General features: G+C 36.8%; 1 protein-coding gene across 6 annotated transcripts; it reads left to right on the top strand.

The window, feature by feature from the left end:
* Nucleotides 1-12,955: 12,955 nt before the first annotated feature.
* On the top strand, nt 12,956-65,054 carry TMEM196 (transmembrane protein 196). Of its 6 annotated transcripts, none has more exons than XM_027573033.2 (5): nt 12,956-13,974; nt 53,234-53,290; nt 57,667-57,921; nt 59,091-59,164; nt 62,216-65,054. In XM_027573033.2, the coding sequence occupies exons 1-5, from the start codon at nt 13,810-13,812 to the stop codon at nt 62,220-62,222; spliced, it is 558 nt and encodes a 185-aa protein (XP_027428834.1). In that variant the 5' UTR covers nt 12,956-13,809; the 3' UTR covers nt 62,223-65,054. The 6 variants fall into 6 exon arrangements, with proteins under 6 accessions (XP_027428834.1, XP_027428835.1, XP_027428837.1 ...); XM_027573034.2 differs by having other exon boundaries at nt 12,956-13,956; nt 62,216-62,276; XM_027573037.1 differs by lacking the exon at nt 12,956-13,974 and adding an exon at nt 51,599-51,733 and having other exon boundaries at nt 62,216-62,276.
* Nucleotides 65,055-72,089: the final 7,035 nt, after the last annotated feature.

The following is a 72,089-nucleotide window of genomic DNA, read 5'->3' as shown; positions in this document are numbered from 1 at the left end:
AGTGTTAAACGTGTACTACAAAATATGATGATAAGAATCTTAGACTAAGTCATACCTTATGGGATGGTTAAATTCTCATGAAAGCAGCATTTGTTCACTCTTTTGCTGTCTTCTGGTTTATAATTGTTTATTACATAAAACTGGTATAAACATTCTCCTCAAAACTTTTTTTAATATGAAAGATCACATTGTTTTTTTAATTCAAATTATTTTACTTAAATTATTTCCAGGGTTTCTTATAAAAGTCAATATGATGGAGGACCAGAGAGATATTTTTTCCACCCACAAATTGTTGTATAAGAGTTCAAGACACATACACAATCAAAAAAGTTGGAGAATAATTTTATCCTGGATCCATCATGGTCCATCCTGAGAGGGTTATTGTCCAAATCAGCCCTTCTCAACCAGGGGTTCCATAAGAATTAAGCCCTACAGCCCTAAGATATTCATTATATATAATGAGTTATCTTTTTTCCTATGTTTTTAAAATGGTACTACCTATAAACCATCCTTGGTAAAATTTACAAAATACTCGTTTCCTGTTAATCTTAATTTTTTTTGCAGAACCTTGGTTGGGAAAGGGCGGCCTAATCCACATGTGATCCATGTTAAGCCTATTCCTTGATGACTTGGAGTATCCATTCATCTCCTCTCAGCTACTAGGACTTTTTGACATTTCCAAGGATCCTTCCTGTACCAGCAATTGCATATAACAGCTCCATCAGATGTCCTTCCACCTCCCAAAGTCCTGCATGAGCATAGGGACCAGATTTTATCACTCAGAGAAATTACTTCCTCCAATTGTCCCTGAATCCTGGGAAATCCAGTCTTCCCTAACTTTTCTTTCAACCCTACCAAGAGCCCTCCAAGTCTTTCCTTCTACTAAAACAAAGCTTTTGGCTTTCTCCTGGAGCAAAGCAAGTCTCAAGATGAATTTGCTCTTTTGAAAGAAAAGATATTACCCCTGTTCTTTCTGAAAGAGCCTTAGAAGCAGTAGGGCAACAAGGTAAGTTCTCAGTTTATTTAGACATGAGCATCTGAACTATCTCAATGTTCTTAATTGTTCCTTCCCGAGGTACAGTATTGAGTTTCCTGACCTTCCTCAAATCAAGGCACATAGAGAAGATGATGGAAGATGTATGGCCTACTAGGGAAAAATGGTGGGAATTTGGGGACAGATATTTTTATCTCAAGTGTTTCCTAATAACCATCTGTAATTGCAAAACTGCTTGCAACTGGCTTACATGGTACTAAAAGGGCAAAAGAGCCACGAAAAATTTTTTCCAATAGGGGCACCTGGGTGTCTCAGTTGGTTAAGCATCCAACTCTTGATTTCAGCTCAGGTCATGATCTTAGAGTCTGGGATCAAGCCCCACGTGGAGTCTCTTGTGGAGACCCATATGGAGCCCCATTTTGGGCTCCGTGCTCAGTGGGGAGTCAGTTGGGGGTTCTTTCTCTCCTTCTGGCCCTCCCCTGTGCTCCCTCTCTCTCTCTCAAATAAATAAATAAATCTTTAAAAAAATTTTTTTCAGAACACCTTGGTGGCTCAGTTAGGCGTCTACCTTTGGCTCAGATCATGATCCTAGGGTCCTGGGATGGAGCCACCTTCGGGGTGTCTGTTACTCTGTCTCCCTCAGCCCCTCTCCAAGCTCATGCTCTCTCTCTCTCAAATAAATAAATTTGAAAATCTTTAAAAAATATTTTTTTCTCAATAAAAGTAAAGACACTACTACATAAGGCTATGCCCTCTAGAAGTTTCCATCTGGCCACTTATCCCCCTTCTCCTGACACTGTTACCTTGGGCTGCTTCAGTGATCCTTAGGCACCAATAATCCTTAGGGTCATCTCTTTAGCCACTTAATCCACGGAGCATGTTTGCACCTGGCTCCTGAAGTAGGTGCCCCAAAGAGAGAGTACCTCCTCGGCAATGCTAAGTATCACATACCATACCAGCAAGTACTGGAGGATATTGAGTACTCTTCTGCCTACAGTGATTGCAGATTCATCCTGCAGTGAGACATATCCATTGGTGGGTATGTCACCAATGAAGGTAAGGAGAAGGGGCACTGTAAAATAAGATTACAGTTGAATGCTCTATTTTTTTTAAGATTTTTTTTAAAGTAATCGCTACACCCAATATGGGGCCTGAACTCACAACCCCAAGATCAAGAGTTATATGCTCCACCAACTGAACTGGCCAAGTGGCCCCTTGAATGCTCTGTTTATTTTTTAATTCAGATTTCCTCTCTTGTACAATATTGTCAAAATGTCCTTCTCACTACCTCTCTAGTTCCAGCCTTCATTTATAATTGTAATTGACTCACACTTCTTCCATTCCCACCCCAGCCCTCAGTGGATTGTATCTGGAGTTAGCAGATGCAGAAATAGATTTTATTAAAATATAAATCATCTTATGTCACTTCCCTTCTCAAAACCTTCTAATCTATCAACTTAGAATTAAAGACAAAATATTACCATGGTCCAGCAGCCTTAAGTAATCTCATCCCTGGCTACCTTTTTAACCTCATTTCCAACTGCTTTCTGCCTAACTCACTAGGCTTCAGCCATTATAGAAACGTTCATTGCCCATTTCTGCCCACATAGCAGGCAAAGCTATGTGTTTCTCCAGCTCTTCCTCTGGTTCACACACTCACTTCATCCAGGTCTCTCTGATCATATGTCACCCACTGAACACTATCTAAAATACCCATCACTTCATTCCCATACCTTAACAATTTACTTCACTATCTGAAATTATATCATATAATCACTTATTGACTTGTTTGTTGTATGAATCTTCCTCAGAGTGTAAACTCTTTAGGGCAGATATTGTATCTTATTTATGGTCTATCCATAGTAGCTAGAATAGTGTCTGGTACACAGTAAGCATTCTATGATATTAGCTATTATTCATCTTCAGTATTATTTCATGAATCAGTATTGCCCTGTGCTGCTCAGAAAATGTTTCCAGGGCCTGAGTCCATACACAGTCAAGATCTGGTGTGTGGGCGAGGATAAACTAATTACAATAATTGAGAAGAAAAATTAATTTAATCTAACTTATTTTTGATATTATATAATAGTGTTCTTCCTAACTTCCTAAGCCCTTCAAACGAAAGGTTGACCTACTTCTTTAAATCTTCTACTGTAATGGGCAATGCAACTGTCCAGTCAATTGGTAAACCTAAAATTTTTAACTGCTTTTGGCTGTGTACAAAGTTCCTAACAAAGAACACTCCTAAGTTATCAATGAAATGTAAAACCTGCTTTTATTCTTTAAGATCTTACTAATTGAAGAAGCAGGAAGTGAAATAAAATACTAATTTTATTTGTGTCTCAGTGGCCTCAGAAAGTGAACAGAACTTCTGATGTTTATTATTTATTCCCAGCAATTGGCATACAAGCTGAGAGAATTGAGTGTCAGCTGAACAAAAGTGTTTGCTTTGAAATCTCAGAAACCTTATGCTTACTCAGTCCCTGTAGCATATGATCTACTACAGTTATGGCCTATCACTGGAAGAATAAACTCTTTCTTCTCATTGTAATTTCCCTATTCCCTTATCATTCCTTAAAGGCAGAAGAATATATAATTTTTTTAATTTTAAGATTTCTAATTTAAAAAATTATTTTTAAACTTCTGCTTTATTACTCCAGGTCTAAAGCTGGGAATATTTAACATAATATAACTTTAATTTTCAAACATTATTGTTAACTTAGAATTTTAAATTAAATTTAAATATAATGATGTTCTGTGGAGGTACTGAGATTCATAGATATTTTCCCACCCACATTAAGCAACCCCAGACTGCTGTGCTTCTTAGTTCCTGTTTCTCATTGTATAACTTTTTCTGATTAAAAATTAATACAAGTTTTTTGTTCACAAATTGAAAAGTACAGAAAGTATAAAGGAGAGAATAAAAAACATCTATAATCACCACCTAGAGCACTAATAAAATGTGTAATTCCTTACAGTGTTCTTTATATTCATAATTTTTAAAGAAAATTAGGATTGTTTTGTTTACTTACATGATTTTTAAAGTATAGTTTCAACTCACTTTATTGCTATAATATATAATTTTAAAATGTAATTTTAATGACTATAAATTATTCTATTTTATAACTTTACAGTTCTTTACTTTTAGCCTTTAATTGGAAAATTAGGCTGGTTTTAACCTTTTTCTTCAAATGATACTGTTATGAACAATTGTATATGTAATCCTTTTGATCATTAATAGATATTTTATTAGAATAAAATGCATAAGTTAAATTACTGAGTCAAAATACATTAGTATTTTTAATAGTCCTGATATATATTATTAAATATCTTTTAAAAATATTGTACCCATTTAGATTTCCATAGCATTTATGAAACTCTTTAACTTCACCCCAACAACACTAATTATCATTTTAAAATAAATAACTAGCAAAAAATAAATAATTAATTAAATAGCCATTTGTTATATTTGTTTAGGTATGAACACTGCTTGTTCATACATTGTGATCTTTTCAATCAACTTGTTTTCTTTTTGGCTTGAAAGAGATATTTGTATGTGAAGAATAAAACTGTCATAATTTTTTCTCATTTTTTCCAGGTTATTATTCACCTTTTTTATTTTTAAATGAGTCATTGAAGGAAGCAAGGAGAGGAATTACCATGCTGGTTTGATTTTTTGTAATTAAATATAAGTAGTTGAAGAAGTTGTGGATAAAGTCCTAGAAAAATAACATCTCTCTGTTTTCATCAGTTTTATATTTTTATTTTTCATATGTTTGTTCAACAGATATTTGTTAAGTATTTATTCAATGAGTTTATAAGTTAGTGTCAACTCAAGATAGGGGAAACAAATATTGACATAGTGAGATATACACCCAGATGTCTACATTTTATAAGAAGAGCCCCTAGCCAGATACTTTAGCTATAAGATAGCTGAACTGGACAGGAATCTCTTAAAACCAAAATTCTGATTATAACTACAAATTCCCCATTTAAGGGAAAATAAAAGAATAAAAATCATTAAATCTTATACCTGTCCAAGAACTATTCAGATAAGCATATATTTGAGGGGAAATATGAAAAGCTGAAAGTTGGGATGTATACATGATGATAAACCCTAGAGTAGCAGGAATCTAGAAATACAGAGAAAAGCAAAAGCATAAATAAGCAGAAGCTTGTTAAAAATGCCAAAGACAATAAAAATGACATTTTTAGAAATGTTCAGAACAAGAAGAATGAGGCCAGAATAGGCCCACTGCTTGGGGGCATATGACATATAATTCTGGAAGGACTAGCTAGGGCATGGCATGACAGAAAGAGCAAAAAGATCTCAGCATGAAAGAATTAAGGGCCAAAGCCAACAAGAGGAAATTAGATAGTGATAAATGAATAAACCTGCCCTTAGGTTAAAAAAAAAAAATCAACTGTCTGAGTACAAGATTGGGGAAACAGGATAGTCCACAGGAAAAATACTCTGGGGTTTTCATTGGTTGAAAACTTGGCCTGAATCAGTGGTTCACAGTGTGACCAATTGACCACAGTATTATAGGGCACATTAACCGAAATATAGAACTACAGAGATGATTATCCTCCAGTACTTGGTTCTTATTGGAACACAAGTGTTGTATTTTTTTTTTCTGTGAACCATTTATTCTTAGCAAACCGGAGCCCAGTAACAAAATTCAATTTAAAAAAGCAATATAAAATTTAATATGTTGACGGAGGACATTAAAAAGTAGCAGGCAAGTAATTTAGAACAGAGAAATTGAGTCCAAATAGATTATTGCAATACATTATGCAAAATATAAATACATAAAAAGAAAAGTTTATGTTTTTCTACCTAAACAGAAATCAGTCTCCACAAGTGTTATATTTTAAAATTTATACATATTTTTATTTTAGAGAAACAGGGACAAGTTAAGACTCCCTATTATCAGTGACCTGGACCATTTTTTATGATCTTGAAGGGACTTGGAAATTTTTCCTGTAAACATTGGATGTGACACAGTCATGAAAATTGCAAGATATTTGCATGATTATGAAAATAAAAATAGTGTTTACTTGTTTTCTGTTATTCCAGAAGATAGAATTGAGTGCAGTGAACGGGATTCACAAAGAGGTAAATGTTGGTTTAATATGCAGACTTTTTAAAATGTGATCCGTTCCTGGTGACTAGAAGAGTTGAAGAAGAGGTCAGGAATGTGGTAGAAAGGATCTAAATATAGGATGAAATTAATCAAGAGGGTTTCTCATGGCTCTATCAATTGTACTATTCTGTGCTAATCTACTTTTGGTGTTTATTAATGCAACCTAAGAGTTTGTTCTTCTCAATTTCTTTGCCCCTGAAATAATTATGTAAATGGTCACTCAGTTGAGAAATACATAACAAAAGTGTTATAACTTAGCACTCATTTTTAAAGTGTAAGAGTATCAGAAATTAGAAATGCGTGTAGGTTGAGAAGAATAGGTATTAACTCTTCCTTAAATGTTTGGTAGAATTCCCCTGTGAAGCCATCTAGCCCTGAACTTTTGTTTTCTGTGAGGTTTTTTGTGTACTGATTCAATTTCTTTACTGGTTATCAGTCTGTTGAAGTTTTCTATTCTTCCTCTTTCAGTTTTGGTAGTTTATATGTTTCTAGGAATTTATCCATTTCTTCCAGGTTTTCCAACTTGCTGACATATAGTTTTTCATGATATTCTCTTACAATTGTTTGTATTTCTATGGTGCGAGTTATGATTTCTCCTCTTTCATTTGTGATTTTATTTATTTGAGTCCTTTCTCCTTTCTTTTTGATAAGTCTGGCTAGAGGTTTATCAATTTTATTAATTTTTTCAAAAAACCAGCTCCTGGTTTCATTGATCTGTTCTATTATTTCTAGCTTCTGTATCATTTAATTCTGCTCTAATCTTTATTATTTCCTTCCTTCTGCTGGCTTTAGATTCCGTTTGTTCTTTTTCTAGCTCCTTTAGTTGAAAGGTTAGGTTGTTTATTTTTAAAGAACTAATAAAACTCAATACCCCAAAACCAAATAGCCCAATTAAAAATGGGCAGAGGACATGAACACACATTTCTCCAAAGAAGACATCCAGATGACCAATAGACACATGAAAAGATGCTCAACATCACTCATCATTAGGGAAATACAAATCAAAACTACATGAGATGTCACCTCATACCTGTCAGATTGGCTAAAATTAACACAGAAAATAACAGGTATTGGCGAGGATGTGGAGAAAGGCGAAACCTCTTGCATTGTTGGTAGGAATGGCAACTGGTGCAGCCACTCTGGAAAACAGTATGGCATTCCCTCAAAAAGTCAAAAATAGAACTACTCTGTAATCAGCAATTGTACTAGTAGGTGTTTACCCAAAGAATACAAAAATACTAATTCAAAGGGATACATGCACCCCAATGTCTATAGCAGCATTATCAACAATAGCCAAAGTATTCAAACAGCCCAAGTCCATCAATAGATGGATAAAGAAGAAGTGATACACACACACACACACACACACACACACACACACACACACACACACACCATGGAATATTACTCAGCCAATTTAAAAAGAATGAAATTTTGCCATTTACAATGACATGAATGGAGCTATAGAGTATTACGCCAAGTGAAATAAGTCAGAGAAAGACAAATATATCATTTCATTCTATGTGGTATTTAAGAAACAAAGCAAATGAGCAAAGGGGAAAAAAAAGGAGAGAAACAAACCAAGAAACAGATTCTTAACTGTAGAAAACAAGCTGCTGTTTACCAGGGGGGAAGTGGGTGGGGGCATGGGTGACATAGGGGATGAGGATTAAATAGGGCACTTGCTGTGATGAGCACCATATGTTGTATGGACATGCTGAATCACTATATTGTACACCTGAAACTAATATTATACTATATGGTAACTAACTGGAATTTAAATAAAAACTTAACAAAATAAAAATAAAAAAGAAATGACAGTGTGAAACCTGCATCTTTCTGGCTGCAAGAATTTGGGCCTTCTCCTTTGTTTTAGCTATTAATTTTCTTGGCTGTACTGGAATTGGAAACTGTATCTTGCATGGCATCTCTGGTCTCAATTGCAAAAACAATGCAAAAACATTGTTTCTGGTTACCAATATATCTACCACAATGATGCTCAGTATTCCTTTGTATATACCCAAGTTTCCTTCTGGCATATTTTAATTCTGCTTGAAGAATATTTCTTTTTATATTTCTTATGGTGAAGATCTTATGTCTTTACTAAATAAATTTAGTAAGTAAATTCTCTCAGCCTTTGGTCTGAATGAATCTGTTTCCCTTTCATTTTTTAAGGCATTTTTCTGTGTATACAATTCTAGGTTAATAGAGGTTTGGGGGGTTGTTTTTGAATTTCAGTACTTTAAAATGTCATTCACTTGTCCTCTGGATTGAATAATTTTAAATGAGAAGTCTGGAATTCCTGCCTCTTTTCCTCTGTACATATGTGTCCTTTTTCGTCTGGCTGCTTTTAATTTTTAATCTTTATCACTGGTTTCCAGCAATTTGATTGTAATATGCCTTGTTGTGTTTATCCTACTTGTGGTTTACTGAGCTTCTTGGATATGTGGGTTTGTAGTTTTCACCACATTTGGAAAATAATAAGCCATTATTACTTCAAGTATTTTTACTTCCTCTTCTAGAATTTATATTATATATATGCCTCACTTCTTGAATTGTCCTACAGGTCAATGAGTCTCTCTCTCTCTCTCTCTCAGTCTTTCAGTTTTTCAGTGATGTAATTTGTATTGTGGGTTTTGGGTTTTTTTGATGTTTGGGGTTTTTTTGCTGTAATTCTAATTTCTATTGTTGTATCTTAATATTCACTGATCATTCCTTCTTTAGTGTCTACTCTGCTATTACTTTCAAATGTACTGTTTTTGATTTCAGATATACAATTTTTCATCTGTAGATATTGTACTTTGTTGTTTGTTGTATCTTCAATTTATATAGTATCACATTACTATTTTCCTCTTCATCTTTGAACATATTTCTAATATTTATAATAGAGATTTTAAAGTGTTATCTAATTTCATCATCTCTGATATCTCAGTTATGGATCACATTTTCCAGCTTTTTTCATATTTCAGATAACTGAATAGGGTATACTGTGACTGTTGAGTGATGGTTTGTCATTTTCTTTAAGATGTGTTAACTTTGTTGAGTTACTTACAGAGGAGACTGATACTTTAGAGGCCTGTTTTGAAGTATTTTCAGGTCAGATATAGAGTCACCTTTACTCCAGGCATAGGTTAGCCCTATTATCTGTGTGTGCCCCACCTGAGTTCTACTGAAGGCTGAGTGTTCATCAAAGACTCTTCTTGGCTGCTATGAACCTTAACATTCATGACATCTTGTAAGCTTCAGATTTTAGTTCTCTAATCATTCTGCTTCTAGTCTTATAGAGTTGTATCCCATGATTGTGTGGCTAAGAATTTAACAACAAACTCAAGGGATCCCTATGGAGATCTATTTCTCCCTGAAACACCCTTCCCTCTAGTACTTTGTCCTGAAAAAACCTCCAGAAACTCTGCTATTTGCCCCAGAAATTCAATAAAACCACCATGTTCTGCTTGGTACTCCTTTTCTTGTAGAAAGACCAGAACAGAAAACTTACTTCTCTTCTCCTGGAGATTACAGTGCTGCACTGTTTGTCATACAGTATCTGAACAGCTTATTTGAATACACTGTATGTAGTAGGAAAGTAAGTCCAGTCCCATTTACTCTATAATGGCCAGGAGTAGAAATACCCACACTTTATTAATAGAAATCACTACAAAATACATCATTTATGGGTTTTTTTCACGATAAAAGTTGTTAGTAATCAAAGGATATTTCAGACATAAACAGAAAATTGTGATACAGTACTAAATACTACTATATGTCTTCTAATTTTCATAAGCACTGACAATACTATTAGATAATGACTTCTAAGATCTACTATCACTAGAAAACAAAAAAGACAAATTCAATTTTAATTATCTCTGCTTCTTTATATTTGAATAAGGAAAAATATCTTCAGAATATTGTTTTCTTTTTCCCCTTTTTAGCAGTCACTTTATCAAATCCTAAGTCTTTAGGTACAATCGTTTCTGTATTTGTACAATACAAAGTATTCAGATATAAAATAGACTTGTAACACTTAAAAACTGCTAAATGGCTTGTAATGATTTTGTGATTTTTCTTTTCCTTAATCTTTAGACTTCATTAGTCATTCAGTCCAGTGCTGGGGTCACCATACAAATTTAGTTTATAAAAGCTTGAACACTTAAAATCAGATCCCAAAGTTAATCAGTTTAAAATTTCGAACTTTTCAGTTACTAAATCTGTATGAGTGATTGAGTTGCTTATTTCATCAACTCACTTCATTATAATATTAAGATAGGTGGTATTTGTTTACCAACTCTTGGGTTCTCCTTTATCCATATATTAAAATTTCTATAAGTCTTATTTGGGAAGATGAAGGCACTAGTTTCTCAGAACTCTTAAATACTTATTGGCAGAACTTAGGTCCTTAAAGAAGGCAATTATGAAGGATTATTTTTCTGATTAGCTAATAAGTTTAATAAGAATTATTTTAAGTTACCTACACATTCATATTCACCGTATCATAAACAAGCCAGCAGGTGGCAAACTTGAGATTTTTTTATACTCTGGCTCTTATTGAAGATGTACAAGTATTGAGCCATGTATCTCTGGATCTCATGAATAGCTCTTTTGGTGTAACATGACATAAGAAAAATTAAACCCTCTAATTGTAGAGCCTCTGGTATTTGGATAGCAATGCACTCTATTTATGCATGTATTTATTTAGTTTTAATTTGATTTGCTGTTTTATCCTATAATTCTTTCTCTAACAAATAGTTTTAAGAGATGTAAAATGCCAGTTTGAATCCATTTTTGTTATGGTTTCCATGATTATGGAAGTAAATTTTAGTGGTCCTTTTGTTTACTTTGGGAGGAACTTTATATCATTTAAAAGGGCACACAAAATCTATTTTTTTCCCAGAACAGGTAATATTCTTTTGATAGTTCTAACAGCATTGATCCCCATGTTTTTAAACACAAAACATAATTTCCTGTGGGTAATTATTGTTTTTATTTTATTCCTATAAATGTTTCTGTTTATGTGTGACTCCCTTGTAGTCACTGGTAAGTAAAGATGGATATAGTTTCTTCTATATAGAGGTTTGGGCTTTGCACCAATGACTCAGGATCACTCAAGGTTGGTTATATTCAGGCATATGATTAGGCTTTGGGGTATTTAAGTAAACATATTTTTAGCCATCACATTCAGGGATAATTCAAACGTAATATATGACTTACTCATTTCTTTCTCTCTTTGAAATCTATCTATTGTTAACACTACCTGTATGTCTTCTATAAAATTAATTTCCCTTCTTGTAAGTTACACTCCTTCCAAATGTCTGCATTAACCAATCTATTTTAATAATTACTGTAACTTGTTATTCTCTTTCAAATGGAGAAGAATTAAAAAAAAAAAAGGAAAAGCAGTGACTGAAGACAAACCAAAGTTGGGCAACCTAGATACTTCATTATTTCTACATATAAATTGGATCATTTAGATGACTTCTACAAGATTTAAATAAAATAAACTGTGCTTCATTAAAATCAAAAAATATTTGAAGGATTCTAACAATTGGCTGTTTGGCACACTGAGCTTTCAAGATGTGGAAAATGAATTCACTAATTAGTCAATATAAATGTTTGAATTGTTCCCCAAATTTCACAATAACTGAGGACTCTTTAAGGCCTAAGAAGTTATACTTCATCCTGCTTTTATATTTTTAAGGGAAGTAAGACTCAAGTTTTTTAAAATGTAGAGTATAAATATATCATAAAGAAAGTAAATTATAGTGTAGAATTGAATGTAAACTATTAAACAAGCCCTGAACCAAATTTAAGAAAACTGAAATTGGTGCATATGCTTTAGATTGCATATCCCTCAGCTTTAGTGATCTCAGCATTGAGGCTTTAAAAAAAGAAACTTCTAATCAGAGAGATGCCTACATTGCACTAGTCTGCATGTATTCAGAGGTCAAGGTGTCCTGGTTTTGTGTAATGTTTCCTAACTCAATCGTCCTTTCTTCTATTTTCCTTCAATCTATCTCCAACTGTGAAACCCAGGTTTGAGAAAGATGGCTCATACCCCAAAACACCTTCTCATCTCCCTGCTTCCTGAATCTCCCTGCTAAACTACCCTGTGATTTTTCATGAAGTAAAATCAGGGACATGAAAATGGGGTCCAGATACAGCAATTCCTAGACTTCCAGAGCCCCATGTGCATCAGACTACAACACAAAAACACCCATGCTAGGGTTGGCTCCTGCCCTAATGATTCTGAATGACTGTCAGCTGTTCAATGAGCCAGATTTTTGTTCTTAATAATGCCCTTTCCAATGAAATACTTAAATGTATACATTTCTTGAATTTGAATGAGAACACACGGTCCCAGTCGTGCTCAGTCTGGTGATGTATCCCCAAAATGTAGCATTGCTGCTGGGTAAGAGCAAGGGTCTGCCGGCTGGAGAGGAACAGCCACCAGTATCCCCACAGAAGACTGTGGGGCCAATTGTGTCTCCACACCATCCCGCCACCGACACACAAGGGACAGGTCGTGACAGTGGAGAGTTGGCGCTCCTTATGAACAGGCTTGAGTCTACCTCTTTAGAAAGAGGTATTCCTGGGTGAGAGTCCTTAGGAGTCCTAGCGAATTTAGGAGTCTGGCCTTTCTCCACCGCTCAGCTCTTTCTGTCTTTTTTCCCCAGTGCGCCCCCACCCTACCCCGTGTACACGCAGAAGAAAGTTTTACACAAAATGAGCCCCACGTTGACGTAGGCATCCCTCCCCTTCCATCTGGATAAAAGCCCAGAAGGGAGCTAGTAGGGGAGGTGCGGAGATAGGGATCCTTTGGATCACTGTGGTCAGGGTCCCGAGGCGTGGCCGATCAGGAGCCAGCCAAGAGTAGACCCACAAACATATCAGGCTTTTCCTTCCTCCATCAACCTCTCAAATCCCAATGAGGTCACTGAAATGAAAGAGAATCAGACCAAGAGAGAGGGGGAGGAAGAGGACGACGACGAGGGAGAAGAAACCCAGACGGAAAAAGGCCATCAGACAAGGTCGCTTTTTCTGGCGACACAGCAACTGCGAGGAGCGTGGTACTGAATATATCCGCCCGCTCAGCCTGCGGACCGAAGGACTCGCAGAAGCACTTTGTGTTACCACGAAAACAAAGGAGAGGAGACGGGAGGGAGAGAGAGAGAGATTGAAGCTCTGAGCAGTTCCGCTTTGGATCTCCGGGAAACAAGGTTCATCTCCTCCGCAAGGAAAAGAAAGAGGAGCCTGAAGGGTCTGGGAGGTTAGAAGGGAGCAGGTTTCCTGCGGAGACTTGGGACGCGGCAGAACTCTGGACAGCGCCTCGCGAGCGGGGCTCATTGCTCCCAGCTCCTCCAGGTTTCTGGCTCCTTCTTGAAAGCCCTTCTACCAGTGCACTCTCCTCTCCTGGACTCCGACCACCAAACCCAGGAAAATCCTACGATTCCTGTCTGAACGTGCCAGGGGGTGGAGCGACTCGGCCTCTGGCCCGGTCCGGGAAGAGGGTCTCCGGTTCTGGAAATCTAGTCCTTGTGGATAATGCTTCGCTGGTGAAGAAAGAAAAGTTTTGGGGTCTGGTTGGGGGCGGAAGGGGTAAGGAAGATAGTGGAAGGAAGAAGGTGGATGGTTGGTTTCCCTCTCTGATCTGGAAGGAATGATGACCGAGGAAGGATGTGCACCAGCGGCCAGATTATTGGGAGCCTCTTGGTGCTCTCTGTGCTGGAGATAGGGCTGGGGGTGTCCAGCGTGGCCGTGGGGGCGGTCAGCTTCAGCCTGGCCCTCCGAGAGCACAAGCCGCAGCTCGGAGACTCGTCCCCGGTATGGAGCGGGGTGTGTGTACGTTGAGCCATTTCACTCTCTCTTTACCTCTTTACGGTGATGGTCAGTGTGCGTGCGTTAGTCACTCCCTCCCTGGGGAGGAAAATCATAAATCTCCTCTGGCTTGCATGTAGGTTCTTGTTGGCAGACTCTGCCTTTTTATGTTGTCCTTTTATTTACTAATTGTTTTTTTTTCCCCCTCTTACCTTGGCCTAAGACCAAATTAAATGGCTTTGTTTCAAGTTGGGGGTGGGGGAGGGGAGTTTCCACTAGCTGAAGCTGCATAAGGCTGCTTAGTGGTGCTGATTAGGGAGTCACACCTGTCAAGGGCAGACTCACTTAGCCTGTTTCTTTTACAAGGAAAATCAAAATGAAAGTGTTACATCATTTTCTTGTATCAGGAACAAGCAAGGGTAGATTTGTGCATTTATTTCTGGGCAACAGGGTCCAAGGTACAGTAAAGGCAGCACTGATACAACAAAAAGAAATGTGTGAGTGTAAAAGGAGTATTTTATCCCAGAAAACATTGCTCTTAATCTTTCTTTGCTAGCTTTCTGATACTTCACATCTAAAAACTCTTTTGTAAGTTCTAGGCAATAAGTTAAACAATGAATGGTATGATATGTAACAACATTCTAATTGGAGAATAACTCAGCTTAAATAGTACCTAATGCTCAGAGAAAATGTCATAATTTCCTCTAGGTCAGATGTCAGACCCAATGACCTTCTTGTTTGCTTTGGGTGAATCTCCAGGAAAGCCTCAGAGACCCACTCCTTCCACCAACGATCAATAAAATAACTGCACTATTCCTAGCGTGGACCTAATTGTGAAAATAATTTTTTCTTCTCCTTTAAGTTATATAACTTCTATATCCTTCTTGGTTTCTAGTTGGATTCCAGTTTCCAAGATAATTTAATAAGATGCTATTCTGTCACTGATGATCAATAGGTGTAATTAACAATCATGGTTTGGTTATTTGTGCTTTGAGTCACTGAGGGGAAAAAAATGACTATGGGTTTAAGAAAAATCCTTTTGAAGTAATTCATTCTTGAGGGAAGTTCTAGTATTTGAAAAAGTGGTACAATTGTGCTTTGGAAAAATAGTTTTTATATTTTAATTTTTCAAAATGAGGCAAATGCTTTTAAATTGCAGAAGTTAAAAGGAAAAGTAAAAATGGTACTCAATTTCAACACTGACTTTTTCCTAAGAATCCTTGTTCTGAATTCAATAAGTTACTATCAGCCTGCAAATAATTACCTTTTTCTTTATTACATAATTTTTCATCAACATACACTTTAAACTTAAATATGAAAGGCTAAAAGGCAAACCTTAAATTTGGTCATTTTATATCTTATATATTATTATTATTATTTAAACAGAAACAGAAATAGGCTTTAAAACTTCTATCAGACAATTGTCAAAATGAAATAGAATACCAACATTTAAAACAAAAGGGAGAAACCTTTTGATGGCTCACAAGGGAGAAGACTCAAATACTCTTCAAATCACTTCCCCTTTTAAATGCAAGAAATTGGGTGAATAAACATAGGTTTTCTCTAAATAGTATTAGTATCCATTTTATTTTCAAGAATTAAAAAAGTGGTTACATTTGCTTGGTATCGCATAAGAAAAATAATTATTTTTTTTCTTCCCAGACTATTTACCATTATCTAAATGAGTCAACATATGTATTTGTACAAAAAAATTAAATTTTTGAATCAGCTCAATAAAAAGCAAGTAAAAGAATAATATGTACAGTCATTATCATAAAGAATTAGTTCCATTTTCAACTGGTTCTTTAGAGTAACCAAAATTCAGCTAGGATCCTCAAACAATAATTTTGAATTCTGTCATCTGGTTCAATAAAAATTTTTAAAGAATGCATGTAATTGAATGAATGGATTTGAAACTAGGAGGCCCAAACTGGTCACTTTTTGATCATTTTTATAAACTCAAGTTAAAAAAATCAAATTTGTGAAGAAATACTCAGTTTTGATCACTACTTATTACATTATAGACTTCCTAAATTGATTTTTTAGATTGTTTTTCAGAGGTCATTTGTGATATAGTCTGAATTATCTCTTATATCTGTCAATGATGAATTCACTTAACCAGTATCAATAGAGGGCTTACCATGTGCATTTTACTATTTAACACAAAGACCATTAAGATGAATCAGAATACCTAGCAGAGGAAACAAGAGGAGTACATCACTAACTTTATCAGGGGTGAGAAATTAAAGTTTGACCTTAGAGAGCTACAGGGGCAGATAAAGAGGAGAGAATTTGGGGAGGTCAATGAAATATCCATGGGAGAACAATTGTTTTCTCTTGATCTTGACAGTTTACTGGGACTTGTAATTTATGTATCACAGTGTTAAATAATGCATCACAGAGTGAAATCTGAAGTCTACCTGGGTGCAGATCCCAGATCTGTCATTTACTATCTGGATGACTACCAAAGTTTCTCATATTCTGTAAAATAGTGTTGTTAAACGGCACAAATGAAATAATGCTCTTACTAAATGCATGGTGTGTAGTAAACATTTAATAAATGCAAGCCACTAATACTGGGTGCACAGACTGGCAGTGAAGGGCATGAGAAATGAGAGCCTTTCAGGCAGCGTGGATGAAGGCACAAACTGAGATGGTATGGGTTATGTTCCAGGTGGAAGAGGCTCTTCTATTTTTCTGGAGCTTATGTGTGAGGGGAAGATAAGGAAGGAAAGAGTGGCTGGGGCCAGACCACAGGAGGCTGTGTGCCAGTTGAAAGCAATAGATTTATTTCCTCATATTTTTAATAATAATAATAATACCACCAATTCTTACTTCCCAAGGAGATTCAAGGAGATGCAGAGGAAAGCTAGATCAAAAATTATCACTCTCTTTGGTATTTTATGAATTTAAAAATCTATATTATTTATGAACATTAGATGGGATTTTATAATTAACCTGTCATGATAACCACAGTCTATAATCAGAGTGTGTTTTGATTGGTGCCATGAAGTTTTTTTCAATATATTATTGTCATTATTACAAGATCTTTTAATTAAATTTTAGAAGTCAGATAAAACTGTACTATGAAGGTATTACTTTTTATGTATGGATTCTGACATCATAAGCTTTTTATCTAGGTCAAGTACACTAAGAATTCAGGCAACTATTTTGATCTTTGAACCCAAAAACACACATTTTTTAAAATGTGGTTTAAAAATAAAATAGTAAAATAAAATAAAGAGCTTAAAAATCCGTGGGATGGATACTTATATTTCCAGTCACTATTTCATAATCAGGCAAGGGTGCTTCCTGTGATCAGTATGGGCAATTAGCAGGAAAAAAAATTATTTCACTATCATTTCATAGAGAAAGAAAGCTGTAAATGCCTTATAGGATTTTAGCTTCTTCTTATTCACTTGTTATAGCTGATAGAGTCACCTGTTGAAAGCCTAAAAGAAGACATTACTGCTAGATAACAATGAGAGAACCATTGGGTAAACTGTTTTGGAAAGACAGTCATGTAAAATATAATTGATGTGTAAGATTTATTGACAGAGTTAAATAGACAGGGCTGTTTCCAAGTTGCTATGTGATAGTCACTTTTCTCCATCTCCAGTGCATCATCTCTAATGGAAATAGACTGTATTTAGTAGTACACAGATTCATGGTTCCAAGAGGATTTATTTTTTGTTGTTCTAGATTGGCACTTAGAAATATAGAGATTCAGGGCGCCTGGGTGGCTCAGATGGTTAAGCGTCTGCCTTCGGCCCAGGTCATGATCCCAGAGTCCTGGGATCGAGTCCCGCATCAGGGGGAGCAGGGAGCCTGCTTCTCCCTCTCCCTCTGCCTCTGCCTCTCTCTCTCTCTCTCTGACTCTCATGAATAAATAAATAAAACATTAAAAAAAAAAAGAAATATAGAGATTCAGATGGTTGTGTCCAGAACAACATCTGGTGCTCAGTTGTATTTGATATATACCATACCAAATTCCAGCCACCTATATCTGATAATTATTCTATAAATCAAATGTATTAAAAAGAAATTTTCTTTTTTTTTAAGATTCTATTGATTTATTTGTCAGAGAGTGAGAAAGAGAGAGCGCACAAGCAGGGGGAGCGGCAGGCAGAGAGAGAAACAGGCTCCCTGCTCCCCCTGATGCGGGACTCGATCCCAGGACTCTGGGATCATGACCCGAGCTGAACACAGACTTAACTGACTGAGCCACCCAGGTACCCCTAAAAGGAACTTTTCTAAGCCTTATTAACCTCACATGTAAACACAGTCTTCAGAAAAATTTTATCTAAATCATACAAAGTTTGGATGATTTTTATTGCTAATTTTTCTAGACAATACTTGATTTGTATAACTTTCTCCACTTAGTAAATCTGATACTTTAGGTGAGTGAAATTTATAGCATAATCAAGGCTACCTGTTATGTGGACTCCTGATTCACCATGGCAACAACCCAGCCAATTGTAGGTTTGTGTTGAAATCCATCTACTGTACCTTCCGATCCATACTACAGCAATATAAGAGAGGTGCTATAAATAATTGAGAGCTGCCTCAAAATATTATTTTTAATAATTAAATCTAGTCCAATTCATTTAAGGGATAACAAATGAAACAAGGTCAAAGAAACCTCTCAAACATTTGAAGTTACTTCAAATGTATAAAATTTGAAGCTAGTATGTCTCTAATCAGATGATATATCACTTTTCTCCAGATTCAAAACATATAACTTAAAGGATTCATATTGCCTAGCATGAGATGAAATCATTGCCCCATCCTCATAAAAAACTACAAATATACAAATATTATAACCAATTTTAGGATTAGTTTTAGTCATATAAGTAATTTAAGCATAAATTCTCATTTCAAAGGGTTAACAAGAGAATCAAAGCTGACTTCATCAAAATTAGCCACAATTATAAATTTAGTGTGTAATCTCATAGATATTTCCCCGCATAGGAATAGTATCATTTGAACATATAGATCAATTTTAAGTTTTTGGATAGAATAAAGCCCATTTGTGGACTCTGTAGAGCCCAGATAAAGAATCTCTTATCTGATTCATACTGTTATTCTCAAGTGCCACTTTTATCTACTGGGGTTAGGGCTATTAGATACTTGGCAATTAAATCAGTTAGACAAGCCAAACTACTAGGAAGTGTAATTATTATTCAAGGAACCATATTGTGTGCCAAAGAAAGACAAATAAAATGTCTATTTCTGGTATTGATTGGTAATGCTATGATAGAAGAAAAATGGTCACTTTTGCCATTATCTGATAAGATATTTTGTTTTAGTCTATATTTCATCCACATATAAGTGACATGTGTTTGAATTTCTACCTAGAGCCTATGACAAATTCTGTCTCAGGATTTTGGCCCTTATTCAAGGGTATAACTGATCTTGAAGACTTTAGCATAGAAATAGGGAATAATTGATAATAATTACCTTGGTCACCCAGTTGTTGATAATTTTCTTGATAGAAACATGATCTGAATAAAGTCAAATCCTTTCATTTGGATGATTTTGCTTAAAACACTCAAGTTGGCTTTAAGTATTGGCATGATTATTAACCAGATCATCCAATATATGCTTCAAATATGGCCAAGAAATTTAACTTTTTGTATATTCACTTAACCCTCAGATAATATTTAATTCTGTTGGTAGATGGGAAGCATAGCCCAGCCATCCAAACTGAAATGCCTGTCTTCAAAATTCTATAAAAACTAGAATAGATTTTGGTGAATGTGTGTGTACACCCACTGAAGGTGGGAAAACCCCAGCAGTTTTATGTCCAAATGATGTTGGATCATTTACTTGTGAAGTAAACAAAATTTCATTTTACTACCCCACTATATATATCTATCTATATATAATCTTATTCATTTAAATGGCATTCATATATATATAACTAAGCTCAGAGTCTTAAAAAATACTTGACTTTACTGTCTTAGTAATTTAGTAAAATCACCAGGTGGTCCCTCTGCAGATAGATGTTTATTTCAACATGCCAAGTGGACAATTCCAGAATAAAGGGATGGTAGTATATAAAGACTCTCATTCAGCATATTTCTAAGAGAGAAAGAGAGGAGAAATTGTATGACTACTTTCCTCTGTGATATAGGAAACTGTGCAGTTCTCATGAATGCAGATCTAATCTATAAATACTTTATTCAAATTGAATGATAGATTGGATTCATATATCACACTCCATATAACTGTGGTACTGGATCACATATGTTTCTTCATGAAGTCAAAGCGAGGAATATCAGTACCAGTTTCATGGGTTACCGTCAGTACCAAGCCTGGCACAAAGTAAGTGTTCAGTGAGCATTCATTGCCTCTTTCCTTTACTGCCCTCATGCCTTCCCATGACTGCCTGGGACCTAGACCACACTAGTTCTAAACTTGTTCTCAGCATTTCTCCAACACCCTCAACCAACTCTAATTTAACTCATCTTTTTCTTTTTATAGTATGTGTCATTAGCTTTGAATTTAGTTCATGTATATCTATTAGCAACTACAAAAATGTACCAAAATATCTACATTGGAGAGGTCATGTAAAATATCCAGCTTAAAACTGAATGGGGAAACAGCTGCTGCTATAAGACACATAAAAATATTCAATAATCAGACAAATTAGACAATTACCTAAGTTAGGCAAGTCAAACAGTGGGGATATAGGAACCACTATTTATGCCACAAAACAAAGTCCTTGTAAACATTTAAACTATATGAGTTCTTGTCATTAGTCAAAATGAAAGTACAAATTAATATTTCTAATAAAGATATTTAATATCTTGGAGACTTGTATAGTTTTGCTTGAACTACCCAAGTACTTTTGAAGAAATGTTTATTACATGTTGTATTATTAATAGGTGCATCAATGAAATATCTAGATTTCAACAATGATTCTTGTAACACTAATTAATGCTTATGGTTTTTAGCGTCAGTATCAAGACTCCTGAGAAAAAAATCTAAGTTCTGTTAGTTCAAGATCTGTTATTAAATACTGGACAAATTTATGTGGTCAAGACAAAAAAGAAAATATTAATGGTTAAGAAGACCACCTTGGAAGATAGGGTGTCTTGAGCTGTTTGTCCTGTAGAAATAATACATGATATGATTTATTATTAGTTAACGGTGCTCCAGATGCTTTTATATTCGTTATTATTTCCAGTTTTAACAACTCCATAAAGAATGTAGTATTTTATAAAATTTATGTAGGGAAAAGAGCTTACCTAGAACCTACTGTTATTTAATCAGCTGAGTTAGTATTTAAAGCTGACAGTCTTATTTTAAAATCTGTACTTTTTCTATTGCATTGTGTGGAACATGGGAAATTGTCATGAAAAAGTCATTCACTAATGTCTGACCTCATTATTTGCTTCCACCCCTGAATATATGAGTCAGGCAAAATGGCATAAAGATCAATCTCCATCACTGTTTGTATCTATTTCCCAGAAGAGACTGGCATAGTCAACTGATCAACAAGCACAACCTCCATATCCCCAGAAGAGTGTGAAATAGTAGACTAAATTGTTCCTACCTTTAGAGCTTAGGCTTTAGCCTTAAAAAGTAAAACAAAATTATGCATCTCAAATGATCATTAAATATTATGAGAGCAGGTCAGGAAGACATAAAACAACATATTTAAACATAGTTCAAAATGAGAGTTAACAGTGAGGGATAAGGGTTGACTCCTGTGTGGAGGGAGATCTTCATCCAGGCCTTGGAGATTGGGCAGCTTTCCAGTAGGCAGAGAGAGAAGAAGATGTGCTAAGCAGAGCTATAAAGTCATGGAAGGAACAATAAAATGGAGAATTTGTGGAGTATTGAGGAGACCGGACTTGTTGTAGCAAAGATATATTCACAGTAATAACTGGCAAGTGAAGATCTAATTCATCTAAATACAAGGAGACCAGCTTTAAAAGGTCCTAAAAGAGTAAGACTAGTCTGCCCTTGATTTTGGTGACCTCTGCTGGGTAGAACTTGATCATGAGGCCAAGGCAGTCGGGCTAGGCATTGCTGCTCAATTTCAAGGCAAAACACCGGCCCTTGGTTCCAAGATGTGTGTCCTGTTTCAAAAGAAAGGCTTGAGGGAAATCTTGGGACTTGAGGGAAGTATAAATCTACCATCACAAATCTAACCCCATTTCAAGTGACTTTCTTGTTGATGGTGCATTTATAAGATCATAGTTTCCTTGTGTTGAATTATTCTTAAAGCTGCCTGACATATAAAAATAAGAGTTCATTTATTTAACTGGAGATATCAGCATGACATTAAGAAATTAAAATAGATTTTGAAGGTATTAAGACGTGGGTTCAAATTCTATCTCTAGCATTTGATAGTTAAGTTTGACTGAGTTACATTACTTCCCTGAGCAAACAGCTAACTTATCTGTAAAATAGCAATACTACTATCTATCTCATGGAGTTCAAAAAATTAAAAGTAATACTTATATAAAGGGCTTGATACATATTAAGTGTTTAATAACTAAGACTAGCCCACAACAATGACTACATGCTAGTGCTATATTTCTGGAAAATCAATTTTCTGTATGTGGTTTCTATTTGTGTATTAATAGACATTTTATTTTTATATTTCTGAGGGGGAGCTTCTTGTAAAGCCATTGATGAAATTGATCTTGGACTCAATGCTTGGTAACAGTTAAATCATATACCCTCTCTTAGAAAATATGTACTTTTCATAACCAATTTTGAACATTAATAGTTGTGATTTAGTGTGCATGTCCCAGGGCCCTAGGAATATTTTCTAGGTCAATATTGGGATAAAGAGGTACAATTTTTGTTTGTTCTACCAAATGGAGATGTGTATTTGATTTTACCATTATTTTTGGCTGGGCTGTTGGAATTCCTAGTTCCTTCTACTTGTTTCCCACCAACTATTTTTGTATATCATTTACTCTGAGGAATTAAAATAATGATAATAATGACATTAATAATAGTAACAATGGCAGCTTATATTTACAATATACTACATTGCCTAAGAATTTCAACTGCTTTGTTGTATCATTTATCTCAGCAGATGAATTTCTTCACTTAAGGGATGAGAACCTAAAGGATTTAGGATTTAGTGATCTAAATCACCTGAAGAAAGAATGTGTGCATGTGTGTATGCGTGTACATACACACATGCATTTGCTGATATGCATGTGCAGGGGAGATGAAAAGATAAGAAATTCATACAAGGAAGTTGATAACTGTCACTGATATGCAATGTATGCTGCATTTAGGCTGCTAGTACCCTGATTTGGGTACAAGTTCACAATGTTGTGATCCTCTGTGAGCTGCAACTTATTTCCATTACTGGCTGGCTTTCAGAAACTGCCAGGCGTGTTGGATGGACATTCTTCTATGGTGTTGACAATTCTTGGGAAGAGCATAACTTCTACCCTCTAGTCCCCTGGAGTTCCTGCCTGTTCTCAATTCTGTGAGAACAGGTCACAAATCATAGACTCAAAGCTGGCACATACCCAAGGGAATTTTTTTTTCTATCATCCTCACCAAATCCATCTTCTATACTATAAACTTTGTTGTATTTTCTACATGTATCAAGTTGTGGGTGTTATATTTGAGTGTTGTCCAAATATATTACAGCATCTACATTAATTTTGTTCAAAAGAGAAAAGAATTCTTAAACATACAAATGTAAACAAAAATAATGCAAATTGGGATAACCCACATTAATGTAACATTACCTTAAGCTATATATAAATACTTACTAAATTATTATCATGAAATAGATCATACAGAGGCCCTGTTTTTTATATATATATATATATATATATACATATATATATATAAAGTTTAAGTTGCCTTAATAAACAGAATGTTATCGACAATATTTCCATAGCTGGGTGTTCAATATTGATTGCATCCTCTTTTGCTTCCCTCCAGAAATAATCATTATCTTAAATTTTTATATTAGTTTGAATTTTAAAATTAATTTATTTATTGTAACTGGCTAAAAATTGGCTAAAATAACAAAAATTTGGGCTCAGGAGACAGACTTCTGATTTTGTTGCTATATTCTATGAGATAGTTTTATTTTGTCTCATTTTAAAGATCAACATGAGTAATGACTATACATAAAAATTATTTGGACAATTGACATTTAAATATACCGCAAATTCAAAGTCCCTCTTACCAAAAATTCACAAGTTTAGTTATAATTTCCCTTGCTACTTTTGGAGCAGAAAAAACTCTAACATTAAAAAGCCTATTTACTCAGCATACTCAAAATAATCAACAGATTATTTTTTTAAAAAGAAAAACTATCACAAAGCAGAATTGGAATAGGACAAAATGCATAATGTACTAAATACAAGAGAGATTGCATTCCAGGAACACTGAAAGGGAGATGTGAAGGAATGGCATTCTGAGAATCAAGGCTGATTTTTTTCTATACACTGAAGGATTTGGGTACTGGGGTAGTGGGAAGTTTCTGAGGTTTTTGGACTTGGATTCATTTAGAAGAGTTTAACATGCCGATCAGCTACATGCTATGTTTGATGATTTCTTCTGAAATTCATTCTTAGGATTGTTAGTTTCATTCATTTGCTTTACAGTCTCTGAAAAAGGTTTCTTTCACTACCTGCTGTGCATCCCTATTTACCACTGTGGTGGTTTTCTTTCCATCTCTCCCTTGAGTGATTTTGGTTTGATTTCTTTATTCACTGTGGTTGCTTCTTATCCCATGCTATCTGCTAAGCCACCAAGATGGCCCGATGCTTAGCACAACAGCCTATCTGTTATACATCTTACCTCTTGGTAGTTTTTTTATTGTGAAGGTAATCATATTTGTGAGAGGTCATGGCTCTATTGATAAAAATGTACATTTACCCTTTCTCAGTTGAATTTTTGAAATATTGAAAATTTCAACATTTTCTGGAGTGGAAGAAATAATGGATCTATGTGCCTTGCTTTTTTCAGTTCTCTGTTTTGGAGTGGAAAATAAGAAATTAGTTCTAGCTTAAGGGAAAAAAATAACACTGCATAATTAGCAGGGTTTTCCATGGACTAAGAAAAGAAAGAAATATAATTAGGAAAGTGGAAAAGTGACTTCTTTTAAAGATGAACACTATGCTAAAAATGCAAAAGAATTGGGAGAGGAGAAAGTAGGGGCCATTGAGATCTATAAATCTAATAAAGGCAGAGAAATCCCAGGGATCTGGGTTGTGGGATAGCACAGCTCAGGGCCTGGGACCCCTAAGGGTTAGGCTTATGGAGATGGGGCCAAATCAATGTTGAGATCAATGGTAAAGACACTTGTTGGGCCTGAGCCACGTGGTCTGTGCTGGGTTGGGATGAGTCGAGAAGAGGAATGACAATGTAGTGTGAAGAAAGCGCTAAAGTGAAACAGAATAGTCAGGTTCCTATTCCAATTCTCATGAGCCAGATGCTCATTCTCCTTAGTTCTCTTTCCTATAAGATTTAGTCAACATATATTGATTCTACTGTGACAGCATCTTACAGTCTGAGTTAGGTTTTGAGGATCTAGCTATGAATAAAATAATCATGATTCCTGATCTTCTGAAGCTTAATTTTAAAAAATAGAGAGACAATGAACAAATAATGCACAGATTAACAATTACGGGTTGTGACATCTTAAACAGGAGAAATGTAGGCTTATGAAGAATACAAATTACTGATAATGGCAAAATCAGCAAAAACATCACCAAGGAAGCAATATTTTCTGAAGGATGTTGAGGCATTACCCAGATGAAGCAGGAGAAAAATACTGTTTAAACTGGACAGAATAGCATGGATAAAGACCCTCAGATAAGAAAGGTTCGATGTGTTTGAGAATCTGAGAGAAGGCCAGCGTGACTGGGTTATGGCAAATGATGGGAGGAGATAGAAGGCCCTCAGTGAGGTGGAGAGGCAAATGGGGGGAAAAATCACTTAAGGCTTTACACACAAGCTAGTGTTTTGATTTCCCCTTAATTACAACAGGAGCCTATTAAAACTAATAGGTTTCAAGTAGAAAAGTGACGAGATTATATTGGCATTTAAAGAAGCTCACTTGGGGCGGCAGTTTCTAAAATATATTGGAATCAGACTAGAAGCCACAAGTCTAGTTAGGAGGCCACTGGCATGTATGGTATTATGGTTACATGGATGACAGTGAGAGAATAAAATAAACACAGAAGAAGCACAGATATTTGAGATACAGTATTGACAAGACTTTGTGTCTGATTAGATGCCATTGTTGAATAAAGTATTAAGAACGAGTCTCAGATCTAGAGACTGAGCAACTGACAGGATCCCATGCATTCATTGGAGAATTAGATGATTAGAAAAGGAAAAATTCTGCATGGATGTGTGTGTGTTGGTGCATCTGTGTGTCTCTGTAGGATACAATTGTGTAAGATGGGGAGAGGTCAAGAATTTATCTGTTATCTGCTAAGTTAGAGTTACCTGTGAGATTGGAGACATGCTGGGGACTATTAGATGGGTCTACAGTCCAGAACACAGGACTGTGCTAGAAATCTAAACATGGGAGTAGTCTGTAAATACATTAAGCACACATTTAAAGGTACTTTTAAAGCCATGTTACTGATTGAAACCACCTAAAACAAAGCCTTCAGTTATTCAGAAACTGGATATTGATGAGGAGGTAGAAAAGAGAGACTGAGAAGTTGTGACCAGAGAAATGTGTGGAAAACCACGAGAGTATGGTGTCGGAGAAGTCCAAAGGAGAGACCTTCCATGTAAGATGAGGTTTGTAACGTGGAAGTCATTGCTGACCTTAGCAAAAGCGGCTGAAGTAATGGGCATATACTCCAGTACGAAGTCTGCTAAAGAAAGAATGGGAAGTAAGAATATGGAAGCCAGAAGGACAGCGGTGGTGAAGGGTCTGTGTAGACAGATAGAGTAATTGATATAAAAAGATTTGGACAGGGAGGTTTTTGTCTTTAAGGGAGATTTTGGAACAATTTTCCTTGCTGAGGTGAATAATGGAGTAGAAAGGAAGGAGAAATTCTGAGTAGATGAAGGGTGATTGAATTTAGAGATGAAGTGCAGGTTTTGTGTTGATAAATTTTATTTTTGTATATTAAATAAAAGAAAGCAAGATGAGTATGACTGAAGATGCAGTTTGTCACACTTAACTGGCAAAGGATGAGAGGATGGCTTTTGTGTTTTCTCTCTAATCTGAGGTCTACCATAGCTGAGGGTAAAGAAGAGAACACCATTCAAATGTTTCCTCTCCCTGCCAGTTGAGAATAATAAAGTCACACAATATAAACTGGATGGAAACATAGAAATAATTTATTCCAAATTCATCCTTTTACAGATAAGTGAACTAAAGCTCAGAGAGTTAGCACTGCTGGCTAACTATAGAACCAGGACAATAGGGCAAGTCATCTAATTCTTAGTCTAACACAGTTCTCACAGATGCCTCAAAATATTAAGTAATCCTTAAGGTAATGCTCAATCAAAAGGAACATGCAGTTATTTGGTTACTGCCTCACACTGAACAGGAATGATCTCAAATTATTGGCACTGCTAAGCTATCATGAGGATATAAGGATTTTAACAAATTTTATTTTTAAAGATTTTATTTATTTATTTGACAGAGAGAGACACAGCAAGAGAGGGAACACAAGCAGGGGGAGTGGGAGAGGGAGAAGCAGACTTCCCGCTGAGCAGGGAGCCCAATGTGGGGCTCGATCCCAGGACCCTGGGATCATGACCTGAGCCAAAGGCAGATGCTTAATGACTGAGCCACCCAGGTGCCCCGATTTCAACAAATTTTAAGGGTCTCCCCCCAGTTGGGAATTTTTCACTTTGGCTCAGGTCATGATCTTGGGGTCCTGGGATCGAGCCCCTCTGCTCAGATACACACTCTCTCTTAAAAAAAAAAAAGATTTTTTTTTTCCTTTGGCTTATGACCTTAACTAGAATTAGGTATCATCTAGATTTACACAGAGTAGCCATTAGCCACATATATCAGTTGAGCACTTTAAATGTAGCCAATCTAAGTTGAGATGTGCTATAAGTCTAAAATACACACTTGGATTTCAAGGACTGAGTATGGAAAAAAGGACTGTAAAATATTTCAAGTTTTTAATGTTGATTCCATGGAGAAATGGTAATAACTTGAATATATTGAGTTGAGTAAAATATATTATTAAATTTTTCAACTTTTTTAATGTAACTATGAGAAAATGCAAAGTTCTATATGTGACTCAAAACTTTGGCTTGTGTTAGATTTCTAATTTCTCTCATCTAGCTACATTTTTCTTATGAAAAGAAGTAATTAGCTGGTCAGGAAAATCTTCATGCTTTGTTTACCTAAGATGGATGAGGGAAGCCTTTAAGACAATTTGAGTTATTAGTGAACTGGCAGGCTAAATTGGCTTAGTTGGCTGGTAGAGACAGCAGAAACTGCTAAGTGTTCCAGTGGCATTTCCCAAAGTGGACACCCAAGTTACCTGCCCCCATGACGTAAGCCTTTCAATCTTTCTTGTTTAAATGGTGAAATCCAAGTCTGTGGGTGACTTTTCATTAAGAGGATTTCAGGTATCATTTTCCAAGTACCAAAAGTGTTTTGAGAGAAGAGAGGCTTTTTTCCACTTCTACCAACTGGAAATTCATTTATCCATTCATCAACAAGTATTCATCAAACTTTTTGTACATGTGAGGTCCTATGTTAGAGCTTAAGTTTTAAAGAATAAAAATATGTAACACCTGACTAGGAGTTCAGAACCTTTTGGAATGACAGATATGTAGCGAATAATTACCATAGAATATGATCAGTGCATCAGTGTTATAATAGATCTGAATATAATATATTTTGTTAGGTTCTGACTAAGAGTACATAGAGGGGTTGAAAAGGCTTCACAGATAAACTTAATATTTTTACAGGAACTTGATGTTTAAGGAAAAAATATTCCAGGGACCCTAGGTGGCTCAGTCACGTTAAGCATCTGCCTTCGGCTCAGGTCATGATCCCAGGGTTCTGGGATTGAGTTCCCTTTCAGGCTCCTTGCTCAGCGGGGAGCCTGCTGCTCCCCCTGCTTGTGTCTCTCTCTTTCAAATAAATAAAGAAAATCTTTAAAAAAAAGAAATTTTCCAATTAGAGGGAGAATATAAACTTTTATCGGCACCCACCATGTACCATAGCAAGGCAGAGCACTTTCACATGGATTGCTTCTTTTAATTCCATAATCATGTGATACTAGTATTAGTCTCCTCATTTCTATAAAGGGAATGGAGAATATCATTTCATTACAAATGACATATGCAGTGTTGGAGAGCTGTGATAGTGTCATGGTATTTACTCGAGAAATACCTCATAAATACTGGAGAAACGTCTGGAAAAAATGAGCGGCGGGGAGAAAACAGGGCCATTTAGATTAGTGATCAGTGTCAGAGCAGGGAGGAACTCGGGACTCCCATCCAATCCAACTCCCTCCCTTTAAAGATTAAGCCCCAGAGAATTCAGTTGACTTGCCAAATGTAGTTAAATGACAAAGGAAAACTGAATGGGAGCCTAAGGGTTCTGTTCTAAAGCACAGATTTTTCTCAATAGTGAATGGTCATAGCCTCTTAGCCCCGGACTACAAAGAACGATTCCATCAAAAGCTGCACTTTGGTAACAATACTTATCAAGCCCTACTATCATTTGCTATTATAAGTCTTCAGCTTGTTTATACAAGATTCCTTTGTGTATTCTCCTTTTTAGAGTTGCAATTACAGTATTATTGATAACGTTTTCACATAATTTCCCCCTTTTTAAAAATTCTGATAAATTTCACTCCCCTTTCCTTGCTTTCCTAAATAGTTGTTTCTTTAACAGGATCTTCTTGAGGCAGTTGTGGTAATACAAAGCCTCAAGATATACAGGACCCTAGAACTTCCCAACCAATCAATTTGACAAACAATTACTGGTTTTACTTTGAATGAAGCACTTTGTTGAGAATTTGGAGATAGATAATTATCTGTACTCTGGATCTAAGGGCTATATAGCTGGTAGCATAAATGTATGCAAACAGAAACAGATACTGAGCACGTGAATTCTTCTAAGTGATTTGCCCCAATTATTTTATCTAATTATTTACAGCAATTCTATGAAGTAGGTTCTCTTATGCATCCAATTAAGGAGAAAACTGTGGCGAATACTTTAACTTCCTCAAAGTCACACAGATTGAAAATGATGAAACCATGATTCAAACTCAGCCCATTTGACTGTACAGAAGCCATTCTTATCACTAAACTATACTGTCTCCTACTAAATCCAAATAAATATAGTTCAATACAGAATGCAGTGTATGAACATCCTGTGGATACACAAAGGAAAGTAAGGAGGGAGACAGAAGACTTCATGGAGGATGTGCCTTTGGTGGCAAGTCTGAAAAAATAAAGTAGTGAGGGCTTACTGGGAAGAGAGGAAAGAAAGGCACTCCAGGTTAGTGGAGACATGATGCACGGAGAGCTTGAGAATGGTAAAGAGCACACTGGTTTCAGAACACACACTGTGCAGAAAGAAGAGAGTATAAAGAGGTAGGCTTGACCTAACTGTGAGGAACTTGAAGAGTATACTATGGAATTTGAACTGCATACTTTTTAAGAAATGGATGGTTCTAAGAATGTTTTAAAGGTTCTGAGGATAGGAGTAACATGAGTCAACACGTATTTTAGGAATAATCACCTAGGCAGCAGTGTGAAGAATTAGAGCCAGGGGGATTATGTACATCATTCTTGTTAAAATTTAGAATCAGAAGGAAGCTCACTTTAGTGGGAATGGAAATAAAAAGGGCATACGTGAGAAAGTCTATGGAGGCAGATTCAACAAGACTTGGTGGGAAACAGGCTATGAAAAATGAGAGTGGAAGAGACTGGAAATTAAGGCTGACTTTCTGCCCTGGTTAAAGAGAATGAGAGTATACTGTGCTCAGAAAAACAAAAACAGAGGCTGGTTTGTAGGGCAAGAAAACAAATTAAGTTTAGACAAGTTGTGCCTCTTTGATTCATTTATTCATGAAATACTCATCCATCAATTTATAATAGACTTTGTGCTATATTCTGGGGATACTGTAAAGAACAAGAAGATAATGTTCCTGCCTTCAAGACACAATCTGTGGTAGCAGTACAAACATTAAACAAATAAATATACAAGTAAGTATTTCATTATAATGCTACGAGGGGAAAAAGGGTGCTATAAGAGCTTAAAATGGAAAAAAAAAAAAAAAGAGCTTAAAATGGGAACTCAGTCCAGAAAGTTAAGAGGGCGTCTTCTATGAAGAAGTAATATTTAGCTAATATTTAAATTAGGAAAAACAGCCAGTCAGAGATGAACAGTACTATTTCAGGCCATGGAAACATCACATGTCAAGTCTTTGAGGGAGAAGGAATCTGATGAGTTCCAAGAAGTTAAGAGAGAAATCAGTGAAGGTTGAGGCTGTAGAAGAAGGCAGATTATGAAACACTTTATCGACCATGTAAAGATTTTGAGTTTTTTCTTGAAGGCAATGGGGTAAAATTGAAAGATTTGAAATATGGAAGTAACAAGTTCAGAGAAGAGTGGGTTTGATGAAGGCAAGGATGGAAAGAACAAATTTGGAAGCTTTTGCTGTAACATGGATGAGAGATGATAGTGGTTTGGAATAGAGCAGAAGCAATGGGAGTGAACAGAAGCAGATATATTTCAGCTATATTCTGAAGACAAAAAGAGTACTGCGTGGTTCACTGACATACATGAGAGTTTGAATGAGGTGTCAGTTAGGAGTCCCAGATGTCAGGAATGAGAACTCAGTGGATGGCTGTGCTATTTCCAGAAGTGAGAAGTTTTGGAGGAGGATAATATCTTCAGGGGGATGACGAGAGTATTTTCAGGAGAATATTTTCTCAATATCTTCAAGAAATGATTAGGACATTCTGAGTGCAAAACATTTTTGTGAGGCACCTCAGTGCCTGATTTTTCTGGTTGACTAGCAGTTCTTGGGTCATATCATCACCATACCTAGGCCAGTGGGAAAGATAGTCTGCCTCCCTGAATAATGAAATAAAATTTCTAGAATTTATTCTCATTCCCTCTGATTGGCCTTACTTGTATCTTGTGGAAATCTCTGAAGCAATCACTGTGACAAGGAGGACAGAACATCCTAATTCATTAAAAGTTGGCTCACAGAGCTGTGGGAGGTGGGAAACACATGACTGAAAGGGAGGGGTAGTGACTTCCTCAGCAGAAAAATGAGGTAGGATTGCCAGAAAATGGGTAAAGAAATTCTGAAGACCAAAATAATGGCTTTCTACCACCAAATATAATAACTGATCTTGCAGAAGTGAATAAAGAAAGATAAAAATGTGTAGTTTGAAATTTGGGGAGGGCATCTTTGTGAAAAATACAGTTGGAACTCTGTTGCTGAGTTCAGATAGAGGCCGGTACTTGAGGTATAGGTGTGAGAAGTTTCTGGCAGAGAAGTACCAGTGAGGGCGCCTGGGTGGCTCAGTTGGTTGAGCGACTGCCTTCGGCTCAGGTCATGATCCTGGAGTCCCGGGATCGAGTCCCGCATCCGGCTCCCTGCTCGGCGGGGAGTCTGCTTCTCCCTCTGACCCTCTTCCCTCTCGTGCTCTCTATCTCTCATTCTCTCTCTCTCAAATAAATAAATAAAATCTTTAAAAAAAAAAAGAAGTAACAGTGAAAGCTGCAAGCAGAGAGTGAGAACTGACACTTCAGGAATCCCAGCAAACAGTATGGGCAGGAAAAAATGAGCCCAATGGTAGGGGCTGAGGAGTGAAGGGCAGAAAAGAAGGAAGGCAATCAGGAGTGTGGGATGGAATCCTGTGCAGAGACTATTTCAAAAAATAAAAGAATAGTCAGTAGAGTGTCATTGATAATCTCGGAATGAGCAATTTTACAGAAGTGTAGGAATAAAAACTACATGTATTACTTTATTCAGCAAACAATTATTGAGAACCTCCTGCTTGATAAGTACCATGACCAAAGACCCTCCTCTTCCATTCCAGTGATTTCATAAGTGTGTCCTGGGACCATTCTAAGTATTCTGTTTGGGAGGAGGGTATTGGCGGTAGTTATAAATATGGAAAAAGTTCTCTTAAGGAGCTTAATGTCTAGTGATACAGGTAATAAACATGAAAATAACTGAGTCACAATGTAACAAGGTCCAAAACAGATGCACATAAGGTACTATGAGAAATCAGAAAAAAAGATGAAATCACGTCTGGTTAGAAAACTTGAGATGAGCCCTGGAGAATAGGTAAGAATAAGGACAAAATTTTGCAAGTAGAAAAGTGGATATAAGCAAAGATGATACACTGAGTATATACAAGGATTCTTAAGTCCACTTTGGCTGTAGGATATCCGCAGGAGACCAGTTTGCAAACTGGATTGGAACTATCCATCTAGGCTCTGATGACAAGCCAAGACATTTGCTGAGTCATTAAAAAAAATTGTATGAAGGAGTGAGGTACTAAAAATCATGCTTAGAATGGACTTCAAAAGACGCTAGAGAAACAGAAGGCAGAGAGACTCTCTAGAAAGCTCTTAGATAATCCAAGGGAGAGTTGGGGAGGGCCGGAATGAGATAAGAGGTTCACTGTGGGTGCGGAATTCCTGGCACACAGTAATTGGATTGGTGGAAATGGTATGGAAAAGGGGAAGATCAAAAGTGCCTCTGAGTTTTGAGAAAATAGTGGTAAGAGTGATGGAAACAAGAGAGGGATGAGGGGACGCAGATTTGAAACTCATATTTTGTGAGTACGGTATCCCTGCTGGATCTCTTTTGTTGACTCCCATGCATCTGACTGTGAGCACACTGAACTGTAGAATGATTGTAGCCTGAGCCAAAAATAGACAAAGCTTTCACAATGACCAACATCCTGTGTTATTCTCTGGTCTCTTGGAACATGGACCTACTTTAGACATGACATTTTTGCTTTGAAATAGCACATTCAGCAGCAAGTATTATTGGGAACACTTAGAAGACTTCCTTTGCATCAAATAGAAATTAATACATTTGATAATTACTTTCTAAAAGGTAGTCCACTTATAAGCCTAAAAAATTTTGTTAATTGCTGCTCAGCATATCACGGCTGGAAATTGGAGAAAATAATAGTGCATACATTAGTGAGTACATACTGATTTGATATGGGACAACCCACCTCCATGAAGGAGGGAACATGAGCAAACATACACACAGTTTTGGCCTATGGCAAGAGTCTGTGAATGAGAAAAAAAAAAACAAAGAATGTATATCTAAATATTTTTTTATAATGCCTATCAGGTATTCAGACACTGATCTGTACTCATCAGATACTAAAAAAAAATTATATAATTTTAATAATTTTACTAATAACTTCAGTTATATCTGGTTTATTGAATAGTAGAAATTATACCAAGTATCTCATAAACATTATCTCATTAATCCTTTTAATAACACTGCAAGATAAGTTTTAAGATACTTGTAGCAGTCTGCCTATCTTACGGATAGGGAAGTTGACATTCAGAGAGTTTAAGTAGATGCTACAAGTCCACTAATCTGTGTGGCATAGCCAGATTTAAAGCCCATGTTTTCCTTACTCCAAAGTCTGTGTACCCCTAACCATTATGTTATACTCCATCCATTTCTTTTAAGCTCTGCCCATAAAGAACAGTGCTGTTTCTAAATCCCAGACCCTAGTAGACAGCACCCACCAACTAACCTTTCCCCAGACTGAGAAATGTCCTGGAGCCTACATATGACTCCTCTAATGCTCCAGAGTACCCAGCAGTTCTGTATGAAAAACCATCACAAATACCTTTGTCCTACTTGTAATCTCGTTCTGCTAGCTGATGCATAACCATCATGCTATCTATCTTATCAGGGCAAAGGGATTATTTTCTCTCCCAATATATGTGTTTCTTCTTCATGCCATTTAGCAGAAAAATCATGCCAACCCTCTTCTTCCTAGTTCTGCACTAAAACCCTAAATAACCATAATATCCTTTTTATCTAATCAGATGTTCTCCTTACTGTTTCCCCCTGAAATCAGAGTAAATCTTAAAATCGCATTGCATTTAACCTTAATTCCCCTCAGCTTGTTCCAACCTCTATAGTTACTCCTTCACAGACACCTTTGGGAACAAAATACTATTCACAAAAACGAGCATTAGGAAATTGTAATCTTTAAATAAAAAGGCATAATACATGATTGTTCCTCCTTCACAGATTCTGAAGCTGTATTTTGGTTAAAATTGAGCAAACCTCACTTTATTTCTGAGGAAATGATGTCATTTCTATTGGGCTCTGTAAGTTATAGAACTACTCGTAAAGGAAAGGAATTGGATAATGGATGGTGTTTGTTTATAGACTTCTAAACATTGTAGACCCAATGTATTTTAATCTCTGTTGTACTTTCTGAAGAGTACAAAATGGCCTGCAATTGATAAAGAATACCACAGGGTCAATGCTTAAAAGTATCTCCCACCCCATGGCCAATCTCTGTAGGTAAAGACTGATCTGTGTTAATTCTCCTGAGATACAGATACCTGTAGGGAGGGCAAATGTTATGGGCCAGACGTAATAATGATTAGGAACATCAGTGAGCCGGAAGTTTACTAGAAAGAAATCTGACTCAAAGAAGAAGCTCTGCCAATTTATTGATTTGCTTACCAGGCAATTCCATGACTGGCGTTTTTTTCCTTAAAGAGACGCAGAGAGAGTGGGGTGCCTGGGTGGCTCAGTCAGTTAAGAGTCCAACTCTTGATCCCAGCTCAGGTCTTGATCTCAGGGTCATGAGTTCAAGCCCCGCATTGCGTTCCATGCTGGGTGTAGAACCTACTTAAAAAAAAAAAAATAAACAGAGAGAGACAGAGAGAAAGGCAACAGAACGTTTAAGAGAGAACGATCGTGAAGATGGCTGAGAAACCAGGGTATGTTTGCCCTAGAGAAAACGCAGGGTTAAATGGTGTATTTGTCATAAGTTGGGGGGCAATGGGTGGATATCACAGGCATAAAGGCCTCAGGCTTAATGAAAGAAAGAACTTTCTGATGATCAGAATGACTTAAAGGTGAAAAATCCTGCCTCTCTTAATGGAAGAGATTGATCCTAAAGTGTAAAGGCTCTTGTCAAGTCAGAAATACAAATAAAATATTGATGTTGGGCACCTTATGATTCACTACCATTCTAGTTTCCACTGCAACAGTTGGAGCTTAGCCTCGGTAAGCATAATTGTTTGTGAATGTTGTTTATTTGGAAGAAAGAGGATTAATGGAAGAGAGGAATCTGGAGGAGCTGTTAATGAACACAAGGCTAACTCACAAAAAGCCTTGACCTTCCCTTTCATTGAAACCAGGACTCTCCAGGACAATTAGCATTGCTCTGGATTATTATAGAGGGTTCTCACATACACATAAAGGAGGAAAATGGTGTTTTTCCCACATGGATACTAATTTTTTGTGTGTAGAACCCACCCAAGTTATAGGATGGATTTTATTTTTTTATTTTTTTTTAAGATTTTATTTATTTATTTGATAGAGAGAGAATGAAAGATAGAGAGCATGGGAGGGAAGATGGTCAGAGGGAGAAGCAGACTCCCTGCTGAGCAGGGAGCCCGACGCGGGACTCAATCCTGGGACTCCAGGATCATGACCTGAGCAGAAGGCAGTCGCTCAACCAACTGAGCCACCCAGGCGCTCAGGATGGATTTTAAATGGATGCCCGTTGGGGATTCTGTGACTTAATTCAAATAAATCATTCACATGGTGGGAACTTAAAAGCCATCAAGGAAAATATTTTGATGAACTCTTTCCAATGCATGCTTTATGAGGAGGTCCTCCCTCACTTTTTAAGAAAGTTGCCTCTGCTGGCTTTTTTCCCATCTTGTTATGTTCATTAACTCCTCTAAATGCTAAAGCCATAGGTCGACATGATGTGATGTGATCACAAAGTTCTGGAAAGATTATATGAAACATCCTATTATTTTATAAAAGTTTACCTTAAAGAATTGGGAAAATACAAAAGAACCAGAATGACATTAAAATGACCAGTGATAGGGCGCCTGGGTGGCTCAGTCATTAAGTGTCTGCCTTCGGCTCAGGTCATGATCCCAGGGTCCTGGGATCGAGTCCCACATCGGGATCCCTGCTCAGCGGGAAGCCTGCTTCTTCCTCTCCCACTGCTTGTGTTCCTGCTCTCACTGTCTCTCTCTGTCAAATAAATAAATAAAATCTAAAAATAAAATAAAATAAAATAAAATGACCAGTGATCCCACCACTCAGAGAAAGTCACTATTTACATTGTCATATTATTGCCCTGGCTTTGCATGTATGAAAATAATAATTTTTGCAATATAAGAACAAAACATGCATAGTTTTGTAGTCTGCTGTTTTGTTAAAATAGTGTTATAAGCATTTCATTCATGGCCTAACATATTCTAAAAAAAAAAAAACCCATGATTTTAAGTCCTAAATTTCAGTACTTTAGTCCAGTCTTCTGCTTTCAGGTAGTTCCATACAATTATTTAAGACTAATATTATCCTCACTTCCCCAAAAAGTTTTGCCTTAGCTCATTTATGTAGACTACTCTAACTTTCTGCCTGACTTTAAAGCTACACAAAATATATTTTTTATCACTGTACACTCATTTCTTCTTCTTGTCTCTATATTGGAGACTTGAATATCCTTAGAATTTTGATATTCCCTTTTAAGCCTGAAAATTAGAAGTCTTTTGTGACTGCTTTCTTTCTTAGAATAATAATACTATTGTCAGAAAGGCAGAATGAGACAGGGGAGAGTGCACATACTTTGGAGTCAGAGTGATCTGGATTTGAATTCCGCTTCTGTCATTTATTAGCTGTATACTCCATTAAAGTGTCTCTTGGATAAGACCACTTAGACTTCCCTGGACCTTAGCTTATTCTTCTGTGAAATGGACTGCATGTGTGGATTGAGAAAACATGCTTGGTGTTTCTTGCATACTAAGTTAACACTCATTGATTATAAATTGTCTTCTATTTATGGTTTGATAAGCTGTCCTGTCTGTTCTTTCCAAGCTGTCATTAACTTCTTTTGGTCAGCCACCCAGCGCACACCTCTGAAGCTCTGAAGTTGAACGGAGGAAACCGGAAACTTTTCTATTGTCTTTATCTATGGCCTTTATTCTAAAGGGAAATCCATGGACCTGAATGATATCCAAGACAATAATCAATAAGAATAAGAATAAATATATTTATTTATTGGAAATAAATGTATTACATGAAAAGGTTAATTAATTGAAAGGAGAAATCTTTTTAAAGAACTGTTCCCAAATAGAAATAAAGACCACGACTTTAAATTGAAAAACAGCACTGTGAATTAATTGGTAGCTACTGCCACCAAGTGGTAGGAAAATACTTCTTTTGAGATTAGAATCCAGTAGCCTTTAGGGGGAAAAGATCCCCGACCACAATTTAGTAATTTACCCGTGGACCTGAACTTATTTCATCCCTTCCCAATGCATCATTCCCCCAACAAAAAGTTGGGGTAAAATTATTGGAAAATCCTAAATTAGTTTAGCCGCTAGAGTTAGAAAGGCCATTGTTTGAATACCACTTCTGCCAAATGCCAACCGTATGGTGTGAAAAAGTTGTCTTGAGGATCAGTTTTCGCAACTGAATATGTGAATTAAATTAGGTAATGTATATAAAATGTTTAGCCCAGAGCCTGGTATCTAGCAAGTGCTCCATAAATGTTATCTCTTATCTTTTTGATAATGGCTATTCTAACAAGCATGAGGTAATATCTCGTTATGGTTTTAATTTGCATTTCCCTAACGACTAGTGATGTTGAGCATCTTTTCATGTACATGTTGTCCTTTTGCATATCTTTGTAGAAATATCTATTCAGGTCCTTTGCCTGTTTTTTAACTGGGTTGTTTTTTGACTTTTTTATATTGAATTGTATGTGTTTTTAATATATTTTGGATACGTATTTATATATTCTGGATATTGATCCCTTATCAGATATATGATTGCAAATTTTTTTTCACGTTCTGTAGGTTGTCTTTTCACTTTGTTGATGGTTTCTTTTGCTGTGCAGAGGCTTTTTAGTTTGTTGTAGTCCCACATGTGTATTTGTTGGTGCTTTAGGTGTCATACTCAAAAACTCATTATCAAGATCCATGTTAAGCAGCTTTATTCTTATGCTTTCTTCTAGGAGTTTCATGATTTCAGGTTTTACATTGAAGTCTTTAATCCATTTTTTTAAAAGATTTTATTTATTTATTTGACAGAGAGAGACACAGCCAGAGAGGGAACACAAGCAGGGGGAGTGGGAGAGGGAGAAGCAGGCTTCCGGCTGAGCAGGGAGCCCGATGTGGGGCTGGATCCCAGGACCTGAGCCAAAGGCAGATGCTTAACGACTGAGTCACCCAGGCACCCCTCTTTAATCCATTTTGAGTTAATTTTTGTGAGTGGTATAAGACAGTGGTCCAGTTTCATTCTTTTACATGTGAATATCCAATTATCTCAGCACCATTTATTGGAAAGACTATCTTTTCTCCATTAAGCATTCTTGGTTCCCTTGTCAAATATTAGTTGAATGTATATGCTTCAGTTTATTTCTGGGCTCTTGAGTCTATTCCATTGTTCTATTTGTTTTAATGCCAGTACCATACTGTTTAGATGACTATCGCTTTATTGCTTTCCTGAATTCAGGAAGTGTGGTGCCTCCTGCTTTGTTCTTTTTTCCTCAGGATTTCTTTGGCTATTTGGAGTCTTTTTACGTTATAATGTCTCTCTCTCTCTTTTTTTTTTTTTTTTTTTCATTTATAATTTGTTGATTTAGGTCCTTTCTCTTTTTTCCTTGGTTGGTCTAGCTAAGGGTTTATTTTGTTTCTCTTTTCAAAGAACCAATTCTTAGTTTGGTTCATCTTTTCTATTGCTTTTCTGTTCTCTACTGCATTTATTTCTGCTCTAATCTCTATTATATCCTTTCTTCTGCTGATTTTGAACTCCACACCTGGTACTAGTTTTACTTTAGGGGCATTCAGCTCTGCCCTTCCACACTCAGCTTGAGTGCCCCTGGGCCGTACAGCTTCAGGGGATGTTGCCAGCCCTTCTGATCAGATGGGCCCAGAAAACACTCCCCACAGCAGGAAGGGCTGTGATTCTGTTCTTTGCCTGGGCATGGGCAAATCGGGCTCTAGGGCCCGCAGAACTCCTTGACTGAGTATCTGAATCAGGCACATCTGCACCCTGCTAAGTGTGTACCCTTAACTTGGTTCTACAGATGGACAGAGATGCTGGTTGGGATTACTATTGGGCGGTACCAGGTACGAACTCAGGAGTCTACTGAGATCTGTGTGCCGGTGGTTGCAAGCCTCTCCCCCACTTCTCCATCCCAGTCACATTCCCAGTGGTCAAGTCCCATAGATTCCCCTGTAATCCCCATGGTATGGAGTCAGAGTAGGGGCTCCCACAAAATGACCCACAATGCTGGTGGGATTTGTTTTCCCTCCTGGGTTCTCTTTTCTCACTGGAGGAACCAGAGGCTCATGCAAGACTTCGCTGCATGGTGATGCGCTGGTCTGGGGGAGAGGTGATGTGGTCACCATGTAGTTGCTTCTCTTGCCCTACAAATGCAGCCTGTTTTGGTCTCTGTGGTGCCAGGGGCTACTTCAGTCTCACCCCCATGTTCCAGGATTCTTTCAGTGGTGTCTTCTTGAATAGCTGTTAGTTCTTCTCATGACGGGGAGCAAAGTCAGGAACAGCCTATGTCACCATCTTGATCACGTCACTCTAAGTTCTCAATCTAGATCTGGCCGTAGTTCCTTCCTGCTGAGGTTCTAGGCAAAGTAATAAAGTCCCCTAACTCCCACAGTGCTATAAAGACTATAAATTAACTAATGTCTTGGCAAGTGGCCTAAACTATAAAATCTGTCTGTGGATGCCAGTTATAATTCTATACACTAGGAATCATAAAAAGTCATCTATTATTAACCATAAATAAAAAGAAAGGTAAAAATAGCACAGCTGTTTCTGCAGTTACAGTAAACCGTTACCTGGCCTTCTATATTCGGTAGTGTCAATTAACCACACATTTATATGTTGTCTTGGCTAATTTATGGTCACAACAATACATAGCCGAAGATGCTGAGGAGCCTGAAATGTCTTCTGTTTCCTCAGAGATAGACGGCACGGTGCCACTTTTGTCACTGAACTCCAATTCTTTGAAAATGGATCTTGTAGCCGTGTGGTAAATTAATCTCGATCAGAATGTCAGTATATTTCATGGAATCCTACTTCAATCCCTTGTCAGAACTGTACCAATCTGTTCTCTGCACCCTAAGAGATGGTCATTCAGTCACTCTCCAAACATTCCCAAAAGACCTCATTCATTGTTATGAGGATAGGTCTGTTCATTAGAAAAATGTTCCTGGTAATGAGTGGAAATCTCCCTCCATATAACTCCTATCCATTATTCTTGATTACAACATTTAAATCCAGAAATAATAGGCAACACTTTAAACTACCCCCATTTCCCAGATACACCAATGAACAGAGTTTTCGGTAGTCCTAGTTTCAACCTATGAATACACACATCCTGCTGCACCAAATGTACCTGTTTTTTATGATTTATCTTTCAACCATCAGGTAATCTCATAGATAGGCATTTTTATGGTCTCAGCATTTTAAAATGAATAAAAATAAAGGTCCTTGGAGTTATTTCATGAAATCTGGATAGAAATCAGAAGGAAAAGCAAAAGAATCACCATTTGTATCAAATCAACTCACAGAATCCGTGATTCTGTGATAATGTTTTGGCAAGTGGCCTAAACTAAAATCTGTCTGTGGATGCCAGTTATAATTTTAATTATATTTTATATATTATATATATTATATATTATATATATAATATAATTATATATAATTATATAATATATTATTATATTTTAATTTTAATTTTAATTTTAATTTTAGTTGGGAGGAGATGACCCTGAAAGTGGTCCCTGACACTTTGTCTCCTAATGTTTTGTACCCTCTTGGAATCATCAGTCCTGGGTCCTTCAGATGGGATGTGGGATGGCACAGCGCTTACAGAGTGGATGAGATACGCATCAGGAAGGGGACCACTGCTGTGCATCTTACAATTCCTTTCTTAATTTTGCTGTTGTACCCCCTTTGGTTTTTTATCAAGTTCGTTTGAAAATATCAGCTTATTTTAGTTGTGGTGAGGGGATTAGACAGGGATTTATCTTACTTTAGGTTTTATCCACCACTGGACTAGAGATACAGCTGGAACCTGAGGCCGAGAATGATAGTGACTGTGAGGAAAAAGACAACACAAATTCCAGAGGAAGTTTAAAACCAAGGTGATAGTCATTCTTGTATAGCCATCATTCCCACCAGAGAGATTTCTCTCACAAGGTTTTCATTAGGAACGTTTTATGACTTGTCTATTAAAAAGAATATTTTTTGACAAGGTGTTTCTGATTTTCTTAAAGCTAACATGAAATGGGGTATAATGCACAATAAGCAATAATCTGGGAACCCCCATGTTCTGCTCTTGTTGAACTTCTGCCCCTGGCTTACTGTATGATTTTTTTGGCTTCTTAATTCCTCTACCCACAAAGTGGAAATAGTAAAGAGTGGTTTTTTTAGCCTTCCCAGAAATACTGGGAGAGAGAACCCAAATAGTAAGTGTTGTGAATTTTTGAAAAAGTAAACTTTGGAAATTTGAGAATTTATCCCAACAGAATGCTTGAGAAAGTATTTCCATTTGGGGTCCTTTAACAGGAACCAAACTAAAAGGACTGGAAGATGAGGGTAAAAGTCCATCTGCTAAGATATCTTGTAAACTTTCTTCCAGTAAGGCAAATAATCTTTGTGCTGAAGGATATTGATGGAGAGTGCAGCGTTTAATATTTTCTCCAGAGCCCATTACCCAAGTGTGTTTTTTAATGCTCCAAAATTATTTCTTTTTTCTACATTATTATTTCTTCCTGCAATCTTTGTGGGTTTTTCAGTAAAAGCACACCTTAACTCCAGGAAGTAGAAAATCTGTCAGGCTTAATCTTTTTGCCTCTTTAAGAGCCAGCACCTACTGTCTGGCTCTACCGAGTTTGTAACTTATTTTTTATTCACTATAGTATCACCTTATAATGCTACAAAGATGGGCTAGTGTCTATGCAACTTCACTGGGATAATACAGTTGCTGAGTAATGAAGAAATGAATCAGTGGGAGATTGGAAGGAGGGCTCAAAATTATTTTGTTATGGTCCTCTTTATCCAGAGAAAGCTGAAAGCCATCACATCAATAACATAAATCATTGAGACTCAGAAGCCACCATTTAGAGCTATTCTGAAACAATTTAGAAACTCAGCATCTTCCTTGGGTCCTTTATTAACTTAAGTTTATAAATCTTCTGCACCATTATTGCACTTCAATTAAATGATTCCTTCCAAAATGTAGTCCTCAAAAACCTCACTCTCCAGAGTCACTTCCCAGAATCTGCTAGTTTTAACAGCCTAATTTGTGTTCTTAAAAGATATTACTTTAGATCTTTTAAGACAATGAGGAATTTTTAATCAGCTCTCAGATTTATAAATTTTCCAATTACCTCTTTTGAGGATTGATGTACAAGTTTCCCTGTTTACTTTGTTTGAGGGCTCTCTGGCAATCAAATTGAACCAGGTTACCGGAAAGATGTAACGAATGCTTGCCATCATTTAAAATCAGTTTGAAGTTACCTAAATAGGAAAGAAAGGACATGTCCACCCCTAGTAAATTTCAGGTGTGTTATAAATAGTGCTCTGCAACTCGGATTACCCATGGAATTTGGAAACATTCTAGTTTACTCTTTCCAACCTAATGGTTTTCACAGCCCAATTGTGTATACTGACAGGCTCTGGCATAAATACATTCAGGAAGAAAACTATTATTTCCTACCTGATCCAAAATATTCATTATGAGAACTGTAGCAGATATAGAAACTTGGCTAAATAATATAAACTATAATGCTGACCCACAGAGTGGGAGTAAAGCTCTTCTCTGTGTTACTTTTGCAAGACTCTAATCAACTGCTTCAGACACTCTTAAAAGAGAGGGAGACAGAAAACAATGAAGAGAAAAAGTTAGGCAAGAAAATGTCCCTTTGTTAATGTCCTTTTTTGGAAGGAACAGCTCTTTTATTCCTTAGAGGCTCTCTGTGGAGCACTAATAGCCCCACCTTTGCTTCAGTCTAGGTGTTCGGATGACCGGAAGTGATTTATCCTCAGGGGAATGGGTTGTGGGGAGTGTAAAGACCTTAAAAGCCACTATTCTTTGATGGGGGAAATGAACCTGTCAAAGATAAGCCACTTAAAACTTGCCATGCAAAGGCATAAAATGTCTACAGTAGGATCCAGAGAAAGCAACATCAATTTCCTTCCCTACCCCGCCCACCATAGTTGAAGGAGATATGTATGAAAACACCCTTACTTCTTCTGGGGTGCTTCTGGTAACTGTCTTTACACCCGGGAATGAAGAGACAAATATTCTCCATTAAATCCTTCAGGAAAGAGAAGAAGCTTCATTCATCACATAAGCCTAGGGAGTCTCCAGAGTCTGGTAGTAGACATACATCCATTGTTGGTCCCTTCAGGCCTGCTACACCCGTGGTAGGTCCCACATCGGGCCGGCTTCTGGTAGCGCCAGCTCACCTAAGCCAAACTAGAGAATTAAATCAGTCCTGTGATTCTATACCTAAGGTTCTCCTACAATTAGGAGTATAACAGTTACCCCAGAATTTATCCAAGATGCAGATTCTTGGACCCCACCCCACCAAAATTTGATTCAATGGGGGCCCATGACTCTGCATTTATGACAAATATCCCCATGTCATTCTGATAAAAAATGGTTTACAGATGCCATTATTATTATTTTTTAAAGATTTTATTTATTTATTTGACAGAGAGAGACAGCAAGAGCAGGAACACAAGCAGGGGGAGTGGGAGAGGGAGAAGCAGGCTTCCTGCTGAGCAGGGAGCCCGATGTGGGACTCGATCCGAGGACCCTGGGATCATGACCTGAGCCGAAGGCAGACGCTTAACGACTGAGCCACCCAGGCGCCCCAGATGCCATTATTTGAAAAATTTTTGTCAAGGCTTTGTAACTGAGGTCATGTAATCCAAATTGGGTCCAATCATTAAGGCACCAAAAGTGTTTTCTCAAAGATTATCCTGGTAGAACAAAAAAGGAGGTAGCATGGGCAGCTTTTATAACCTGCCTAAATCTCAAGAGTGTTGGGGGAAATCTTGGTACTTGAAACTGGATAGATACATATTCAGATGGGATTATTGTATGAGACATCTGCCCTCACCTGGGAAGAGATCCCTTCACTTTGAGATCTTACGAAGGATTTCAAGAAGGATTCATATGGTTAGGATTGTTATAATAGTGACATAAGCTCTAAAGTTTGATAAAGTTGTTTTTAGGGACCCTACTCTGCCTACCACAGTATTCTCTTTTTCCCCAGAGGGAACACGTATAGATGGTAGTTACCTACCTTAAGTCATGGTCCATCCGGACAGGTGATTGCTTATAATCATAAAATGAGGAACTCGTCTCCTTCCTTTAGAATCTCTGCTTTCAGGTGGAAAGGCTTGCCAGCCATAGTACCCGAGGGCTTGAAAGAACCCTAAAGTAACAAACCAACTGATCTCACATTTTAAAAAATTATATTGATTTTTTAATGTCCTGAAGCTTTTTGTGATACCTGTTGACTGTTTTTTACATTATTTGATCTTGACTAAATGACAAGTATCTGATTTCTTCCAAGAGCAGATTTCTGAATGTGACTGGGATGGTGTGTGCCTCAAGGGACAGTGTCTGTATAAAGGGTATTTAAAGGGGAGATTGCATTATAATCACTCAGAGCAGTTTTCAGAACGGACTAGGTGATAGTAAGTAATAGCATTCAGTTGAGAGTGTTGAGACACTGCCCAATTTCTAGTTTCACCAAGGGGAAATGTCTATGCTGTGTCTATTGAGAGAAAATAAATAAACGGCTGGGATATATACTCGTAGGGCCCTTTCCCAATCCATTTTCTGTCTCACATAATTAAGAATACAAACTAATATTATATGTCAATTATACACCAATAAAAAATTTAAAAAGAATACAACCTTTTTTAGTTTGGGAAGTCACTCACATTAAAAAAGGATCTTCTAGCAGTTACCATTCAGTGTCAAGGTAATATCTTTTTCAGTGATTTTTTTTTTTTAATAGAAAGCTCTACTTGTGCTGACATCTCAAGGACATCTGAGGTTTGAGAAGGAAATTTTGAAACCCGCAAAGCTAGGATTGTGACATTTAAAAGGTCAACACCATCCAAATCATTTTCAAATGCCACCATTGAGAAGAAAATTAACCTAATCTGACCAATCATGAGTGTTTCAGGAGAACAAAAAAGAAGTTAATGGGATTTGATTCAGTGAAAAGACTAACTGCACCCAGCTATGTGTCTGGAATTGGCTAAATCTGATTAATTTCTGCCCCTCCCCATGCATACTGTGATACATTCATTTACCCATCTACCAATTCATTCATCCAGGCTGAAATTCCATCCTGTCATCTAGAAAATTCATTTTAACAGCGCAGCTTTGTCCAAGGAGCTATGGCAAAGTTGAATATAAAAATACATGATCTCTAACTCTAACAGTACCAGTAATGGCAAATGAAATTACAGATTCAATTTTACTTTTATGTAGCATGAGGTTCAAAACTGTTTCTTTGAATCCGTAATTTCTTTTCTTCACTCACTTGCCCATCGTGAAAAAAAAAAAATCCCCTTTTCAATACATTTTTTTCTGGAGAATTGAGAGACAATCAAAATGCTTTGCAACATGAATGCTTTATTTCAGCCACTACTATGAATGTGTTGAACTAAAAAAAACTTTCCAAGTAAAAATGAAATGTTGTGGTTACTGAAGCTATATGTACTTTAATATGAAGTGGTTTATGATTCGTTATATTTAACTGAGAATAAAACTACCCATCCTGATGAGGATAGCCAGAAAATCACTATCATATCAGCACAGTTTCAGGGAAAATATGAACTATGTTAGCACAGCAGCATTTTCTGTGCTAAACTACGAAATAATCCTTTAAGAAACTCCAGTTGTCATTCTTGAACAGGTGATTGAAGTAGAATAAAAATATCCAAGAACTGGTGGTTGCAAAGCAAATCATCAAACTTTCAATCCATGTACAAGGAAAAATACATTGTTTAACCAGAAATAGGTTTCTTTCCAATCAGTCTCCCAACATTTAATATTTGTTTTCTTGATCATATTTCTATATATTTTAAAGAAACCTTAATTTTGACAAAATTGTATAAATCATTAAAGTTTATCAAAGTATTAAGTTCAATGTGTGGTTTAGCTCATTATCTTGAGTGGGGGCAAGTAGCATCATTTCTGCTTTCTAGTATGTATATCTTGTGTAATGGCTAGTGAATTTCAGTGAAAATTGTTTCATCTGAGGTCGTTAAATATGATGTGGCAAAATTTTTAATAAGCTCTCTTAAAACAAGATTGGCCCACCATCTTTCATAATCTCTTCACCCAACACTTGCTTGTTCTTCTGGCCACTGTTTTTATCTGCTTCCATTACAACCATGGTTTCAACATTTTCCATCACATAATTTAAAATTGAGAAACTCTACAAGAGCCTTTTTTTTTTTTTACTCTTAGTCTTTTCCCAGAATAAACTTTCTTGGACAGAAAGAAATACTAATAAAGAATTTATTAACAAGCATCTAGGTCAGTGCTGAGAGAGGAACAGAAAGAAACGAAACAGAGAGGCAGACAGAGACAGAGAGAAAAGCAGATGGAGAGAAGCGGTTTTCATTCATGTATTCATTTTAGGGATCTTTTAACAAACCCCTTTCCTTCTTTACCTAGTAGACTTTTTTTCCCCTTCTGTTTTCCCTCTTAGGAGGAAAACTGAATGCGTTCACATTTAGTCTGATTGCTTACACTATTGAATTGTTTATTCCAACTTATTTTATAGTTCCACTTTATTTCCTTTCATTTTTTTAAAACTTCCCTGACATCTCTTGGTTCCCTCTTTACTGTCAAATTGTATTTTTCTCTTTATTATTATTTTCTCAGTCTCTGTATTTTAATGCACAAAATTAAAGTTGTACTTTCCGTCAATATCTAGAACTAGTTAGCTTGTCTGTTATTCTGCTAAATGATAAGAGTTTTAGAATACTACTTATATCTTCTTTACCCCTACCTCACCCTCTCATGCCAAAATCACCTGGGATATTCATTCGAAACAGATAATTAATTTTTCCAATCAATACTTTTGAATCTAAAAGATTTACTGTTTTGTTTTATTTTGTGCTTTTTCTCCTACATTTCTTTTTTATCTCCTGGCTTTCCCTGCTTGTTTTCCTGAACAGCTTCTAGTAATTCTTGTAGCGTGTGTCATGTAAAATGTTTTGGAGCCTGTATCAGTTTCCTATACCTGCTGGAACAAATTGCCACAAATTTAGTGGCTTAAAACAGAAATATATTCTCTTTCACAGTTCTGGGGGCCAGAAATCTAAAATATGTCTGTGGTGCTAGATTCCTTCTGGAGGCCACAGGGGAGAATCCATTTCCAGCTCACAGAGGCTGCCTACATCCTGGGCCTCGGGACTCTCCTCCCCCTCACAGCCAGCAGTATGGACTCTTCACAACTCTCTCTTTGTCTTTTTGTGTCTTCTTGGAACCTTCTGTCTCTTTTTACCTTCTTCTCTTCCTCTTAAAGGACTCTTGTGACTATATTTAGGGCCTACCTGGACAATCCACAATAATCTCATTTTGAGATTCTTAATTTAATCACATCTACAAAGGCGTTTTTTTTTTTTTTTTTGCCATATGAGGTAACATTCGTGGATTCTGGGGATTGGGGCTCTTTGGAGAGCCATAATTCAGCCCACCACAGTGCTTTTGCCCAAATGATCCTGTCTTTTCTGTAATCTCTTGTGTGAATGAGAATTTGACTGGATGTCAAAAGTTGGAACGTGCTTTATCTTCAGAATCTTGCCAGTATTTTATCTTGATACAGTCTTTATGCTGTTCGTGCAAAAGGCAGTCATTCTAGTGAGGAAATGATTGTGCTATTATCGTGATTATCTTTGGTGCAGATATATTTTTCTACATTTCCTCTAGTTAGAGTTGCAATCCATATTTGCATAAATCCTGGAAACAGTAAGCTTTGCTACCCCTTTGCCAGGGGCTTAAAGCATTTGCTTCATACGAAAGGAAGCCTAAGGACAGAGCAGAGCTTTGCACCGTCCCCTCCCTGCCCACACACCCATTTATGTGACAACGCACGTCCCCTCCTCCTATCTCTGCAACAAAAGATACATAGTTTGTTTGTCTAGAATTTCCTTTGAGGGCCTTATTCCTCTTTGAACTGCAGTTATTCCATTGCCTTGGACTTCAGCATTCTGAGGGGCTCTCTCAAAGTTATCACTCTCTTAGTTTTTCTGCTTTATCTTATTGTTTAAGTGGGAATGACATCTTTGTTCTTTCTCCATCTTAAGCAAAAAAGCAGAAGGCTCCCTGGACCTTTCATGAAGAAAATCCACTCAAAATATAGAATGCTAGTTCCATATTAGCTCCATTTCATCCTGCAATGAGTCACAACCTTAGTTATCTACTGAATTTAATCTAAATTGGAATCAAATGAATTCCACTTGGAGGGCTAACTAGTTTCATTACATAGTTGCACTTCCTATCATTAGATCACTTGATCTATATAACTTCATAGTAAAAGCAAAGCCAATAGCTCTCCTGGGTTTAAATAGCCCATCTTCTCAGAAATAAAATTATATTGTCTCATGTAATATTGTTTATCTAATTCAGATACATATGTCTCCAGCTGTCAGTTTTACTTTTTTAAACTGATTTGTTTTTCACTTGTTTCATAATGTAGTGTGAGTGTTTGCATCCTTGATAAAGTTATATTGAGCAAAAAGAAAAGTATTTTGAAATAGAACAAATTCCCTTTATAATAAGGTACACTTAATTGTAGACTGTAATACAATTGATTGATCTTATAATCATTCTTTTTTTTAAAAAGATTTTATTTATTTATTTGAGAGAGAGAGTGAGAGAGAGCACATGCGAGGGGGGAGGGTCAGAAGGAGAAGTAGACTCCCTGCCGAGCAGGGAGCCTGATGCGGGACTCGATCCTGGGACTCCAGGATCATGACCTGAGCTGAAGGCAGTCGCTTAACCAACTGAGCCACCCAGGCGCCCTGATCTTATAATTATTCTTATTACAACAAAAATTAATAATGGGAAGGGCAAAGAGAGCAATTACAGATGGCCAGGTGTTCGTTGAACACTTTTGGTTGGATTTGCTAGTCTGATGCACTGTACTAGCACTGAAAATCCTTTTGAAGAGCATTTCAATACAATATTAGAAATAAATTAACTCTATTTTTTTTAGTTTTTTTTTTAAGATTTTACTTATTTATTTGAGAGAGAGAGAGAGAGAGAGCACAGCAGGGGGAGGAGCAGCAGAGGGAGAGGGAGAAGCTGGCTCCCTGCCGAGCAGGGAGCCCGATGCGGGACTCAATCCCAGGACCCTGGGATCATAACCTGAGTCAAAGGCAGATGCTTAACTGACTGAGCCACCCAGGCGCACCAACTCAGACACTTTAAAGAGCCTTAGATTACGTGGGTAATTTGTGACCCTGATGAGTGACCTTAAGCAAGTCACTAAGCCTGTCTGGATCTGTACTTCCCCACATGCAAACTGCAAGGACTGAATTAAGTCATCTTTTAAGATCCCTTCCAGGGCACCTGGGTGGCTCAGTCGTTAAGCGTCTGCCTTCGGCTCAGGTCATGATCCCAGGGGCCTGGGATCGAGTCCTGCATCGGGCTCCCTGCTCGGCGGGGAGCCTGCTTCTCCCTCTGCCTGTCTCTCTCTGTCTCTTCTGAATAAATAAATAAAATCTTTAAAAAAAAAAAATCCCTTCCCGTGCTCTGACTTGGAGTACAAGACAGCCCATGAAATTAAAAGATCATTTACTGCTTTTTTGTGCTTCTTTTACACTTCTCTATAAACTGTGATGGCTAAATTTCAGCTAACATCCCTTACAGCCTCCTCATAAATGTTGTGATTTTATATACTGCCCATTATATGGGTAAATTTTTTCTCAGATTAATAGTTTCCTCCAGGGAATGCGGATTTTGCATACCCTGACAGAAGTAACTATCCAGAAGTATTTATTCTCTAGGCGTGACTGGGAGTAGAAATATATCATTTGATTCCCCCCACTACGCCAAGCCCTGAAATTCCTTTCCTTAGTGGACCATAGAAGGAAGCAATTTTATTGCCATCTCGGTGTTCTAACCAAGTGGCTGGGAAGGAGAACTCGGCTTAAACTCCTGAGGTCCGCTCAAGCTTGGCTGTGAATAAATAATGGCAATGTTTATAGATTTCAGAAGAGATCCAAGGAACACAAAACTACATCGCTTTCAAATTATTTCAGGAATGAGTTCTGGGTGAATGGACTTTCAGGGTGAGTAATGGGTTAGTCAGGCAAGCAAGGAGGAGGGCATGCTGAGGCTTTGATCTGAAGCTTGGCAGCACCAAGAGGTACAGAACCGTTCCAAACTGGAATGGCTTGAACACAGCCCTTATAGACATGAGACAGGATCAGTAAGGAAGAGTCCTTAAGGACAAGTTCATCTGGATCCAGGACACAAAGGGGAATGGGCGTGACAAATGGTTACTCAGAAGTAGGTTTTTAAAACTTCTGAAAAGTATGTGAGTATTCAAGCTTTATAAAGTTCTGAGTTTTTATCTTCTCATGGTTTAAGATATTAAAATTATTTTATTAGATCAATTTATATAATATGTTAACCCTTGTCTGTCATAGGCTTTCTAAATATGATTCCATTTATTTTTTTGCCTTTCAGAGGTATGTTATTTTTTACTATTGAAAATACAATTTTATGTATTAACATTTATAAGTATTTTCCATTTTGGTCTGTGACTTTGCTGTTATGTCTAGTAAATCCTTCCCACTCCTCTAAAATTACATAAATATTTAACTTCGTTGAATATTAATTTGAAAGATCATCTATATTATAAGCAAATTGTTACATATCCTTGGTTTCTCTGATCTGTCCGGCCACATCATTGCCTGCTTTATAATTATTTCGTTCCCTTATATGGAAAGATCCCTGCACAGGAAAACTTCCTTAACTCATTATTTCTTTATCAAATTTTGTTGGTGTTTCTCACATGCATTTTATTTATTTCAGATAATTCTTAGATTATTTTTATGTATATATTTAAAGTCTACCCATGTGTGAAACTCACTTAAAACCACTCATATTATTAGTTCTGACTTGAGATAGCACAATTTAAAAGAAAGTCAAAAGGAAAAACTTAACTGCATTCAAAGCTTTATCTGCTAGTCTGAAAGCCCTTAGTGGGCTTATTATTTATTAATGACTGTATTATTTTATTTATATGGTTTGCTTCTAGCCAGATGTATGTATAAATGCACATTCAAATAGCTCTAAATGTTTCTAACCAAGTTAAATGATCTACCATTCTCCGATAACCAAAGTATCTAATAGTGTGTCATTGGTAGACTATTTGATGCATCTTTTCTTTGCAAAGTGATTATGTCACCAACGTGCTTATTTACAAGAAATGACATGCCATCAATAGCTTCGTCTCCTTGAGTTCTTCCAACATATCCACAAGGACCATATTTCTGGTAGAATGAGGAGGTCACCATTTTACCTGACATAGTTTGAGAGGTACAAAGAATGTCTCTGATGAAGAACATTTCCCTTTCTGATGTCTTATCTTTTTGTTTGTGTGAGATTCACTACCTATAGTAGAGCGCATTGATTCCGAATTGCTTGGAAATCAATTATGAATGAATGTATCACACCACTTTTCTCCCTAAGAAAGTAGAAAGGGATAAGAAGACAGTGAAAAAAAATAGGAAGAACAAAACTCTAAATTTATTTACTTCATAATTTTGCCTGGTGTAAAACTGACTCAGGTTTTGTTTAAGTACCACAGTTACCTGTATCAATCTTGCAAAGAACACATTTTCACTAAAGTTAACATTTTTATCTCTTACCATTCTAAATGAGGTATCTTCCTTTCTAGCTTTTGATGGGAACGTAAAATTTTCACACTTCCCTGGAACAAGTGTCATGAGTGAGCTATAAGCTAAAAAAAAAAAAATAGAAGTTTTCTTATCTTTGAATATGGAATAATTTTTATTCTTTTCCCTTTCAGTTTCTTCTTTGTGGCATATGTGGAATACTGTGCGCCAAAAAAAAATCTGGACTTGTCGTAAGTTTCTGCCTTGTTTGTATTTTGCATTGAAGTATTTGAAACGTAGGAACCTGAAAATGGAAATGATGACAAGCCAACTTTCACATAGTGAATGTTACTCATTTAGGATGAAAAGAGGACCGACCATTAAATACTGGCTTTTTCATTTTCAAAAAAAAAAAAAAAAAAAACCCATCAAGATTATTAGAGACTATGACAAAAGAAAAAGAAAGAAAAGCTTTGATATACTCTTTAAATGCGTGAATATGTTGCCCATAATGACTGCTGTGGTTGACAATCTCCACTTTCCCGGTTTACAGATGCCCAGACACTCACATGAATCCTTCAGTAAGCTAAAAAAGACATGGCCTGAGTTCATGGGAAACTTAACTGTTTAAATGTGGAACTGGGCCTACTAATTACTGGCTTTGACTGTGAAGTCAATTTTTCAATGCAGCAGAACAGCTGGGTTGTTATAGTTACCGTTAATTCCCAATGATTTTTTTTTTATTTAATTTATTTTATTACTGTGAACACAAACATAAGTGTTTTCAGATGTTTTTCAGTACTGTCATGGGTTTCCAGGGTATGGAACATACTTCCAGTTAACTCTGATAATGGCTGGAGGAGAACTTCTGTATGCTGAAGGGTGGGTTCCCCACTTCCCTCCATGATGTTTTTTTGAGAGTTCAAAAGAGGGGAAAAGCATTGTTTATTTTTTTGTGTGCAATAGGAAAGTTCATAGACCTTTTTTTTTTTTTTAAAGATTTTTATTTATTTTTGACAGAGAGAGAGAGCACAAGCAGGGGAAGCAGCAGACAGAGGGAGAAGCAGGCTCCCCACCAAGCAGGGAGCCCGATGTGGGGTGGATCCCAGGACCCCAGGATCATGACCTGAGCCGAAGGCAGACGCTCAGCCGACTGAGCCACCCAGGCGCCCCAAGATCATAGACCTTTATAAGTTGGCAAAATTAATACTACACTTGGACCCTAGAAAGTGGTCTTTGATCCTAAAAAGAGTTTTCCAGGGGGAAGCCAGTTATCTGAGGAGGGCATGGATGGGATTATTAGTTATTTTTGTTTAACTACTGTTTTGAATCACATCTTTTTTTGTGAGGATAGCTCTTGTGACCAAAAAATGAAGCACCCATTGCCTTAGACATGCGAGATGGAATTCTTTAAAGTTACATAAAGGGAAAGCATTAGATACAGATTTTGGGAGGCTTGTAATTTGCATCTGTGAATCTTCCATCACTTTTTAGACATGGCCTTCATTCTCTCTCTACTTTTATTTTACTGGCGTCTTTATGGCTATATAATAACAATTTCTTGGAACTTAGAAGAAAGAGAGAGAGAGAGGGAGGAAGGAAGGACGGAGGGACGGGCAAACAAAGAAAGAATGAGGGAGGGAGAGGAAAATAGGGAGAGGCAGAGCAGAAAGGGAACAGGGGAAGGAAAGGGAAGGGAGATGTCTTCATCTCTTTGGGCTGTTATAACAAAGTACCATAGACTGGGTGGCTTATAAACAACAGAAATTTATTTTTCACTGTGCTGGAGGCTGCACCCAGACTAGGGACCCATTTTGTGTAGCTAGGTTCTGGTAAGGTTCTCTTCCAGGTTGCAAATGTTTGACTGTGTCCTCATTTGGCAAAAGGGGAAAGAAAACTCTCTAGAATCTCTTTTATAAAGACACTGACCTCATTTATGAGGACTCCACCTTCCTGACCTAATTATCTTCCAAAGATCCCACCTGCAAATACTATAGTATTGGGGATTAGGCTTCAACATTTGTATTTAGAGGGACACAAATATTCAGTTCATAGGAGAAGGGAAGAGAAAGAATTTTTAAAAAGGCACTAGTGTCTTTTTTCTGTCTTTCTAATTCTCTTAAGAGTTATTTAAAAAAATCATAAGAGCTGAACTTTTTATAACTACCATTCACTTTAACTTCTTTTACACTCTGATATTCCCGTAGATGACATTTAGCTCTCAAGGATTTTCTATCCTTCAATCAAATTGCATGATAATTTCTCCACTCCAAATATCTCTGGAGTCTAAATTCTCTAGTCTGGTGAGATTTGAAAATCATATATGGTTATAAATGTGGGTATAGATTTTAATATTTCAATTCCTAGGTGAGAATGTTCTATTTGCACACATTAATGAAGTGTCATGCCTTTCAAGAAGGAATGAGACTAATATCAGGAGAGATTACATGTTTTCTAATAATAGTCAAATAATTTGTCATTTACTTTCTTAAATAGTATTCATTACTTGAAGGCTAGAATGTAACATTTTCCCATATTTTCTAAGAATGAGTCAACACCAAAATATTTCCCAAGAAACTGCATGCTATCTGAATATACTTTAAAGGTAGAATATTGATTCTTTGTGAAACTGGAGGCAACAGGTTCCCACTTGGGATGATTCAGTTATTTGGTCATTGATATTCAGCATTATGTTTAATCAACCATAAAAATATATATTCATCCATCATTGGATTTTCAGTCTTGATGATAAATACTGTGAGACAGACACAGTAAAGATGCTGAATTAAGTTAGAGAAACAAAACAAACTACTTGTAGTTCTTTCTGCCCACCATGCTATTTCAGGTATCTGTGGCCTTACCCTTTTCTGGAAACTGTATGCACTTAGTTTAGATGACATGGTATCAGGGAAGTCCTGTCTGAAACCCCTGGCTGGGCTACATTCTCCTCCTTATTCCAAGGGCAACCAATTCATCCCTCTTTTTTTTTTTTTTTTTAAGATTTTATTTATTTGACAGAGAGAGACACAGCGAGAGAGGGAACACAAGCAGGGGGAGTGGGAGAGGGAGAAGCAGGCTTCCCGTGGAGCAGGGAGCCCGATGAGAGGTTCGATCCCGGGACCCTGGGATCATGACCTGAGCCAAAGGCAGATGCCCAACGACTGAGCCACCCAGGCGCCCCTCATCCCTCTTTCTTAATATTTACCATCCATGTTGAAATGTGGGAATCTTCTCTCACACAAGACTGCAGAGTACTCAAGGGCAGTAACTCTGAGCTATTCTTTTGTAATGCCAACAGCTGCCTCACTCAAAGCCTAACAGATGCTAGGTGCTCAATAAATGCTTGCTAAACTCAGCTAAATGTCAACAGCAAATAATTCCCGATAGTGTAAAATTAAATGCTAAATTAAGTTACATCGCTGTTTGCCCGATGGAATTATACCAAAGGAGGAGATCAACAAATCCAGGAAGGCTTTCTGAAGCAGTTAGGACTGCCTTTGGGCCTTCCATCTAGGAGTCCAAGAAAGAAGCAATATCATTTCCAGGAAATGGAAAATATCATTGAGGTGGGAATGAACAAGTTGTAGGATTGGCAAGAGAGAGGACTGTAGTGGAGACCATGTTCTGGAGAAAAATGGAAATAAGTGTAGATAATTAAATTAGTATCACACTCTAAAGTATAAGGAAAGCCCATGGGGGAATTTAGACAAAATGCAAATACAAAATAAAATCATTAAAGCTTTTGGAATATTCAGTTACATTTATGATATTTAGGTAGAATAAAACCCCCGAGGTCTCTTAACAGAGACCCGGATCAAACCAATAATAGGATCAAAAGCAAAGCCACATCCTGTGTTTCGCCAAAACAACCAGACAGTATTTTTGGAATGTCTACTGTGTATTCTTCACTGTGGTGCCACAGAGTAACAAAAGATTTGTAATATAAAGGGCCAGTTCACAGGGGGTCCCTTAACTATCCTTTGGGGGGAAATCGATACACAATAAAACTCCTAGGAATGAAAAAGAGAAGTAACCAAATTCCCCAGGATCATTTAGCTAGAGAGGTATAAAGATCTGCAGTTTGGTGGAACTCATGACAGTTCAATGAGAAGATATTTAGATATTTTAGGGGGATTAACATAGTGAAACTGGATTTAGAGTCAGAAAATCTGGATTCAGTCCCTACACTTGAATATTACCTGCTCACCATTCATTGTCCAAAATGTATATTACGATTTCTCTCAGAGGTTTGCTGGGTGGGTTAATTGAGATAGTATCTGTTCAAGTTCCTAGCATAGTAAGCACATGATAGATAGTAAGTAAATATTATTTAAATCTGAATCTACCTTGAAGACAAGTTTTGCTTATTTCAGCATTTTCAAAAGATGTATCCCTGGCCTTCATACAGTCAGCGATTAATTCCAAAACACTGTGGTCTGCGCTCTTTCCATTGAGTCCGATTGCCCAGAAACTTGGTGAAAGGTTAGCTCCTGTCCTCTGAGAAGCACCCAAAGTTTCTTGCCTTTAGTGTAGCTCAGCTATTCTTGAGGTGCAGCCAGGACAGTGCCCTGTGTCCTGGTCAGCTTTGTTTCCTCGACTTTGACACTCCCTTTCTTTTCCTTATCAGATGATCCTTTTCTCTGCCTGCTGCATCTGTGGGCTCATTGGGGGCATCCTGAATTTTCAGTTCCTTCGGGCAGTGACAAAGAAGACCTCCTCCCTTTATCCTCTGCATCTCGCCTCCATGTCCCTTGCGTGCATCGGGATCGGCGGCTGCACCCTCTCTTCCTGGCTCACTTGTCGACTAGCCAGCTATGAACAGAGGAGGATGTTCTCTGAAAGGGAGCATTCTCTGCACCACTCTCATGAAATGGCTGAGAAAGTGAGTTTTGTAGCTCTTCTGTTCACTGCTAGCTTGGCTTGAAGGCTGCAGTCAAATCTTGGTCAGGCATCTGGCAGCTTTAGACGAGAATTTGAGGAATTGGATTTTCTAAAACTTTGGCCCTAGTGGGCTAAGAATAGGAATTTTTTATTTTTTTTCTCTGCTATTTGGGGTACACCTATTTTCAATAATTTCAGAGCTCTCTATCTATACCAAAACCCAGTTCCTAAAATAGCATTCCATAAAATATTGAATGCCTTATAAATATGGATTTTTATGTGTTGTACAGAGGAAAAACACGAACTAAATACCCTCTCAACTCAATAGTGCCAGTTGTAGAAATCTGATGAATTCCCCTTTCTAGCTCACCTCCTGTGCTTGTAAGCAGATGCATTTGATTATGTAAATTAGATTTTGAAGCATAAAAGGACCTTTTAATAAGGCAACAAAAAGCCTTGCCTACCGGGGCAGATATTACAGTCCACATAAAGCTTCATTAAATTCTCATCTAAACTTCATGCATATTTTGGTAGCTTTGCCTATATTTTAAATAATATTCTTGCATAATTGTTTCATGACACTCATTCAAACAGGAAGTAACATCTATTGCTTGAAGGACAAACGATAGAGTGAGCGGTCTGTGTTTCTATTGCATTTTGCACATATTTCTTAATTCAGCTCCTGTTACTGGATCTATGAAGGAAAAGATAAAACATCCGTAAACTAACCTGGTTAAGATAAGGGCCACATCATATTTCACTTGACATCATGGAAATAAAACTGCTCAACCACAGAATAGAAGACACAGTAGCAAAAGAGTTACTACTGCATTTTTCTTCAGAATGTTATTTGGAAGAAAAACTATTTATTCCATAGTTTTAAGTGTTTCCGTTTTGTACGCAATCAATACATTCAAATAAAGAGAGTAGATATCCTTAAACTGCTCCATGAAAAAGGCAATTTGAAACAGATATACACATGTTCTTAAAAAAAAATTATAGTACTGTTAGCAGGCCTGATAATTTAAAGAAATGGGTTGTTAAAAAGAGATTACCATTATGTATTTGGATAGTGGCTCATTTGTGCTCTATTTTTATACTACTGTGATTTCGTTTTTTTGTGTGTATGTTTGTGCAATATTTATTATATGATTGTTATATTTATATTAGAGATTGAGGGCTATTGAAATAACCGACTTGCCCAGCTGCCCGGTGGTGCCCCCGACACCAGAGTTACCTACAAGGTACGCTGATTTCTAGGGAGTTACCATGTTGTAATGTCACCTCGGGAAGCAATGCCTCTTCCTAGGAAGGCATGATGTCAGCAGATCAGTCTGGACTGATGCTGTGATGTCTGTTTCTCCTCAAAGTATCTCTTTCATGAGAACTACTTTGAGGACCCAACATAAACCTACATGGCAGAGTCTTGCAGCTTAAAATGTGGTTGAGTATTTAAAATATTCAGCCTTCTATAAGCATCCAAACACATTTCTGTTTGGATGATTCATGACTCCCTTATTTTCTGCTACATCATGATTCTGACTCAATAACATCATTCACAGACCAGAGTTTTGTTTTTAATAGGTGTGTCTGATGAAGACAAACTGTATCTCCCTCGCGCCAAAACTGCATGAGCAGATAACATAAGTTTGACACTAATACAGTAAAAATGCTGTATGAGAGTTGTCTTTTTACAAGATTATCTGATGTGATACATTTCACATTTATTTCCTATACTTTGGGCTGCTAAAAATAAATAGTCGCCATTCTCGCTTTGGTTAAACAATATAATTGGAAATGCAGAAAGTCACATTGATACTATGGCCCAATGGCAGAAAGTATATCCACTTGCAAATAGTCACATTTGGTCCTGCCCAAATTTAGAGTATATTCTTCTTGCCAAATTGGACATGCCTATTTGCAAATAAACTAAAAATGCTAATGCATTTAAAACCTAATTTTGCTCTTTTCTCCTACCCTTGATTTTCCTGTGTCCATAAGAGTGTGAATTTAGTTAGGAAAATACTTTTCTTCTGTAAGCTTTTTAAAAACTAGATTTATTTTTTAAAGATTTTATGTATTTATTTGACAGAAAGAAAGAGAGACCGCGAGAGAGGGAACACAAGCAGGGGGAGTGGGAGAGGGAGAAGCAGGCTTCCTGCAGAGCAGGGAGACCGACCGATGTGGGGCTCGATCCAGGGACCCTGGGATCATGACCTGAGCCGAAGGCAGACACCTAACGACTGAGCCACCCAGGCGCCCCTAGATTTTTTTCTTAATCCTGCAATAAAATATCCTACATTAGATTAATTTTTATGGTTTTTAAGCTACTTTTTGAATGCAAATTCATTTTAGAAATACAAGCACCTAAGAATCTTACTTCCGTCAGTTCATTAGGAAATTATTTTTATACTATTGTGAGGAATAGAAAAAGCTGTATGAGTAAATTTTGTTAAAGATCATTTTTGAAGAATTGTTTCTATTTAACTTGCCACCCATAGTGAGTTCCTGAATGAAGCCTCAAATCAGGTTTCCTGCCTATGAAATTAACCTCAGCCTGACAACCCCACTGTGTCTCCACACTTACTTTTACTGTGCGCACGCCTAGTGAGCCAGTCACTGAACCATCACCAGGCCGTAGAAGCAGGCTGCTGGCTCCAAAGGACCTTCTTCACGTTCTGTCAGTCTTTACCCTAAAGGAGTGTGAGTTTCTAGGCTTTCCTCGGCACCTTACTTGGGAGGTATAATGGGTACCCAGGAATGAGATAACTCCTTAGGACCTGGAAGGGGCCAGGCACTTTGCCTGGAAAGACAGATCTTTTTTTTATTTTAAAGATTTTATTTACTTATTTGACAGAGAGAGACACAGCAAGAGCAGGAACACAAGCAGGGGGAGTGGGAGCGGGAGAAGCAGGGCTTCCCGACGAGCAGGGAGCCCAGGACCCTGGGATCATGACCGGAGCCAAAGGCAGACACCTAATGACTGAGCCCCCCAGGCGCCCCGTGGGAAGACAGATCTTGATGTGAGAATGGGACACGGCCCCAGTGCCTATTGTCTCCTTTCTCCAAATTTTCTTGGAAGAAATTCTACCACATCTTTCAAAAGACAACAACATTTTCAAAAGCAAAGTTCAAAAACCAGGCCAATTTCTACCTTCCAGTCCCTCACAGATCCTCCTCCTAAGCAAATTGCCAAACCAGCCAAAACAAGAAGCAAGTATCTTTATTCTATTTCATCTCCTATATTGAATTTTCTAAGAGAAGAGATTCAAAATAGGGCATGGATACCTTTTCGTTTTTCAAATAAATATTTGGGAAGAATTTCTAAAGTTAAAAGCAAACAGTTCTAATTCTCCTGAGCAGAAATCAAATATAAACTGATAGACTTGAGATAAATGAGCAATAATTTGGATTTGAATTTTCTTTACTACACTTTTGCTAATAGGCTTGTTCAAGTGTGAAAAGATTTTTAGATCGTTTTGCCTAAATATTATTTATAATAAGGCACACTAACCATGATAAATGTGAATGGGCTTCACATCTCATTACATTTTAATATTTAGGGAGGAGTTTAATGTTCAATAAAATGTATGAATTCAAAACATCTTAATTTTTCTTAAACTAACATTTTCTCAAATTACAAATGGAACTTATGTGAGTTCATCCTTTCTATCTAAATTTTCATTTGCCTTCCATGTAGTTTTTCTTATTACCATCCTTAAATTGATCCCTTAAGAAACATATTAACAGGTTTTACTATTTGTTTGGTTGGGCTTTTTTTTTTTTTTTTTTTTACTATATGTGTGATAGTGTCGTGAAAACCAACCTTCCCCACTGTGATTTATTTGTGACCCACCATTACATATACGCAGTGATCCCATTGTGGGTCTATTTCATTTCTCCGCGAAAAGGCCACACATTTTTCTATAGAATGAGGTAACCCCTAGACTAGGTTGGCACTTTGTTGACACGCTCAGCAGAGAGGCCAATGCAAGGGGGAAAAAAGTAGGCATTTAACCATCTTCTTCTTTCTAGGTGAGGTCTTTCCAAAATAAAGTTGAGAAACAAAAGGAGAGACTCAAGGGACTGGGGACAGATTGAAGTGTTTCTGTGTGTAGAAGACTTTGGCCATGAAATTTCATTTTCTCAAATGCAACAACAATATCAATCCTTGTCCTTCCCCAAAACTCAGCAAGTTTTTCAGTGGCTTGAAATTTGTTTTGCAAACCCATTAACCAAATCAGTATCTTACTCTGGAAGTAAATTTTAACTAATTCATCTTATTTTCCTAACAGGAAATGACAGACAACATGAGCAATGGAGGACCACAACTGATATTTAATGGAAGAGTATAATCAATGTTTTAAAGAACTGAACATTTTTTAGGATTTTCATGAGGACAGGAAATACCAAAGGAGTAGGGGATAAAATTAAAACAGTTCTTGCATTTGTTTTTATCTATTGTGAGCACCCAGTATAATCATTCTCCCTCAGTTTTGCCTCAGTTATTTCTTCAGCTTTTTTTGGGGGTGGGGGGAGGTGAGAACCTTCCAGAAATGTTCTGGTACAGGAATTTGAACAGACTTTCGAGATTGTTCTAAAGACTTTTCAGGAAAAAAAAAAAAGGAATAAACAGAAAGATTAATATTCTACAAAAACACTATTTGACTAGCATGAGTATTAGGTTTGTAATGACATATTTCTTATAAGTAATCAAAAGTGCAAATATCAAGAAATAACAGTAATTTATTGATGTCTTTGTTTTGAAAGACAATGACTTCAAGAATACCACAATTCAAAACCTCGGTAATGCCTTGTTGTAAAAACATTATAATTATTTCCAATTTGTGAATGAATTATATTTCATAATTTATTTGTAAATGACAAAAAACCCTAAAGCATAAAAAAGAAATTTTTTTTTAGAGAGAGACCATACTAATCTGTATGATATTTTTGCATTTTTGCACAGGGTGAAAAGTTATAAATGAATATCCTCAAAGAAAATAAATATGTTTTGATTATACCGTGCAGATTGATCTGCATGTTCATGAATAAGCCTAAGAATAAAATATAGTATGTGTGTATGTGTGTGTATATATACTGTAAATATAAAAATATATACAGCATATATTTATAACATTCATGAATGTAAATAGGTAATCAAAAAGAAATTGTAATGCTCTTGGGGTATTATCAAGATTCTATTCCCAAAGAGATGGGAAAGCAATTTTTCAAGGCTTTTATATGTCCACAAAATCACACGTTTGATTTCTACTAAATTTGTTCATTTTTATTCTTTTTATTATGTCTGCTGTGTGTAAATATCATTGTGACTGATCTTTATGGAGTTGAGTGATCTGAATAGTGTAGTATAAAGATAGATTACTTATCTGGCTATTTTACTACTATGGTATTTATGTAATAACAATGATTAATACTGATTTATAAACATAACAACTTTAAAATCACATACTTCCACATTTATAAATACAGACATAATGACTTGTGATTTTCATGATAATTACATTTCAAATACTTTGCAGCCCAATTAAATTATATAAAAGGACAGATGATGTATACCCAAAAGGTAAAGTTATAATTCACTTTGCTAGAATTTAATTTAGATCTTTTTAAAATTTTAAAATTTATGTGAAATAATACAGACAGACCATTTTTAAGAATACATATATCCAAAGAACCTGGAAGAGTTCTTTGTAGAAGGAAATAAAAAGATAGGCTTACATTTATACAGTTAGATTCAATCCTTCTCTTCCATAATGAAATGTTAAAATAGCCATCTATGACAATATGAATAGGCAAGAAAATAGCATGGTCTTTGAAAATATTTATGACAATACAACCTCTGGTAACAGATAAAAAAAAATCTACTATTTTAAAATATGTGGTTCTCACTGTATTGTATACTTTTATTTTTCCCCAAAGCTAATCAATTTTCAGCTCATTTTTATGAGTTACTTATTGAACCACAGGTAAATTCAACCTTGAATATTCAGGATGAGAACATGTTATCATTTAGAAACAAAATATGGGTTTTAATTATGATAACAAAATAATAACTCCACTCAATGGAAATCTGAAGGTCTTCTCGTTTTAGAGCATCGTGATCATCACTTACCCTATTTAAGTCGACTCATAAAAAAATTCTGGCTGTAGACAGTCAAAAGAAATAGCTGGGCTATGGTTGTTTGGTGTAGTGTTTGAAGTCTCCTAACTCATATGAATAACTTCATTATCCAGTAGATAACAGAAGTTGCCCATAAATGCAACCTCAAATAGTGAATCAACATTATCACTATTCTTTTGATGCCACAAACAGGCATAGGCTTTATCACTGAAAATCTAAACTATATGATGCAGATATTTTGTGTATATATATATATATATATATATATATATATATATATATATATATGGCTCTACTGAATTTACACAAGGGTGTAGTTTTGTACTGAAGGAATAACCACTGACTAATTTTAGGTGGCATTTCTTTGTAGACATGTTTGTATAATACAGAGTTCTAATACATCAGTAAGATGTTTTAATGCCTTTTGAAATAATTTATGAAATCACCCATCAAAGGACAAAAGTGGGCATATCACTGCTTCGATATAGAGTTAAGAAGAGATGCAATCATGACAATTATCCAAATAGTCTACTGTGTATATAACCAGATATAGATATGTCTTTAAATGTAGTTCTCTTAACCCAATATTTTCAGGGCTCAGTTGTTTAGAGGGATTTATTTGGGATGTAGAATGATTCTTTCTGAGATAAGTAGGGGATGTTAGGAAGACATTGTTCAAGTACCTGAAAATTTAATTTTCACGGTAAATTGAACTATGAACTAGAATACTTTAAGTGACCACATTATAGTTTTGGTATGAGCCTACCCTTGGGGGAAAGTAAATTAGGAAAAAAATATGTGACACTAGTGTGATGGTGTGCTACAAAAGGTGAAGTTATTATAAGCATAGAAGAATAAAAGTGGGCTCTGCTTGGAAATTTTTAAACGTGTGTGTTTAAACACACACACACATATACAATTGTTTAGAAGTGGAACGTGGTATGATGACTCTATTGATATGTCTGTGTAATAAAATGGTGTGCTTTGAAACTGCATATGGTGTGAACTCTCTTTTCATTGTGATAGAAAAAATAGTTTCCCCCGCTAGGTTCTGAGATTGGCAGGGGACAGGATGCTGTGAATGAAAAGGCAGAGAGAGTCCCAGCTAGTGGATGTGGAATTCATACAGGGTATTTTCCGAGACAGGAAGGATGAAAGTGTGTTCAAATGTAGAGAGGGAGTGGGTGAAGATGCAGGACAAAACGAACATGAGAAAGGGAGGTCCCGCGGAGGCGGGAGTTAATAAGATGCATGTTGTAGGAGACAGATTTAGCTATAGATAGGACTGAAGTTGCAGGGGATCTCAGAGATGAAACCACAATATTCAGAGAACTCTGCTAACCTTGTGCTTGTCAAATTATTGCTACTGGCTTTTGGGGTGGACGGTAATTCATTGTGCAGACTGCCCTATGCGTTTTAGGCCATTAAGCATCTCTAGTACTCCCTCTACTAAATGTCAGGAAGATTCCCCGGGTGTTACAAACAAAAATGTCCTAACAAATTTTCACCTATCTCTTTGGCAGGTAAATATTGCCTCCTAATTGAGAGCCACTGAGGAAAACCCGTGAACACAATCCGGAGCGGCCAATGTTAATGCTACTTACAAATGTAGACTTGAATTCCTCAGAATCATAAACTCACTATTCTAGGGTCTGCCTATATTATCTGATACAGTAGCCACTAACCTAACCACGTGTGATTAAATGTATATATAAATTAATCAAAACAAAATTAAATACTCAGTTTCGCAGTTGAACTGAGCTAGCCACATTCCAAGTGTTGAATAGCCAAATAGGGACAACAGCACCTCAGAAAGTGTTATGGGTCAATGCTAGTCAAAACCACAGAGAGGGCAACTATCCTTAACCCTCAGTCAACCAAGTATCATTATAATAAAATGTGAAAAAAATCAGTAAACTCTCCATGGAATTTGAAGCTGATGAAACAGTTAAATCCATGGACAAAGAAAAACTAGCAAAAATGCAATGTAGGCCAAATCCATAGTGAAGTTTAAAGGTGTTAGAGTTTTCATGTTTTAAAAAAATTCTGTTCATGGAAATATTCTACTAAATAACTAAATATTTTATGTTTGACAGGTAAAATGAGATGTTGTATAACTTCTATTTTTGAAGAAATTTACTCACCCTATTACCATGCATCAATGAAAAATTCTGCATTTCTTATGCTTGGGAAGGTGGGAACAACAGTCAGCTGCCCTCCACTTTTTTCACTGACTTAAGCTCAAAAGTGGCATGTTTAGAAACCGTATGTCCAAGGCTACATTTTCAAAGATTATTTAGCAAACACGTTCCAGAAATTAAGATAGAGCATCTTAAGTGCCATTTGGTTAGAACACAGTTTCCCAAATAAAGTTTCAGAACTTGGCATCACTTCATTCTTGTCTTCCTTAAATCATTTTTCTGGAAACATATGTAATATTTCTTACTCAAAGTATGTGACAGCCAAGAAATTCAATTATTCCAAAACCATCAATCACAGGTTGTGAGTTACTCAGAACAGAGGAAACTGATTCAGGAATTGCTTGATATGTGGATGCCTAGTAAAATTATACAAAAGTTTGTTTTTTTATTATTTTTTTCGCCAGGAAAAATATTTACTGAATACAAGAGTCTTTTACTAGGAATGTATTTCCCAAGAAATATATTGTAAAAAGTTAAATTCTAGATCTAAACAAATGGATTTCAATATTTTAATAGTTCAATAGTGTCTACATTAACTATTTATAGGCACATAACCTTCATTTAACCATAAATCCTGAAGAACTAGGTTCCATCTTTAAACTTTCCTTCACATAGACTAGGGACTATTGATTTTTGAAGTTTTTTTTTTTTTCTTCATTAACACCCAGAGGCTCTAATCTCTTAGCCACATAATAAATTATTGCAAGCCCTACCTCAAAAGCCAAAATGTATTGTGTTACTGAAAATTGCCAGAGAGACTCTAGAATTTGGCTGAAGCTTCACAGAAAGTCCTAAAATCTTGTCAAATTTGCATCAAGTGTTTGACTAACCTCAAGGAATCAGGACTCATGACTGCTCCTTGTTATTTATCAGTGAGGATATTTGTCCTCACCTACTCACTAAGACAGAGGTCCTCTAATGTCATTTCACAATCCAGATGGAGGGCTGGAAGATTTTCCTTGGGCTCTCCAAGATCATTGCTCAGGAAAGAAAAGCTACAGGTTCCTTTGTGGGGTCTCTACCATCCCCCACTCTGTCCCTCATTGCCAATCAGCCAAGGAAAGAGGTAACAATCAGTCTTATTCATACAAATGTACTCTAAGGGCCCTATGCTGTCTAGATGTGCACTCCCCTCATTAATGCCTAAAATATCTTTTGAGATCTGGACTTCTGTGTCTTTTCTATCTTCTTATTATATCAACATTTTTACATCGATCTCTGAGAAAAAAACATTAAGTTTAATTTTAAAAGGATCTAGGTCTTCTAAAATAAAACAAATTGCTGGGAAGAAATTTGTTTCCAAGTCATGATAGAGTAAGTAGTGGTTACATTAGCCTATTGCTACCTGTCAGCCAAAAGGATGGCAGTGCAGCAGGTGAAAACCATTTATCAAGTGTTATTATAATGTGCATCATCTATAAATGTGAATATCCCTCTATCATATTAATATCATTTATTTAATATGAATGTGGATAATGTGGTAAGACATTGTTAATATTTCACCTGAAAGGTAAGGTCATTCCTTGCTGTACCCATGAATCTTAGAGCCATTCAATCAAATCATGCAACTTATATATCCTCAAGTCCATAAAACCACAACTCCATCCTAAAGGAACCGCTGTCCTTTATTTGTTCTGCTTCTTCTGATTTCAGATCCAAATTTCTGGTTCTGTGGCAGTGCTTTGATTTCAGTTTCTGGTTCCTGCATTTGAACCTGAGACTTTACCTCTGCAGTTGTCAAGTTTTGATAGCTACAGCCACTCACCTCGCACTAGGCACTAGGATTTGTTTAACAGGGCTCCTTACCCCTGAATCAGCTGGTGAAATCCAGCCTTGGTCACCAAGCGGGCAGCAGCGAGTGACAAAAGCAGCTTCAACAAAAATGTTAGTCACCAGCAAACAGGCATGTGCTCCAGCTGGAAACGGGAATGCAAAAGAAGGATCCCAGACAACTAAAGAGAAAACAGGAGCTCTCCATACCTTGAATGTAAAGAGGCTGGAAAATCTATGAGGTCACTGGAGACAGTCAGGGAGCTGTAAGCGAGAAACTGAGGCAAGATTATTTTTTTCCCTGGGTTTCATTCGGGGGGATTGGATCAGTAAGCTGTACAGAAAACTAATTTTGTCATGAACAAAATTTTGCCTTTATTTATCAGATAAGTTCATTTCTTGTAGTATCTGTCTTTTTCTTCTTTTCAATCTCTAGCTTAGCCTACTCATCTGTGCCAAGAACATTGGAGGAAGAGGTTTTATTCAAGGGAGCTGACACTGTCTGTGTCACTCTAAAGCTGATATGTGCATGACAGCAGGAATCACAAGAGATGTCAAGGGAAGATTTCATTAGGCGTTGGTCCTTCTCAACGAGGAAATCTCCTTTCAGTGTGACTCTTGGAGGTCTGGATTTTTATTTTATTGAGAAATTGTGTCTTTTATGTAGTATCTTCTCTTATACAGTTCTGCTCGCTGTTACGTTCTTTCACAACTGGGAAAGTCCCCTTTGCCACTGGATAAGGATGAATTCATTATTGTAATAATTTCCAAAGCATAGGGGTATTAAAAGCCTCCTGTGGCCATGAGAGGGAATCTAGGATATGATCCATTAATATGCATTTTTGTTTAATGACTTGAGAGTAAATTGTGTATCAAAATGTACCACGTCTAAATTTCGTTTTTATCTAATTTCCACCCTCAAACTTTCCATACCACATTCTTTGGAATGTATTTAGTGTCAAGGATCTGTGAATTCACACCCACACCAACTCTGCAGCTAGCAGGTGGTTTATTAAATTACAGCTTTAAGGTAATAGTCAAAGAAAAAAAAAAGAAATGGTTTTCTATTTTTGTTCTGCAGTGAGCTAAAGGCAGATGGAAGTAAATGAGAATGTCCATAGGTATTCTTGCAAACACCATGGTTAATTTTCCTGGCTAGATTCCTTGGATTTGAAAACCTTTCAAAAGATGTTGAAACTTTGCTGCAGTAAAGTCTAGTTGGGGGGGCGCCTGGGTGGCTGAGTCGGTTAAGGGTCTGCCTTCAGCTCAAGTCATGATCCCAGGGTCCTGGGATTGAGCCCCACTTAGGGCTCCTTGCTCAGCAGAGAGCCTGCTTCTCCCTCTCCCTCTGCCTGCAGCTCCCCCTGCTTGTGCTCTCTCTCTCACTATCTCTATGTGCCAAATAAATAAAATCTTAAAAAAAAAGAGAGAGAGAGTCTAATGGGGAAGGAAGTAGGGCCTTAGAAGAAATACGAACCCTAGTTTTCAGGACAGTAAATTCTATAAAGATGATATCATAGCTTCAGAAAGTAGCCCTACCCCCATCTTATACCTCCTTTACTCCTTCCCAACAACAGTAGTTCTCAAGACTACACACGTACACACATATACACACTATTTTACTATTTTTTCTTTCTTTTTTAAAAAAAATTTAATTCCAGTACAGTTAACATTCAGTGTTATATTATTTCCAGGTATACAACATAGTGATTCAGCAATTCCACACACCACAGACATCACCCAGTGCTCAGCATCACAAGCGCACTCCTTAACCCCCATCACCTATTTCCCCCATCCCCCCCCCACCACCTCCCATCTGGTAACTATCAGTTTGTTCTCTATAGTTAAGAGTCTGTTTCTTGTTTTTTCTCTCTCTCTTACCCTCTCTCTCTTTTTCTCCCTTGCTCATTTGTTTTGTTTCTTAAATTCCACATATGAGTGAAATCATGTCTTTCTCTGACTGACCTATTTCACTAATTGTGCTACTGGATGTTTACTCCCAAAATACAAAAACACTAATTCAAAGAGATACATGCACTCCTATGTTTATAGCAGTATTATTTACAATAGCCAAATTGTGGAAGTAACCCAACTGTCCATCAATAGATGAATAAAGAAGATGTGGTGTGTGTGTATGTATGTATATATGTATAAAGCATAAAGATTAAGGTGTTTGAACTATTATTGTATCTGGTTACCACAAAAGTGAAAAAGATACAAACAATTCCAGTGTTAGAGAGTGAGAATATAATGATTGTTTATGTGTTTTTGCTCTTGTTATTTCCCTCATAAGTACCTAATGTGATTTACAAATAATCCATTTATTAGCACTGTAAAAACTCTTTATACATTATGAACAAATAATCCATTTATTAGCACTGTAAAAACTCTGTATACATTATGAACAAGAAGAAAGGATGCCTCTAGACTGAAGAAGTTGAACGAACACTGCCTCTTCGTGGGAACCAGTAGTTTATATGTTCTTTGAGAAATTCTGAACTAATACAAAAATTAATAAAAAAATTTTCAGGTAGGAAGGTAACTGAGGCAAAGTAGTGTTTAAGATAAAATGATCACAGTGATAAACAATTTTTGCATACCTTCTCTTATTTACAAATGATAATGTGGCCTGGGTGTTATGTGTTGTTAATTTAAATTGTTGTGCCTCTTATTTCAGCAACAGAATTGCAGGAGGGTTTAACGATGCCTGAGAGAGAATAGAATATGTTCACGTGTTAATACAAATAAGAATAATACCCCATTTTATAGGGAATTGCTTTCCTTCCTTCCTGAAGATTGTTTGATACTCCTTCGAAATAATCATACTTCGACTTAATTTTGTTAGTTTAGTTAAGTTCCTGTGTACAATTTACCATAATGTTATCCCTTTCAGTACCATCCAGAAGGGTACATAAACTGAAATTTTTCATTCAGTTTAACCAATGTGTGGAAATTAAGCACTGGTATTCCTCCTCTCTGAGTCTATGTAAATTGTGTACTATTTTATGTTCCTTATTTTGCAAACTTTACTGTGTGAACACTAAGTCACATGAAAGAAATAATCAACTACATTGTTAATTATTACTGCATTTATGTCAGTTATACCTGAATAAAAGTGACCAGTTCAGAAGGTCTCTCCTGTATTTCAAGTTTCTTTAAAGGCACTGGTTCTCAAATTTCGCAGGTTTACAATCACCTGGAAGGTTTGGGAAACAGATTGCTGAGCTCCATCTCCAGAGTTCAGATTCAGTTAGCCTAGGATTGGGGCCTGAGAATTTGCATTTCTAACCACATTTCAGGTGATGCTGATGATACCCAGGGACCTGACTTTAAGGACTACTGTAACCAAACCCAAATCTGTCTTCCTGATGGACGCCCAGTAAAGCCAGTCACTGAGACATCAGGTATGTAGCAAGGAAAGGGTCTACTTAAGAGGCAGCCAAACCAGGAGACCGAAGGACAAGTCTCAAATCCACTTCCCTGAAGGGGGAGAGAACAAGTCTTTTATAATCATGGGGGTTGAGATTACATACATATTGATGAAAAGGGCAGGAAAACTGATGACCATTCATGAAGAAAGATGGAGCATGTGCATTGAGCAAAAGTATACATAACAAACATCCCACTTTCACTTTGGGGTGGAGACTTTACACCAGCAAGGCAAAATTTAGCCCCTGATATCAGAAAGTTATCTTAGGACAAGGAGAAGGGACTGTGGGCATGCTCTGAGAGCCAGTATAAAATGGATGGGGTCTTGGGCTCCTTATCTCAGGTAAGGAATGCAGGGTCTTGCTTGTTCATAGGCTAGAGCCGTATCAGTTGACCTGGAGTCCAGGCTTCTGCAGGGATACTTAACGAGTTTGTTAGTGGGGTCTGAAAAGACACATTAGCTTATTAGAGGGAAACAGCTCTCTGAAAAACAAGCTTTCAACTGCTAGTTTCAACCTCATTAATCCTATGGGGCAGAGTTTCACTACCAATAAAACATAACCTTATTAAAGCAGCTGGGTTTTAACTTACAGACAGATACATCTGAATGACTTCATTTCTATG

This window comes from Zalophus californianus, chromosome 12 (genome assembly GCF_009762305.2).
Source record: "Zalophus californianus isolate mZalCal1 chromosome 12, mZalCal1.pri.v2, whole genome shotgun sequence".
Lineage (NCBI taxonomy): Eukaryota > Metazoa > Chordata > Mammalia > Carnivora > Otariidae > Zalophus > Zalophus californianus.
The sequence above is the reverse complement of the archived record's forward strand: the minus strand, read 5'-3'. Positions and strand labels throughout refer to the sequence as shown.

What these genes read in the sequence shown, in the direction of transcription:
- TMEM196 (XM_027573033.2), top strand. Translation starts at nt 13,810, where the DNA reads ATGTGCACCAGCGGCCAGATTATTGGGAGCCTCTTGGTGCTCTCTGTG. An exon ending in CGGTATGGAGCGGGGTGTGT is followed by an intron (nt 13,975 to 53,233) that starts GTACGTTGAGCC and finishes TTTCCCTTTCAG; the next exon opens with TTTCTTCTTTGTGGCATATG. An exon ending in AAAAAAAATCTGGACTTGTC is followed by an intron (nt 53,291 to 57,666) that starts GTAAGTTTCTGC and finishes TTTCCTTATCAG; the next exon opens with ATGATCCTTTTCTCTGCCTG.